General features: G+C 45.3%; 1 protein-coding gene, 1 long non-coding RNA gene and 3 other non-coding genes across 5 annotated transcripts; 3 read left to right on the top strand and 2 right to left on the bottom strand.

Moving 5' to 3' along the window:
• Positions 1-2511: 2511 nt before the first annotated feature.
• Positions 2512-2606, bottom strand: trnai-uau (transfer RNA isoleucine (anticodon UAU)). The gene is made up of 2 exons: positions 2569-2606; positions 2512-2547 (listed from the first exon to the last, which is right to left on the bottom strand). It is a non-coding gene; the product is annotated as a tRNA-Ile (tRNA).
• Positions 2607-14228: 11622 nt separating this feature from the next.
• On the top strand, positions 14229-14323 carry trnai-uau (transfer RNA isoleucine (anticodon UAU)). Its single transcript has 2 exons — positions 14229-14266; positions 14288-14323. It is a non-coding gene; the product is annotated as a tRNA-Ile (tRNA).
• Positions 14324-25738: 11415 nt separating this feature from the next.
• On the bottom strand, positions 25739-25821 carry trnas-uga (transfer RNA serine (anticodon UGA)). The gene has a single exon. It is a non-coding gene; the product is annotated as a tRNA-Ser (tRNA).
• Positions 25822-39093: 13272 nt separating this feature from the next.
• LOC137362233 (zinc finger protein 22-like) lies at positions 39094-40536 on the top strand. The gene is made up of 4 exons (XM_068026670.1): positions 39094-39157; positions 39675-39798; positions 40111-40227; positions 40323-40536. The coding sequence occupies exons 1-4, from the start codon at positions 39094-39096 to the stop codon at positions 40534-40536; spliced, it is 519 nt and encodes a 172-aa protein (XP_067882771.1).
• An 11170-nt stretch (positions 40537-51706) lies between these two features.
• Positions 51707-67354, top strand: LOC137362245 (uncharacterized). The gene is made up of 3 exons (XR_010972454.1): positions 51707-51922; positions 62035-62158; positions 66110-67354. It is a non-coding gene; the product is annotated as an uncharacterized lncRNA (long non-coding RNA).
• The last annotated feature ends 4735 nt before the right edge of the window (positions 67355-72089 follow it).

Below are 72089 nucleotides of genomic sequence, written 5' to 3'. Positions count from 1 at the left end.
GACTCTCAACCTCTCTTGTCAACCACGGTTCCCTCACATGACCATCCCTTCCCTGTCTGACAGGGACATGCTTATCAATGGCCCCTACTATCTGCTCCTTGAAAAAGTTCCACATTTCGACCGTGCCCTTCCCTGCCAGCATATGCTCCCAACTTATGCTTCTCAGTTCCTGCCTGACAGCATCATATCTACCCTTCCCCCAATTGTAAACCTTGCCCTGTTGCACATACCTATCCCTCTCCATTACCACAGTGAATGCTACAGAATTGTGATCACTATCTCCAAAGTGCTCGCCCACCAACAGCTCTATCACTTGCCCTGGTTCATTACCTAGTACCAAATCCAATATTGCCTCCCCTCTGGTCGGGCAGTCTACATACTGAGTCAGAAAAGCTTCCTGGACATACTGCACAAACACTACCCCATCCAAACTATTCGATCTAAAGAGTTGCCAATCAATATTTGGGAAGTTGAAATCCCCCATAATTACTACCCTGTGACTTCTGCTCCTTTCCAAAATCTGTTTCCCAATCTGCTCTTCCACCTCCCTGCTGCTATTGGGGGGCCTATAGAAAACTCCCATCAAGGTGACTGCTCCTTTCCTGTTCCTGACCTCAACCCACAGTGCCTCAGTCGGCAGATCCTCCTCGAAAATTCTTTCAGCAGTTGTTACACTATTTCTAACTAACAATGCCACCCCCCCACCTCTTTTACCACCATTCCTAATCTTATGAAAACATCTATAACCAGGTACCTCCAAAAACCATTCCTCCCCCTCACCTATCCACGTTTCAGTGATGGCCACAACATCGTAGTCCCAAGTGCCCATCCACGCCTTCAATTCACTCACCTTATTCCTGATGCTTCTTGCGTTGAAGTATACGCACTTTAACCCTTCTCCGTGCCCATCTGTCCTCTGCGACAGTGCTACCTTCCCCAATACCTCACTACACTTTTTGTCTTTCTGAGTGGACCCACTGGTCCCTGGATTACAAGTCCGGTTCCCATCCCCCTCCCAAACTAGTTTAAACCCTCCCGAACAGTACTAGCAAACCTCCCTCCCAGGATATTGGTGCCCCTCTGGTTCAGATGCAGCCCGTCCTGTTTGAACAGGTCCCATCTTCCCCAGAATGCAGTCCAATTATCCAAGAACTGGAAGCCCTCCCTCCTACACCATTCCTGCAGCCACGTGTTCAGCTGTGCTCTCTCCCTATTCCTAGCCTCACTATCACGTGGCACCGGCAACAAACCAGAGATAACAACTCTGTCCGTCCGAGCTTTCAGCTTCCAGCCTAACTCCCTAAACTCACTTCTAACATCTGTGCCACCCTTCCTTCCTACGTCGTTGGTGCCAATGTGCACCACGACCTCTGGCTGCTCCCCCTCCCCTTTAAGGATCCTGAAGACGCGATCACAAACATCACGGACCCTGGCACCAGGGAGGCAACAAACCATCCGTGCGTCTCGCCTGCGCCCACAGAACCGCCTGTCCGTACTCCTCACCATCGAGTCCCCGATGACTAGTGCTCTCCCATTCTCCCTCCTTCCCTTCTGAGCCACAGTGCAGGACCCCGTGCCAGAGGCCCGGTCACTGCAGCCTGCCCCCGATAGGCCGTCCCCCCCAACAGTATCTAAAACTGTATACTTGTTGTTGAGGGGAACGACCACAGGAGATCCCTGCACTGACCTCTTCCCACCTCTAACTGTTAACCTCTTGGATAGGTACATGGATGATAGTAGAATGAAGGGTATGTCGGTAGTTTGATCTTAGAGCAGGTAAAAGTGTCGGCACAACATCGTGGGCCGAAGGGCCTGTACTGAGCTGTACTGTTCTATGTACTATGTTCTATGATATGAGGGTCCTTGAGCGGGTTTAGAGGAGATTTAGGAGAAGGGTTCCAGGGATGGAGCATTTTAGTTTCAATGTTAGGTTCGCATCCACAGTATTTTGCTTTTATTTTAGGTTGGCAGAGCTGGGGTTGTTCTCCTTAGAACAAAAGAGATTGAGGGGAGATTTTAATAGAAGTGTACCAGATTATGACAGGCTTGGATAAGTTAGACAAGGAAAAATTGTTCCCATTAACAGACTGCACAAGGAGTAGCGACCACAAATTGCCAGTTCTGTGGAAAAAAAGGATGTTGGGGAGTATGAGGAAGCACTGTTTTTATATTTCAAGTGATAATGACCTGGAACTCGCTGCCCACAAGAGTGGTAGAAGCAAAAATGATCAATGCCTTCAGGAGGAATTCTGAGAAAAGCAGACTTGCAGGGCTACGGGCATCGAGCCTGACTGCGTTGCTCTGTGCAGAAATGGCATGGACCGAGTTGTCTGCTTCTCTGCTGGAAATAACCATGAAGTTTTGCAGTGCTCTCACTGCACGTGGCTCCTGTTCCTTTGATGTCACCTCACAGTTGTATTGTTCCCCTTCTTCTGGCCAGTTCAGACTGACGAATGACTGCTCTCTGCACTGTGCAGCTGTTTCTCATTGCTCCCCGTGTCTAAAATTCTGTGCTCCAGGTGAGGCTCGAACTCACAACCTCGGCATAGCTCATTAATTGCACTGCTGTATAAGTACCACGCGCTAACCGATTGCGCCACAGGAGCCACACTATTTTGTACATAGTATGGGGAATTACAGGCAAGTTAGCCGAACATCAGTCGTCTGGAATATGTCCGAATCTATCATTAAGGAAGTATTAACAAGCACTGGGAAAATCATTCTCTGATCAAACGAAGTCAACATGTTTTTACCGAATGGAAATCTTGATTGACAGATTTATTCCAGAATTCTGAGGATGTAACTGAAAGGGCAGGAATGTAGTATAATTGGATTTCCAAAAGGCATTCGGTAAGATGCCATCGAAGATTAATACACGAGATAAAGGCTCATGGAATTGAAGTAATATGTGAACATGCAAGGAGGATTTAGAGGTTAACAGACAGAAAGCAACAAGTAGGGATAAATGGAGCATTTTCAAGATATCAGACTGCAACTCGTGGAGTGCCTCAAGGATCAGTGCTGGGGCCAAAGCTTTGTCCAATACCGAGTATGTGGTGGAAGTGGATTCGGTCCTGGGTTGAAGAGAAGATTGGTCCTTATCATCATTGATGCCAGCCTCGAGAGAATTCCATTAAATCCACGTGCTATCAAGAGACGGGTGAAAGCACTGAATATAGAAAACACGATGGGCCCTGACACAATTCCAACTGTCATACTGAAGACCTGTGCTCTCGAACCAGCTGTGGCCTGAGAGAAACTGTTGAAGTACAATTGCAAAAAGCACATCTTCCTGACAATGCGCAATTTGCCCAGCTATGTCCTGTCTACAAAAATCGGGAAAAGTCCAATCCGCCCATTAACGACCCCATCAGTCTACTCACAATCATCAGCAAAGTTGTGGAAGGTATCGTTGACAGTGTTATCAATAAACACTTACTCAGTAACACATCGCTGACCGATGCTCAGTTTAGGTTCCACCAGGGGCACGCAATTCCAGACTTCATTACAACCTTGACCAAACATGGAAAATAGAGCTGTTTTCAAGAGGTGACAGTGACTGAAATTGACATAAAATAACATTAGACCTAGTATGGGATCAAGGAGCCCGAGCTAAACTGGAGGCAATGGGAAAGAGTGGGAAAATGCTCGACGAGATGACGTCTTACCTAACACAAAGGTATGTCCCAGGGGGAGTGTTTGCTCGAGTGGTTGGGGGGGGATTGAACTAAAATGGCAGGAGGATTGGAAACTTTGCAAGGAGTCAGAGGAAGGGGGTTCAAGGACAAGAACAAAAGACATTAAGGGGAATAAGAAAAGTGATAGGCAGAGAAATCAAGGGCCTGAATCAAACAGGGCCACAGTGAAAAATAGTGGGAAGGAGACAAGCAACGTAAAAAAGATAAGCCTTAAGGCTTTGTGACTTAACGTGTGGAGTATTAACAATCTTCTTCTTTGGCCTCCTTGTCTTGGGAGACAATGGGGAAGCGCCTGGAGGTGGTCAGTGGTTTGTGGAACAGCGCCTGGAGTGGTGAAAAATGTCAATTCGAGAGTGACAGACTCTTCCACAGGTACTGCAGATAAAATTGGTTGTCGGGGCTGTTACGTAGTTGGCTCTCCCCTTGCACTTCTGACTTTTTTCCTGCCAACTGCTAAGTCTCTTTGACTCACCACACGTTAGCCCCGCCTTTATGGCTGCCCACCAGCTCTGGAGATCACTGACAACTGACTCGCACGACTTGTGATCCATGTCACAGGACTTCATGTCGCGTTTGCAGACGTGTTTAAAGCGGAGACATGGACGGTTGGTGGGTCTGATACCAGTGACGAGCTCACTGTACAATGTGTCCTTGTGGATCCTGCCATCTTCCATGCAGCTCACATGGCCAAGCCATCTCAAGTGCCACTGGCTCAGTAGGGTGTATAAGTTGGGGATGTTGGCCGCCTCGAGGACTTCTGTGTTAGAGATACGATCCAGCCACTTGATGCCACGGATTCTCCGGAGGCAGCGATGATGGAATGAATTGAAACTTCGCTCTTGGCTGACATATGTTGTCCAGGCCTCGATGCTGCAGAGCAAGGTACTGAGGATACAGGCTTGATACACTTGGAACTTTGTGTTCCGTGTCAGTGTGCCATTTTCCCACATTCTCTTGGCCTGTCTGGACATAGCAGTGGAAGCCTTTCCCATGCGCTTGTTGATTCGTGCATCGAGAGACAGGTTACTGGTGATTGTTGAGCCGAGGCAGCTGAACTCTTGAACCACTTCCAGAGCGTGGTCGCCAATATTGATGGATGGAGCATTTCTGACGTCCTGTCCCAAGATGCTCGTTTTCTTGAGGCTGATGCTTAGGCCAAATTCGTTGCAAGCAGCCGAAAACCTGTCGATGATACTCTGCAGACACTCTCCAGTGTGAGATGTTAATGCATCATCGTCAGCAAAGAGGAGTTCCCTGATGAGTACTTTCCGTACTTTGGTCTTCGCTCTTAGACGGGAAAGGTTGAACAACCTGCCCCCTGATCTTGTGTGGAGGAAAATTCCTTCTTCTGAAGACTTGAACGCATGTGAGAGCAGCAGGGAGAAGAAGGTCCCAAACAGTGTGGGTGCGAGAACACAGTCCTGTTTCACGCCACTCAGGATAGGAAAGGGGTCTGATGAGGCACTGCTATGCTGAATTGTGCCTTTCATATTGTCATGGAATGAGGTGATGATACTTAGTAGCTTTGGTGGACATCCGATCTTTTCTCGTAGTCTGAAGAGACCACGTCTGCTGACGAGGTCAAAGGCTTTGGTGAGATCAATGAAAGCAACGTAGAGGGGCATCTGTTCACAGCCTTTCTCCTGCAGCTGACGACGTGAGAACAGCATATCAATGGTCAATCACTCTGCTCGAAAGCCACACTGTGCCTCAGGGTAGACACGCTCGGCCAGCTTCTGGAGCCTGTTTGAAGGGACTCGAGTGAAGACTTTTCCCACTATGCTGAGCAGGGATATTCGATGGTAGTTGTTGCAGTCACTGCATTCACCTTTGTTCTTATAGAGGGTGATGATTTTGGCATCGCGCATGTCCTGTGTGACTGCTCCCTCGTCCCAGCACAGGCAAAGCATTTCGTAGAGTGCTGAGAGTATAGCAGGCTTAGCACTCTTGATTATTTCAGGGGCAATGCCATCCTTCCCAGGGGCTTTTCCACTGGCTAGAGAATCAATGGCATCAGTTCCGATTTTGTTGGATGTACGTCCAGCTCATCCATGACTGGCAGAGACTGGGCTGCATTCAGGGCGGTCTGAGTGACAACATTTTCCCTGGATTGTAGTTCTAGGTAGCGCTCCACCCAGAGGTCCATTTGCTTGCGTTGGTCAGTGATTGTGTCCCGATTTAGATTTGAGGTGGCGATCTTCTTGATGGTTGGCCCAGAAGCTCTCTTAATGCCATCATACATATCTCTGATGTTTCCGGTGTCGGAGGCAAGCTGAATATGGCTGCATAGGTGTTGCCAGTAGTCATTTGCTCAGCGCCTGGCTGTTCTTTGTGCAGCGTTTCTGGCTGCATTAAGTGCTGCGGATGTCAGCTCGATGGGGGCTGTGGATAAGAAATTCTGCTCGTGTTGATGTGCGAGTAGCTCTTCTGCTTGGAGTGATGCAGCTTCTTTGGTTTGAGTCTAACCTTGATGCACACCAGGGAATGGTCGGTATTAGCAATAAAGTGGATGAATTAATTGCACAAATGGATGTAAACGGGTATGATATAGTTGGGATTACAGAGACATCGCTGCAGGCTGACCAGAGATGGGAAACGAGCATCCAGGGTTATTTGAAATAAAAACAAAAAGTGCTGGAAATATTCAGCAGGTCTGGCAGCATCTGTGGAGAGAGAAGCAGAGTTAACTTTTCAGGTCAGTGACCCTTCTTCAGAACTGGCAAATATTAGAAATGTAAAAGGTTAGAAGCAAGTAAAGTGTGGGTGGGGCAAGAGATAACAAGGAGAAGGTGTAGATCGGACAAGGCCACAGAATAGCTGACCAGAAGGTCATGGAGCAAAGATATGTTAATGGTGTGTTGAAAGACAAAGCATTCGGACAGAAAGGGTGTTAATGGACTGAAAATTAAACAGCCGCAATTGCCAACATGAAAAAAATAGTGGGTAAGCAAACTGAACAAACTAATGTATGGCAGATGAAGTATAATGTGAATAAATGTGAGGTTATCCACTTTGGTGGCAAAAGCAGGAAGGCAGGTTATTATCTGAATGCCTATAAACTGAGAGAGGAGAATATCCAATGAGACCTGGGTGTTCTCATACACCAGTCACTAAACGTAAGCATGCAGGTGCGACAGGTGTTCAAATAAATGCAAATGTTATGTTGGCCTTCGTTGCGATAGGATTCGAGTACAGGAGCATGAATGTCTTGCTGCAATTATACAGGGCCTTGGTGAGGCCACACCTGGAATACTGTGTAGTTTTGGTCTCCTTATCTGAGGTAGGATGTTCTTGCTGTCGAGGGAGCGCAACAAGCCAAAAGACTTGCAGGTTGGTAGGTAAATTGGCCATTATAAATTGTCACTAGTAAGGGTAGGTGGTAGGGAAATATAGGGACAGATGGGGGTGTTTGGTAGGAATATGGGATTAGTGTAGGATTAGTATAAATGGGTGGTTGATGGTCGGCACAGACTCGGTGGGCTGAAGGGCCTGTTTCAGTGCTGTATCTCTAATCTAAACCACATTCCAAAGTGGCAATCTGTGTGTGGAGCCGGAGGTTATAGGTGAGGTTTTAAAAGATTACTTTTCACCTGTGTTCACTATGGAGAAGGATGATGTGGGTGTAGAGATCAAGGAGGGAGATTGTGATATACTTGAACATATTAACATTGAAAGGGAGGAATCATTAGCTGTTTTAGCGGGCTTAAAATTTGATAAATCCCCAGGCCAAGATGAGATGTATCCCAGGCTATGATGTGAGGCAAGGGAGGTGATAGCAGGGGCTCTGACACAAATTTCCAGATCCTCTCTGGCCACAGGAGACATACCAGAGGATTGGAGGACAGCGAATGTGGTACCTTTATTCAAGAAGGGTCCCAGGGATAAACCAGGTAATGACAGACTGGTGAGTCTAACATCAGTGGTTGGGCAACTATTGGAAGAAATTCTGAGGGACAGGATTAATCTCCACTTGGAGAGGCAGGGATTAACCAGAGATAGTCAACATGTCTTTGTAAGGGCGAGGGGTTGGGGGGTGGGGGGTGGGGGGGGATCGTGTCTAACTAACCTGATTGAATTCTTTGAGGTGGTGACTAGATGTGTAGATGTGGGTAAACCAGTTGATGTAGTCAAATGGACTTTAGTAAGTCTTTTGATAAGGTCCCGCATGGGAGATTGGTTAAGAAGGTAAAGGCCCATGGGATGCAGGGAAATTTGGCAAAGTGGATCCACAATTGGCTTAGTGGCAGGAGGCAGAGGGTGGTCGTCGTGGGTTGTTTTTGTGAGTGGAAGCCTGTGACCAGTGGTGTAGCACAGGGATCACTGCTGGGACCCTTGCTGTTTGCAGTGTACATTAATGATTTAGACATGAACACAGGAGGTGTGATCACTAAGTTCGCAGAAGACACGAAAATTGGTGGCATCATAAATAGTGAGGAGGAATGCCTTAGATTACAGGACTATATAGAGGGGCTGGTCAGATTGGCAGAGCAGTGGCAAATGGAATTTGATCCTGATAAGTGTGAGGTGATGCATTTTTGGAGGACTAACAAGGCAAGGGAATATACAATGGATGGTAGGACCCCAGGAAATACAGACGGTCAGAGGGACCTTGGTGTACTTGTCTATAGATCACTGAAAGCAGCAGCACAGGTAGATGAGGTGGTTCGGCAGGCATATGGGATAATTGCCTTTATCAGCCGAGGCATAGAATATAAGAGCAGGGAGGTTATGATGGAGCTGTATCAAACACTAGTTAGGCCACAGCTGGAGTACTGTGCACAGTACTCTGGGCAGCACACTATAGAAAGGATGTGATTGCCCTGGAGAGGGTGCAGAGGAGATTCACGACGATGTTGCCTGACCTGGAGCATTTCCGCTATGAAGAGAGACTGAAATGGCTCTGGTTATTTTCCTTAGAGCAGAGAAGACTGAAGGGGGACATGATTGAGGTATACAAAAGTATGAGGGGCATTGATAGGTTAGATAGGAAGAAACGTTTACCTTAGCGGAGGGGTCAATAACCAGGGGGCATAGATTTAAGGTAGGGGGCAGGAGGTTCAGAGTGGATTTGAGGGAAAAAGTTCACTCAGAGGGCGGTTGGAATTTGGACAACACCACCTGAAGGATTGGCAGAGGCAGGAACCCTCACAACATTTACCAAGTATTTCGATGAGCACTTGAAACGGCAGAGAATACAAGGCTACGGACCAAGTGCTGAAAAATGGGATTAGAATAATTAGGTGTTTCATTCCCAGCACAGACACAATTGGCCAAAGGGCGTGTTTTTCTGCTGTATAAATCTATGACCGGCAGAGTTGCGAACCATTTGCTGTTTCTTTTAATGCCAGTCACGTTTGTGAGAGTTGTCATAACAGTAACAGAACTGATTACTTTCTGACCAGGAATGGAACCAAGAACGCGAGAGTGAATGCATTAAGCCCACACCACTCGAACACCAGTGAAGCTCGCCCACGCCTTTTAATATTAGCTGCTTTTCCCATTTCTTCCCCTTCAACAGGCTGATTTGTTTGTTTATTTCTCACCCATTTTTTGCCTTTTGTTCAGTTCACGACAAATCCTCGATCTCTGATTGATACTGAGACATTTGAACATTTCCAACGAGCAAAGTGAGCAGCCAACTCAAGAAAGGTAAACACTGCTGCCACTGTGCGTCGGTGGTAGAGGGAGTGAATGTTTGCAGATGGGATGCCAATCAAGTGGGCTGCTTTGTCCTGGATGGTGTCCCGCTTCTTGAGTGTTGTTGGAGTTGCAGCCATCCAGGCAAGTGGAGAGTATTCCATCCCACTCCTGACTTATGCCTTGTAGATGGTGGACAGGCTTTGGGGAGTCAGGAGGTGCATCACTCGCCTCAGGATTCCTAGCCTCTGACCTGCTCTTGCAGCCACAATATTTATATGGCTACTCCAGTTCAGTTTCTGGTCAATGGTAACCCCTAGGATGTTGATAGTTGGGGATTCTGCGATGGTTATGCTGTTGAATGTCATGGGGAGATGGTTAGATTCTCTCTTGTTGGAGATGGTCATTGCCTGGCACTTGTGTGGCAGGACTGTTACTGGCCACTTATCAGCCCAAGCCTGGATATTGTCCAGGTCTTGCTGCATTTCTACACGGACTGCTTCAGTATCTGAGGAGTCTCGATTGGTGCTGAACATTGTGCAATCATCCGCCAACATCCCCACTTCTGACCTTATGATTGAAGGAAGGCCATTGATGAAGCAGCTGAAGATGGTTGGGCCTAGGACACTAGCGTGAGGAACTCCTGCAGTGATGTCCTGGAGCTCAGATGATTGACCTCCAACAGCCACAACCATCTTCCTTTGCTCTTGGTATGATTCCAGCCAGCGGAGGATTTTCCCCCTGATTCCCATTGACCTCTGTTTTGCTAGGGCTCATTGATGCCATACTCGGCCAAATGCTGCCTTGATGTCAAGGGCAGTCACTCTCACCTCACCTCTTGAGTTCACCTCTTTTGTCCATGTTTGAACCGAGGCTGTAATGAGGTCAGGAGCTGATTGGCCCTGGCAGAACCCAAACTGAGCATCACTGAGCAATGGTTTACCCCGTATCCTTAGACTATGACCCCTGGTTCTGGACTCCCCCACCATTGGGAACATCCTTCCTGCAACTACCCTGTCAAGGCCTATTAGAAATTTATAGGTTTCTATGAGATCCAGCCCCCAAACCCCCACCCCCGCCCCTTCACTCTTCTGAAATCCAGCGAATATAATCCTAACCAATTCAATCTCTCACATGTCAGTCTCGCCATCCCAAAATTCAGTCTGGTACACCTTTGTTGCACTCCCTCTATAACAAGAACATCCTACCTCAGATATGGAGACCAAAACTATGCAGTATTCCAGGTGTGGCCTCACCAAAGCCCTGTATAATTGCAGCAAGACATTTTGCTAACGCATTGTTTTTTTCATGTTGGCACTTGCGGCTGTTCAATTTTCAGTCTGTTTACACCCTTTCTGTACGAATGCTTTGTCTTTCAACACACCATTAACATATCTTTGCTCCATGACCTTCTGGACAACTATTCAGTGACCTTGTCCTATCTACACCTTCTACTTATTATCTCTTGCCCCACCCACACTTTACTTGCTTCTAACCTTTTACATTTCTAATATTTGCCAGTTCTGAAGAAGGGTCACTGACCTGAAACGTTAACTCTGCTTCTCTCTCCACAGATGCTGCCAGACCTGCTGAGTATTTCCAGCATTTTTTGTTTTTCTTTCAAATAACCCTGGATGTTCGTTTCCCATCTCTGGTCAGCCTGCAGCCCTGTCTCCGTAATCCCAACTATATCATACCCGTTTACATCCAATTGCACAATTAATTCATCCACTTTATTGCTCATACCGACCATTCCCTGGTGTGCAGCAAGGTTAGACTCAAACCAAAGAAGCTGCATCACTCCAAGCAGAAGAGCCACTCACACATCAACATTATTGCCCCTGAAATAATCAAGAGTGCTAAGCCTGCTATACTCTCAGCACTCTACGAAATGCTTTGCCTGTGCTGGGACGAGGGAGCAGTACCACAGGACATGCGCGATGCCAATATCATCACCCTCTATAAGAATAAAGGTGAATGCAGTGACTGCAACAACTACCATCGAATATCCCTGCTCAGCACAGTGGGAAAAGTCTTCGCTCGAGTCCCTTCAAACAGGCTCCAGAAGCTGGCCGAGCATGTCTACCCTGAGGCACAGTGTGGCTTTCGAGCAGAGTGATTTACCATTGATATGCTGTTCTCCCATCGTCAGCTACAGGAGAAAGGCTGTGAACAGATGCCCCTCTACGTTGCTTTCATTGATCTCACCAAAGCCTTTGACCCCGTCAGCAGACGTGGTCTCTTCAGACTACGAGAAAAGATCGGATGTCCACCAAAGCTACTAAGTATCATCACCTCATTCCATGACAATATGAAAGGCACAATTCAGCATAGCGGTGCCTCATCAGACCCCTTTCCTATCCTGAGTGGCGTGAAACAGGGCTCTGTTCTCACACCCACACTGTTTGGGATCTTCTTCTCTCTGCTGCTCTCACATGTGTTCAAGTCTTTAGAAGAAGGAATTTTCCTCCACACAAGATCAGGGGGCAGGTTGTTCAACCTTTCCCGTCTAAGAGCGAAGACCAAAGTTCGGAAAGTACTCATCAGGGAACTCCTCTTTGCTGACGATGCTGCATTAACATCTCACACTGGAGAGTGTCTGCAGAGTATCATCGACAGGTTTTCGGCTGCCTGCAACGAATTTGGCCGAACCATCAGCCTCAAGAAAACGAACATCTTGGGACAGGACGTCAGAAATGCTCCATCCATCAATATTGGCGACCACGCTCTGGAAGTGGTTCAAGAGTTCAGCTGCCTGGGCTCAACTATCACCAGTAACCTGTCTCTCGATGCACAAATCAACAAGCGCATGGGAAAGGCTTCCACTGCTATGTCCAGACTGACCAAGAGAGTGTGGGAAAATGGCGCACTGACACGGAACACAAAGTTCCAAGTGTATCAAGCCTGTATCCTCAGTACCTTGCTCGACAGCAACGAGGCCTGGACAACGTATGTCAGCCAAGAGCGAAGTTTCAATTCATTCCATCATCGCTGCCTCCGGAGAATCCGTGGCTTCAAGTGGCTGGATCGGATCTCCAACACAGAAGTCCTCGAGGCGGCCAACATCCCCAACTTATACACCCTACTCAGCCAGTGGCACTTGAGATGGCTTGGCCATGTGAGCTGCATGGAAGATGGCAGGATCCACAAGGACACATTGTACAGTGAGCTCGTCACTGGTATCAGACCCACCAACCGTCCATGTCTCCGCTTTAAACATTTCTGCAGACGCGACATGAAGTCCTGTGACATGGATCACAAGTCGTGCGAGTCAGTTGTCAGTGATCTCCAGAGCTGGTGGGCAGCCATAAAGGCGGGGCTAACGTGTGGCGAGTCAAAGAGACTTAGCAGTTGGCAGTAAAAAAGTCAGAAGTGCAAGGGGAGAGCCAACTACGTAACAGCCCCGACAACCAATTTTATCTGCAGTACCTGTGGAAGAGTCTGTCACTCTCGAATTGACCTTTTTCGCCACTCCAGGCGCTGTTCCACAAACCACTGACCACCTCCAGGCGCTTACCCATTGTCTCCCAAGACAAGGAGGCCAAAGAAGAAGATCGTTAATACTCCACACGTTAAGTCACAAAGCCTTAAGGCTTGTCTTTTTTACGTTGCTTGTCTCCTTCCCACTATTTTTCACTGTGGCCCTGTTTGATTCACGCCCTTGATTTCTCTGCCTATCACTTTTCTTATTCCCCTTAATGTCTTTTGTTCTTGTCCTTGATCCCCCTTCCTCTGACTCCTTGCAAAGTTTCCAATCCCCCTGCCATTTTAGTTCAATCCCCCCCCCAACCACTCGAGCAAACACTCCCCCTGGTACATACCTTTGTGTTAGGTGAGACGTCATCTCATGGAGCATTTTCCCCCTCTTTCCCATTGCCTCCAGTTTAGCTCGGGCTCCTTGATCCCATACTAGGTCTAATGTTATCTTGATGTCAATTTCAGTCACTGTCACCTCTTGAATACAGCTCTATTTTCCATGTTTGGTCAAGGTTGTAATGAAGTCTGGAATTGCGTGCCCCTGGTGGAACCCAAACTGAGCATCGGTCAGCGATGTGTTACTGAGTAAGTGTTTATTGATAGCACTGTCAACGATACCTTCCACCACTTTGCTGATGATTGTGAGTAGACTGATGGGGTAGTTAATGGGCGGATTGGACTTTTCCCGATTTTTGTAGATAGGACATAGCTGGGCAAATTGCGCATTGTCAGGAAGATGTGCTTTTTGCAATTGAACTTAAACAGCTTCTCTCAGGCCACAGCTGGTTCGAGAGCACAGATCTTCAGTATGACAGTTGGAATTGTGTCAGGGCCCATCGTGTTTTCTATCTTCAGTGCTTTCACCCGTCTCTTGATAGCACGTGGATTTAATGGAATTCTCTCGAGGCTGGCATCAATGATGATAAGGACCAATCTTCTCTTCAACCCAGGACCGAATCCGCTTCCACCACACACTCGGTATTGGACAAAGCTTTGGCCCCAGCACTGATCCTTGAGGCACTCCACGAGTTGCAGTCTGATATCTTGAAAATGCTCCATTTATCCCTACTTGTTGTTTTCTGTCTGTTAACATCCAAGTCCTCCTTGCATGTTAATATATTACTTCGATTCCATGAGCCTTTATCTAGAGTATTAATCTTCGATAGTATCTTACCGAATGCCTTTTGGAAATCCAATTATACTACATTCCTGTCCTTTCAGTTACATCCTCAGAATTCTGGAATAAATCTGTCAATCAAGATTTCCATTCGGTAAAAACATGTTGACTTCGTTTGATCAGAGAATGATTTTCCCAGTGCTTGTTAATACTTCCTTTGTGATAGATTCGGACATTTTCCAGACGACTGATGTTCAGCTAACTTGCCTGTAATTCCCCATACTACATGTAGAAATGTGGCTCCTGTGGCGCAATCGGTAAGCGCGTGGTACTTATACAACAGTGCAATTAATGAGCTATGCCGAGGTTGTGAGTTCGAGCCTCACCTGGAGCACAAAATTTTAGACACGGGGAGCAATGAGCAACAGCTGTCCTGTGCAGAGAGCAGTCATTCGTTCGTCTGAACTGGCCAGAAGAAGGAGAACAATAAAACTGTGATGTGACATCAAAGGAACAGGAGCCACGTGCGGTGAGCACTGCAAAACTTCATAGTTATTTCCAGCAGAGAAGGAGACAACTCGGTCCATGCCATCTCTGCACAGAGCAACGCAGTCAGGCTCGATGCCCATAGCCCTGCAAGTCTGCTTTTCTCAGAATTCCTCCTGAAGGCATTGATCATTTCTGCTTCCACCACTCTTGTGGGCAGCGAGTTCCAGGTCATTATCACCTGAAATATAAAAACAGTGCTTCCTCATACTCCCTCACATCCTTTTTTTCCACAGAACTGGCAATTTGTGGTCGCTACTCCTTGTGCAGTCTGTTAATGGGAACAATGTTTCCTTGTCTAACTTATCCAAGCCTGTCATAATCTGGTACACTTCCATTAAATCTCCCCTCAATCTCTTTTGTTCTAAGGAGAACAACCCCAGCTCTGCCAACCTAAAATAAAAGCAAGATACTGCGGATGCGAACCTAACCTTGTAACTAAATTGCTCCATCCCTGGAACCCTTCTGCTAAATCTCCTCTGAACCCTCTCAAGGACCCTCATATAATAGAACATAGTACATAGAACAGTGCAGCACAGTACAGGCCCTTCGGCCCACGATGTTGTGCCCACACTTTTACCTACTCGAAGATCAAACTACCTACATACCCTTCATTCTACTATCATCCATGTACCTATCCAAGAGTTGCTTAAATGTCCCTAATGTATCTGCTTCTACTACCACCGCTGGCAGTGCATTCCACGCACCCACCACTCTCCGTGTAAAGAACCTACCTCTGACATCTCCTCTAAACCTTCCTCCTGTCACCTTAAAATTATGCCCCCTGGTGATAGCCCTTTCTGCCCTGGGAAAAAGTCTCTGGCTATCCACTCTATCTATGCCTCTCATCATCTTATACACCTCTATCAAGTCACCTCTCATCATTCTTCGCTCCAATGAGAAAAGCCCGAGCTCCCTCAACCTTTCTGCATAAGACATACCCTCCAGTCAAGGCAGCATCCTGGTAAATCTCCTCTGCAAACTCTCTAAAGCTTCCACATCCTTCTTATAATGAGGCGACCAGAACTGAACACAATATTCCAAGTGTGGTCCAACCAGGGCTTTATAGAGTTGCAGCATAACCTCGCTGCTCTTAAACTCAATCCCCCTGTTAATGAAAGCCAACACACCATAAGCCTTCTTAACAAACCTATCAACTTGGGTGGCACCTTTGAGGGATCTATGGACATGGACCCCAAGATCCCTCTGTTCCTCCACACTGCCAAGAATCCTGTCTTTAAGCCTGTATTCTGCATTCAAATTCGACCTTCCAAAATGAATCACTTCACACTTTTCCAGGTTGAACTCCATCTGCCACTTCTCAGCCCAGCTCTGCATCCTGTCAATGTCCCGTTGCAACCGACAACAGCCTTCCACACTATCCACAACTCCAGCAACCTTTGTGTCATCGGCAAAATTACTAACCCAACCTTCCACTTCCTCATCCAAGTCATTTATAAAAATCACAAAGAGCAGAAGTCTCAGAACAGATCCCTGCAGAACACCACTGGTCACCGAGCTCCAGGCTGAATACTTTCCACCTACTACCACACTCTGTCTTCTATGGGCCAGCCAATTCTGTATCCAGACAGCCAAATTTCCCTGTATCCCATGCCTCCTTACTTTCTGAATGAGCCTACCATGGGGAACCTTATCAAACGCCGTGCTAAAATCCATATACACTACATCCACTGCTCTTCCTTCATCAATGTGTTTTGTCACATCCTCAAAGAATTCAATAAGGCTTGTGAGGCATGACCTGCCCCTCACAAAGCCATGCTGACTGTCTCTAATCAAATTATGCTTTGACAAATAATCATAAATCCTGTCTCTCAGAATCCTCTCCAATAATTTGCCCACCACCAAGGTAAGACTGACTGGTCTGTAATTCCCAGGGTTATCCCTATTCCCTTTCTTGAACAAGGGAATAACATTTGCCACCCTCCAATCATCTGGTACCACTCCAGTGGACAGTGAGGCCGCAAAGATCATCAAAGTTCTCCCTGTGTGTTCGTGGGTTTCCTCCGGGTGCTCCGGTTTCCTCCCACATGCCAAAGATTTGCAGGTTGATAGGTTAATTGGCCATTATAAATTGCCCCTAGTATAGGTAGGTGATAGGGAAATATAGGGACAGGTGGGGATGTGGTAGGAATATGGGATTAGTGTAGGATTAGTATAAATGAGTGGTTGATGGTCGGCACAGACTCGATGGGCCGATGGGCCTGTTTCAATGCTGTATCTCTAAACTAAACTGAATCATCGCCAATGGCAAGGCAAATTCTTCCCTCGCTTCCTGTAATAACCTTGGGTATATCCCTTATGGCCCTGGGGACTTATCTATCATCATGTCTTTCAAAATTTCCAGCACATCCTCCTTCTTAACATCAAACTGTTCGAGCATATCAGCCTGTTCCACGCTGTCCTCACAAACGACAAGGTCCCTCTCACAAGTGAATACTGAAGCAAAGGATTCATTAAGGACCTCCCCTACCTATATCGTTCTTGAAATGTGGTGACAAGAGCAGGACAGAGTTGTGGATAACCAGAGCTTTATAAAGGTTCACCATAATTGTACTGAGTACTTCTTTTTATTAAGCCTAAGATTCCTTATGCTTTACTAACTATTCTCTCAGTATATCTTGCCACCTTCAAAGATCTATGCGCCAGGACTCCCAGGTCACTCTGTTCCAGCACGCTCTTTCGAACTATGCTATTATGTCTACATTGCCTCTTCTTAATTCTTCTGTCAAAATGCATCACTTCACACTTGTGAGGATAAAATTCTATCTGCCACCATTCTGTCCATTCTACTGTCCTATCTATGGCCTGTTGCAGGCTGTTCATATTATGCTCACTGGTTGCTGCAGCTCCAAGTTTGGTGTCATCATCAAATTTTGAAATTGTGCTATCTATTCCTGGATTCACGTCATTTACATGAAGAACAAAAATCAGCACTGACCCTTGGGGAACATCACTATCTAACATCCTGCAGTCTGAAAAACAACCATTTTCTTTGACTTGTTGTTTTCAGTCCTTAAGCCAATATTTTATCCAACTGGACACTGACCGTCCTATTCCATGAGTCACAATTTTATTAACAAGCCTTTAATGTGGTACCTTATCAAATATTTTATTTAAATCCATATAAACAACATTCAGCACACTCCCTTTATCAAAATTCTCCTTTACTTCATAAAAAAATTCAATTAAATTAGTCATGCATGATCTGTCTTTTACAAATCCATGCTGGTTATTTTAATTACCTCGAACGTCTCTACGTGTAAATTGATATTTTCCCTGACTATTGTTACGAAAATCATACCCACTACTGATGTTAAACCAACTGGCCTGTAATTGCTAGGACTGACCTTACACATTTCTTGGCACCTTCTCTGGCACCTTCTATCCTGACTCAAATTTCCAGAACTTGTGGAAAGACCTTGACCCATCTTGGACTGAGTCTGAGGAGAGGTTTCTCCAACAGAGGCTGATTTTGACCTTGAGCTACATTTGAAATTTCCATTTCATCAGACATGTCTCTCTAACTGTGCCTTGGATCTGAACTCAAACATTTTCTTGCACAAGTTTCTGGCATGATTTGTGTTTGAGTAACTATTGGTGCTCAACTCGTAACAAAACTATCTGATTTATCAGACACATTTGATTCTTTCCAACTTCCTTCTTTTTTTTGCGAACCTCTGAAGGTAAAAACTGAACTATATGTCCAAACCTAACTTTTCCACTACCAAACATCTTGACTAAATATGTACGAGGACCACATCGTCCACCACTCTTCCTGGTCGCCACTTCAACCACTTGTGATGATGAATCTTCACTCTCACCTTCTGGTTCAACTTCAGAATTCTTTCTCCCACGCTACCCCGATCATGACTCTCTTTCTGTCTTGATTGTTTTTCTTCTACTGACAGTGCTAAATGTGGCTTCAGCAATGAAAACCTCATTCTGGCCTGTCTATTGAGAAACAGGTCCCTCATAATTTTATACACCTCCATTACATCTCCCCTTAACTTCCTCTGTCCCAAGGAATACAAACTCAGCCTTATCCAATCTTTCCTCAAAGCTCATCTGCATGTAAATGAAGTTCAGGATGAGTTTCAGAGTTTTTCTCCCTGAATCGAATGAATCCGATCATTGTCATTGGAATCCTTTTAGACGTGGATCCGATGCTATTTGTCCCCCAGGAAGTGACCATTCTCATTCTGTGACAGAGACGTTTTTTGTTTTGTACAAAAGCTGCACTGGAACTTCCCACTTTCAAAGTATTATCATTTACTGTACATTAGGCTGCATCTACAGACTTGTCTCTCACATGTCCAGTGATTCGGAGGACACTTGTAAATCAGGAATTGTGACATTCACTACAGCGTGCTGGAGAAAGATACAGTTTGAGTGCGGGTGACAGTGGTGGAGGAATGGAGAGCTGGGATTCGCCCGTGAAAGCAGCAACAACGTTTAAAACAATCACAGTGAACATGGAGCTCTAACCCATGACCATGAAGTTAAGAATCTCATGCTCTATTGACTGAGGTAACTGGGCAAACCACGGTGGCGTTGCCATATCTCTCATTAAAGTGAGATAACTGTTGGTTTCCTTCTGGTGCCTCAGCTTTTTTTGTGTTCCAAGATGTAAAAGGAAATTGATCAACAAAAGCCCAAGGATGCAATACATTCCACTCAATCATCAATAACATCATTCCCATCTTCCACTTTTTAGCTGCACCTCCTTCCAAAGATTGCAATCCATTTTACTGAGGAATTGTTCTGGGATTTATTGTTTACCTACGTTGTGTCCTCATTTTGATATGAGATTCTCTTCAATATCCACCACAAATTCAATTGCAAACCTAACAGACAAACACGAAAAACACAAATCCCATGGTGCTCACTTTCAGATACAGAACAGTCAGCTTTAAATAACATGAACACATTTTACATGGGAACGATTTTGAAACTTGTTACTATTGCTTGTGACTCATTCATTGTGCTCATTGTATGAGGATGTTTGGCCCGGGCTGTAGTGTCCCGTGTCCCACGCATGTACAGTAACCCTCTGATTGATTTGTTGTTTTCTGTTGACAGTGGGTGATTGGAGAGTGTGGGTTTAGAATATTGCTGCTTGTCCCGGTCTCACTGACTGTGGCGTTGGGAATGGGTGAATAATTGATGTAACTGTTTCCATGTGCGACATAAAGCTTTGACCGGCTGTTATTAACCGAGGTAGCATGGAATGATCCTTTAATAATGGCTCACAAATTTGAACAGAAATCAGCTGTAATGTTCAACGTTGAGGGTGACTTTCTGCTCTGACAGGGGTAGAAAGGAAATTGAGTGAAAGACGCTGTGAACAGCTTGAGTGCACAGAACTGCACAGAGGAAAAGCAATCAACCTGGGGAGCAAAACCAGAATGTTAAACTGTTATTTTAAATTAGCACGAGGTGATTTTTTTTCGAAGTCATCTTTAAATGATCTATAAATGATTCGAAGCTCATGACATTCTGGCTATTTCAGCAGCCGTGTTGAAAACATCAAATGTTTTTGCTTTTGACGTCTTCAATCTTCTGGAAAATATAATTCAGGAATGTGAGATTCCAGATATGTGGATAGACTGGAGAAGCTGGGGTTGTTCATCTTCGAGCAGAGAAGGAGAGAGGAGAATTGATCGAATGCTTAAATGAAGGGTTTAGATCCAAGAATTAAAGAGGAACTGTTTCTATTGGCTGAAGGATTGAAGATCCAGAGAGTACAGATTGAAAAATTTTGGCAGAAGAAGAGGTGACATCGAGATCTGCTGAAAGATCACTGACCTGAAACATTAACTCTGTTTCTCACTCCACAGGTGCTGGCGAACCTGCTGAGTATTTCCATCACTTTCTGCTTTTATTTCAGATTTTCAGCAACCACAGTCTTGTTACTTTTCTACTAAACTTCAACCCAAGTTGGGCGAGTTTATTTTTAACTTTGCTGTTGCTTTTATGACCGAACTCCATTTACCAGGCATAATGCTTTATTGCATGCAGTTGTAGCCGAGTGGTTAAGATGAAAACTTAACAATCTGTTGTGAATTCTGTGTGAGTGCTCGTGTCCTGCTGTCTACCTTTCTGATTATTTCAAAGTTTAACCAGGTCCCTGCAGAACCAATCATCAATTACAGGTAATAAAATCCTGCACCTTTCAATCCCTCCAGGATTTTCTCATTTGCATTTCAAAATTTACGTTTAGAAATGGAACAAAAATTTGCCAAATTGGAGACACTTTCTTTCCGGCTGTCTGTCTCTGTTTAGGCCTCCCTCACTCTCGGTGCACAAATCTGTGTGTTTCGTTCTATGTGTGTCAATGTTGTTCAGATCCCCGAGGAGGTGACTGGATTTTTACCTTCATAAACTTGATTTATTTCAGTTGTATAGAGTTATTTTAACATGTTACAGAGGAAAATAACAGGGTTAAAATAATACAAGACGAGATTGTCTCTTTCTGCATTTTCCAGAGCGGAGACTGTTCAGCGATTCAATGCCCGTGTGTTACAAAGCAGAGGATGATTGAAATTTTTACTGAGCAACATTTAAACAGATAGAGAACGAGAAATCATAGTCTCGTGGTTAAGATAATAAACACATCGAGATAATGAATTAATAAACAAAAAAAGAAGAATTTCAAATCGCACGGACATTTGGAATTGTTTCCACTGCTGCCAGGTCTCACAGTGAACAGGAAAATAAACGTTCACTCACAACTTTTACCAGAACGGAGAGGTTAAAACAAACAGGAAAACCTCGAGAACAGAGAATGCTGGAAGGTGACCTGATAGAATTTGGGAAGCTTTGTCCCTGTTTCATCAGGAATTAGAGGCGAATTTATTCACTCTGCTTCAGGTTTACATTTACTGAACCGGAATCAAACAAACAATAAGATTTTTACAGACCTGGAAATAAAGTTTCCATATTGAGATGTAATTCTTAAGATCATATTTTGGCATCTGCTGAATCAGTATTTTTGTCGAACTCTCTGTCTCTCTCTGTCATGAGATTACAGAAGAAACCACACTTCAAAAGTACTTTATTGACTGTAAAGTGCTTTGTGAGATCCTGATGACGTGAAAGGCGCTGTTTAAATGTACATCTTTGTGTCTTTTCTTGCTTTCTGTCTGTCAATCTCAATGAAGTAAAATATGGAATTGTGGAGTGAATCTGTTCCTTTCAGCATCTACTCCAGACTCTATTGATCTCTCTGTCATTCTCTTTCTCCTTTTCTCTCTTTGTTCCTCTCTCCTCAGTGATTGTCTGGAATAAAACTCCTTCCTCTGGGGCTGCTGGATGAACCCAGGTCTGGTAACAGTCCGATACTTGTCCTGATGCTTTGGTATGGAATGTACAAGTGTACAAGTGTGGGTTGTAGTTTTTTTTTTCTTATTAGTTCAGTGGTTCAGTTGCTATATAGGGAGGTTGCACATTTTCAAGACATCAAAATGTTTCATGGTGCAGCTTTATCTGAAAATACAACAGGCAATATTAGCAGAGTTAAATAATGCAAGAGGGGATGTTCTCTTTAAGAATTGCCTTGAGCAGAGATCATTGCATCATGAAGTGCCCTCACACGACACAGTGATAGATAAGTGTAGTTTTAACTTAATTTAATACCGATTTCCTTTCGTGTTACTCAAAGACACTGCTTTATAGCTACATCAAATTCAATCCAATGTTTATCAATGTGGAAATTAAGATTCAATATTTATGTATAATTCTGAAGATTCTGAAGTCCATAAAGTATAGATGGAGCAAAATTCTTACAGTGCATTCAGGAGAATTTTTAGCCAATGCTGAGCAAACCCAGCAAGAGAAGGGGCAGTTCTGGACGTAGTGTTAAGGAAAATACCTGTGTAGGTGGAAGGGGTATCAGTGGGAGAGCATTTTAGTGGCAGTGATCATAATTCAGCTGAATTTAGCGTAGTTAGAAAAGGATGCAGATAGACCAAGAGCTAAAATTTTAAATGTGAGAAGGTCACTTTTACTCATCGGAGATTTGATTTGTTAAAAGAGGACTGGAAACAGCTATTTGCAGGTAAATCAGTGTCAGAGCAGTGGGAGGCATTCAAGGAGAAGCTAAGAGAGTTCAGAACAAATATTCTCCTACTAAAAAAAAGATGGGACTCAACAATGTAGGCTCCTTCAGAGGTCAGAATCCCACCTGACCGGGAATGTAATCAGGTCTGCAGTGGAAAAAGCACCGAATTCTCATCACTGGAGCACCAGGGAATCTGCCAGACTTCACTGCAAGCGAGCTGCTCCACGCTGCTTTTGCTATTTCTTCACTTCAGCCCACTTCCACCACAGATTGGTTTCTCATCAAAACAATCCAATGTTCAGCTAGAACACAAAAGACTTGTCCCGGCAATGACAGCACAGAATGTGTTAACAAGAGCATAAAGCTGAAGATGTACAAGTTTCAATTTCCAAGATGCACCAACCTCATCAATGCAGCTCCTGTGAAATGTGCAAAGCAACACACTGCCGTCATACATCAATAGAAACAACTGACACACATCAAATTCTGCCAGTTTCATGTGGGATCTCCTTCTTCCTCTTTCACTGCTTTTCCTCCTGATCCTTCTGCTCCTCCAGCTCCCAGGTGAATTAGTTGCTTCATGTGAACATACCAGATTCAGGAAACCCAGCTTTCCCTGGAAAGCAGGGAGTGGGAATGAAAGATGGAGGACATTGAGAAGCGATGGATTTTGCAGATAACAGGATAAACACGCACTGTGATATCATCTTCCTGCTTCTTCCAGATACTGAATACTGGAATGTGCAAGAGTTGTTCCCATTAGCAATTATCCCCAGTCACACTCTCCTTCCAATCTTTTACCCGTTGCTTAGATTTCAAACTGTGCATAATTGCTCACTGGCTTTCAATGTGAATAAGGCGGAGCTGCGAGAAGCTAATGTTGTTCAGCAGATGTAACTCAGGAAGATGCCTAACAGGCCGATGATAACAGTGAATGTTTTGATGAGCTGAGCTGCAGTGAAGGGTTGGCACCATTTAAAATGTCATTCAGCAGGTCTGCTTCCAAAGCTGGTGATAGAAATGACAAGAAAACTTCTCATTGAATTTCTTTAGTGTCAGAATGTCAAAAGTCACGGACACAAATTCGGAAAGTGTATTTTGCTGCAATGTGTTGTAAGATGGTAGAATAACTTTGAAGGCAGCAGCAGTGGTGTTTGGAAACATACAATTACAGAAAGGTACAGCACAGAAGGAGGTCATTCTGTCCAGTGTGATTCTCTGACAGAGCACTTGTGATTGGTTGATCAGGAATGATATTTGTGCAGTTTGAACAGCAAGCAGAAAAAGCTGCCCCATTGCCTGCCACCCATATTTTCCTTGCCCCACCCTCCCTTTCATCAATACATTACTCTGTGTTGTAATTTATCACAGCCCTTCACATGTTCCCTTTAACTTTCCGAGCTCTGTCATCGACCTGTCACATCTCTGAATTCTTCAGTTCTGGTGCATAATCACTGATCTGAACCTTTAATTGTGTTTCCCTCTCTCCACAAGTAAGGCCAGAGGTGCTGACCATTTATGCTTTTAAAAAACAATTTAAATGGAAATCATGTTTGTGAGTTGTCAGGGCAGCAAGAACTGACAATTTCTTGGCCAGGAATCGAACCCAGGTCGTTGCATTAAGTGTATTGAACTCCAACCATTCGACCACCAGTGAAGCTCACCTATTGCTTTTCCCTTTTCTTCATTTCCAGCAGACTGATTTTTGTAAAAGCAAAATACTGCAGATGCTGGAAATCTGAAATAAAAACAAGAAATGCTGGAACCACTCAGCAGGTCTGGCAGCATCAGTGGAAAGAGAAGCATAGTTAACGTTTCGGGTCAGTGACCCTTCTTCGGAACTAGCAAATATTAGAAATGTCAAAGATTATAAGCAAGTGAGGCGGGGGTGGGGCAAGAGATAATAAAGGAGAAGGTGTAGATTGGACAAGGCCACAAAGCTGACCAAAAGATCATGGAGCAAAGGCAAACAATATGTTAATGGTGTGTTGAAAGACAAAGCATTAGAACAAATAGGTTGTTAACGGACTGAAAGGTGAACAGCAGCAAGTACAAACATGAAAAAAAAGTGGGTAAGCAAACTGAACAAACTAAGATGAAATGAAATAAACATTGAAAAAAATTGTAAAAAAGAAAAAAGAACTGAAACTAAAAGTAAAATGGGGGGCCACTGATGCTCTGAAATGATTGAACTCAATGTTCAGTCCGGCAGGCTGTGGTGTGCCTAATTGGTAAATGAGATGATGTTCATTGGAACATTGCAGCAATCCCAGGACAGAGATGTGAGCATGAGAACAGGGGGTGTGTGTTGAAATGGTAAGCAACTGGAAACTCAGGGTCCTGCTTGCAGACTGAGGGAGGGTGTTCAGCAAACCAGTCACCCAGTCTGCGTTTGGTCTCCCCAATGTAGAGGAGACCACATTGCGAGCAGCGAATACAGTATACTACATTGAAAGATGTAAAAGTAAATCACTGCTTCACCTGAAAGGAGTGTTTCGGGCCTGGGATAGTGAGGAGAGAGGAGGTAAATGGGCAGGTATTACACCTCCTGCGATTGCAGGGGAAGGTCCCATGGGATGGGGACCAGGTGGTAGGGGTAATGGAGGAGTGGAGCAGGGTGTCGTGGAGGGCATGATCCCTTCGGAATGCTGACAGGGGAAGGGAGGGGAAGATGCATTTGGTAGTGGCAAATGTTGTAAAAACAGGCTGATTTTTGTGTTTATTTCTTACCTTTTGTTCAGCTTCACAATATCTGTTTGAAGTGTACAAAATCATGAGAGGTATAGACAGAGTGGATGGCAAGAAGCTTTTTCCCAGTGTGGGGGATTCAATTACAAGGGGACACGAGTTCAAAGTGAAAGGGGAAAGGTTTAGGGGGCATATGCGTGGAAATTTCTTTACGCAGAGGGTGGTGGGTGCATGGAATGCATTGCCAGTGGAGGTGGTAGACGCGGGCACGATAGCGTCTTTTCAGATGTATCTAGACAGATACATGAATGGGCAGGAAGTAAAGAGATACAGACCCTTAGAAAATAGGCGGCATGTTTAGATAGAGGATTTGGATCGGCGAAGGCTTGGAGGGCCGAAGGGCCTGTTCCTGTGCTGTAATTTTCTTTGTTCACACATTTGAACATTTCTAATCAGCAAATGGAGCAGCCGACTCGAGGAAAATGACACCAACTTCGCTGTGAGCAAAGTTCGAACCTGCGCGGGGAAACCCCCATTGGATTTCAAGTCCAAAACCTTAACCACTCAGCCATCACAGCACAATAAGAATGTGCCTTTGTATTTAATTATCGGTACAATGCTTTATACAATTGCCTTCGACTGCACATATTCTGGGAATCATTGTCTTTGAGCCTTGAATTGCATTACATTACATTACATTACTTGAGGTTGTTTTCGTTGGAGAGAAGGAGGAGGAGAGGTGACTTAATAGAGACATATAAGATATTCAGAGGGTTAGATAGGGTGGATAGTGAGAGTCTTTTTCCTCGGATGGTGATGGCAAACACGAGGGGACATTGCTTTAAGTTGAGGGGTGATAGATATAGGACAGATGTCAGAGGTAGTATCTTTACTCAGAGAGTAGTAGGGGCATGGAACGCCCTGCCTGCAACAGTAGTAGACTCATCAACTTTAAGGGCATTTAAGTGGTCATTGGATAGTCATATGGATGAAAATGGAATAGTGTAGGTCAGATGGTTTCACAGGTCAGCGCAACATCGAGGGCCGAAGGGCCTGTACTGTGCTGTAATGTTCTAATGTTCTAATGTTCTAATTACATCTCCCATTTGATGTGAAAATTTACATGATGGAATGAGTGAATTTTACAGCACAGAAGGAAGCCTCTCGACCCGCTGAGCCTGTGCCAGCTCTTTGGAAGATCAGTCAGTTTAATCCCACAATCCAGCTTTTCCCCATCACCCTGGAAATCAGTCCTCTTTTCTTCTCGCTATTCTCTGTTTTATATCCCTCAGATAATTATGTATCCGCGCTGTCACTGGTTCTTTAATTCCATCACTTTAATTTTTCTAACAAGTTGATGATGTGGTATTTCACCAAATGACTTTTGAAAATCCATCTCCACAACAGCAACCACATTACCACTGCCCTCATCAAATGTCTCCGTTCCTTCATCAAAGAACACAGTTCATGAGAAAAACACCAACTGCCACGAAATCAAAACCCAGTTCCTCAAGTCACATCCCTTGTCTCAGAAAATTCCCCAAATAAATATTATCAGCATTCCGACTCTGTCCTTCCTCAGTGTAGCCCTGCTTTTGTCGTGTGTGTCTGCCGAGCGGTCACTTAGACCGAAATGTATGGACTGAGTTCAAGGCCCAAATGAACATTGGTGCGAATGGAGCATGTGCAACTTAGAATTAGTGGTGGTCACCCAGAAAGGCTTTAAGAGAAAAAGGCTATAAAAAAAACATGAAAGTGAATGTTACAGTCGGCGAAGCTGCAGTAAAATGAAATGGAAGGAAGTCAGTATTAATAGTGGAAGGAATAATCTGAGAGAAGAGGTGGGTTTGAATTTTGGAGCCTGAAGCACAGGCATGTGTAAGTGCGATGATGTAAAAGGAGGCAATAGTTTTCATCCATCAAGAAGAAATACATTTTCATGGAGTAAAGATTGGTTCTTTGCTGCATTCCATTATCAGGTACAGCAGCCGATTTAAGACATAAAACAAGCTCTGTCTTGATCGGTGTTGCTGTGACCACAACACAGAGTATTTACCATTATACAGTCACAGTCCCACTCAATCAGCTGCGATAGTCGAACATGGATTGTTCGACAAAGATCTTTCCACGAAAGCTAACAGACCTGCTGAATATTTCCAACATCTTCTGCTTTTATTTTCAACTTTACATCTAAGTAGCTTTTCTGACGATATAACACAAGTTATGACAGCATTGGAATTGGAAACCCCGTCGCTCATAAGACTGGAACATAAATCCACATAACCACGCGAATAGAGATTAAATTCTGGCACTGATGACTGGTAATTAAAAGTGAGTTTTCTTGCTGTGCGCTCTCTGAGTCCAGGGCTTTGTAATGAGAATGAAGGAAATATGAGAACTTTCTGAGCCGTGTTCCTGGGACGATGTGGCCGAGAGGTTCAGTCGACGGCCCATGAATCCATTACATCTGCACACATGGTTTTGAATTCCATCCTCATGGTTATTGTGTTGAAGAAGAATGTGTTCTTTTATTCCTTTTATCAACACATCCAAGATTCCTGAATCTGAGTTCCATCCTTCCCCAGGCCGCAGTGGGGGAGTTATGTATTGCTGCCTTACTCTGTTTGCTCAAATCTACAAAACCATCATTTCAGCCCAAACACTTCCTGCAGGGAGATGTGGAGAGTATAAGATCGGAGCTATGTGAAGTATCAAAGTGGATAATTGTATCCTGGTGAAAGGAATATCTCTCCACAGATGCTGCCTGACCTGCTGAATGTTTCCAGCAGTGTCTGTTTTTAATATTCTGCTTTCACGTAAACGGTTTCCTTTTTTTTGTTTACTTGTCCCAAGTGGGTGGCACAGTGGTGCAGTGGTTAGCAGCGCAGCCTCACAGCTCCAGCGAACTGGGTTCAATTCTGGGAGCTGCCTGTGTGGAGTTTGCATGTTCATCCTCTGTCGGCGTGTGTTTCCTCTGCATGCACTGGTTTCCTCCCACATGCCAAAGACTTGCACGTTGATAGGTAAATTGGCCATCATAAATTGCCCCTAGTATTGGTAGGTGGTAGGGAAATATATAGATAGGTGGGGATGTGGTAAGAATATTGAATTAGTGTAGGATTGTGGGTGGTTAATGGTCAGCACAGACTCGGTGGGCCGAAGGGCCTGCTTCAGTGCTGTATCTCTAAATAAGTAAGTGTGCAGCTCCAGGCACACCCTATCTGTGTGCTTCTCACACACACAAGTTTGCTCTTTATTTTCCTGCACATGCTGTAAAGTCAGCCGTTTCCACACACATCGATCTGTGCCATGGCTTACAAAACACTTTTCTCATAGTTTCAGAGAGTCTAAGTGTTTCTTAGTGAATTCACAAGGACATGGGGATTATAGAGGCTGAGAGGGAATATAAGGGGTTAATATGTTAACCAGAGGATCTAAAGACTATAAGTGTGTACAGTGACAGTAAGGGATTCTCAGAGTATATCAAAGAAATAACAGAGCATATTAGAGAAGATCATGAGCTAAAGGAGATTCAAAGTGTTTAAGGAAGGGTCAGGATCTATCAGATAGGATAGAGAACGCTCAGGATGTATTAAAGAGGATAACGCATGATCAGATTACATCAGATATCCCCATCCTCAATGATGGGGGAGCCCAGCACATCAGTGCAAAGGACAAGGCTGAAGCATTTGCATCCATCTTCAGCCAAAACTGCTGAGTGGATGTTCCATCTTGGCCTCGTTTTGATGTCGCCAGCATCACAGATGCCAGTCATCAGTTAATATGATTCACTCCACGTGATATCAAGAATCGGCGGAAGGCATTAGATACTGCAAAGGCCCTGAAAACATTCCGAAAATAGAATTGAAGACCTGTGCTTCAGAACTTGCCGCTCCCCTAGCCAAGCTGTTCCAGTACAGCTACAATACTGGCATCTACATGGCAATGTGGAAATTGCTCAGGTATGTCCTGCACACAAAATGCAGGACAAATCCAACCCGGTCATTTACCACCCGATACACTCTCGGTGTATATGGCTGTTAGTTCACTCTTTAGGAGTCAATGTGGTTTACATTTTGTAACTTTGCAGCAGACATGTTTGCTGTTCCTTCCTCCTGTTCCTCCTTGATTATTTCTGCCTGTGTGTAACTGAGGCTGCGTTTGTAGGTAGGTCTTGTCCAGGTGTCCTCATCACACAGATTGCAGCACTTACTCTACTTCCAGTACTTTGTCTGGTGGCCTTCCTGCTTACAGCTGCTTTGTATTTGGCCGCCACGTGTCCAGAATCTCCACATCACTGAACTTCCTCAGCCCTGGGCATGATGCAAGGTGAAGAACCGTGAAGCAGTTTTGGAAAGTATTTGCACTTGGGAGTGCGAAAAATCGAAAGGAATGAGAATAAAATCTAGTCTCCAGCTTTGTGAATCTTTAGAAATGCTTTGGGAAATGGAGTTGTTAATTTATTTTGAGGTTGTTCTTGGAACAGAGATTGCTGAGGGGAGATCTGATTGAAATGTACAAAATGTTGAGGGGTAGAGTGGAGATGAATGGCCTATTTATTTTTGCAGAGAGGTCAATGACTCGGGGCATAGATTTAAAATGATTGGTAGAAAAATTAGAGGATAGATGAGGAACAATCTTTTCATCCAGAGGGTGGTGGGGGTTTGGAACTCACTGTCTGAAAGGGTAGTTGAGGCAGAAACCCTGGACTCATTTAAGAGGAGTCTAGATATGCATCTCAAGTGTCATAATCTTCAGGGCTATGAACCAAATGCTGGAAGGTGGGATTAGAAGTGGTGGATCAATTTTTGGCCACACAGACGTAATGGGCCAAGTGGCTTCTTTCTGTCCCTTGAACTTTCTATAATTCCGTTATTCTACGATTCAAGATGAGAACACAACGCACCACATTTAAAGCAACAAGGGAAAAAAGAAGTTTCTCTCTATTTCGCCGACTAATTTGAAGAAAGATTGAGGGAGCCAGGGCTTTTCTCATTGGAGCGAAGAAGGATGAGAGGTGACTTGATAGAGGGGTACAAGATGATGAGAGGCATAGATAGAGTGGATATTCAGAGACTTTTTCCCAGGGTGGAACGCGCTATCACCAGGGGGCATAATTTTAGGGTGATTGGAGGAAGGTTTCAGAGAGATGTCAGAGGTAGGTTCTTTACACAGAAAGTGGTGGGTGCGTGGAATGCGCTGCCAGCGGTGGTAGTAGAAGCAGATACATTAGGGGCATTTAAGTGACTCTTGGATAGGTACATGGATGATAGTAGAATGAAGGGTAGGTAGTTACTTAGATCTTGTGTCGGTTAAAGTTCGGCACAACATCGTGGGCCGAAGGGCCTCTACTGTGCTGTACTGTTCTATGTTCTATGTTCTAATTCATTTCCTAATCCTAAAATACTCAATCAAATCATCCAGACATCTCCGATATTCCAAGGAATGCAGGCCTGCTTGAATGAATCGCACCTCATAATTTAACCATGAGAGCCTTGGCTCCATTCTGGTAAATTTTCACTGCCCTGTTTCCAAGGCCAATGTGTATCCTTTATAAAGGGCTGAGACCAAAACTATACACAGTACTCCAGGTGTGGTCTAACCAGAATATTGTGTAGTTGGAGCAAAATGTCTCCTTTATATAACAGAATAGAATTGAATCATAAAATTGTTACAGCACAGAAGGAGGTGTTCCTGCCCTTTATATGAATGCAGGCTCTCTGCAAGAGCAACTCAGCTGGTCCAACACACCCGCCTTTTCCATGCAGTTCTGCACATTTTTTTCGTAAGATAATTATCCATTCTTTTTCTTATTCGTTCTTGGGATATGAGGGTCCCTGGCAATGCTGGAATGTACTTCCTATCCCTAATTGCACTTGGGAAGGTGGTAGTGAGCTGCCTTCTTGAACCGCTGAAGTCCATATGGTGAGATACATGCACAGTGCTGTTAGGGAGGGAGTTCCAGGATTTTGACTCAGCAATATAGTTCCAAGTCAGGATGTTGTGTGACTTGGAGGGAGGCATGCAGGTGGTGCTGTTCCCATGCATCTACTCTTTCGTCTTTCTAGGTGATACTGGATGCGAGTTTGCAAGGAGTTGTGAAAGGAGCATTGGTGAATTGCTGCACTGCACCTTGTATATGATACACACTTCTACCACTGTGCATCGTACTGGAGGAGGTGAATGTTTAAGATGGTGGATAGGGTGGTGATGAAGCAGGTTGCTTTGTCTTGGTTGGAGTTGAACTTCTGGAGTGCTGTAGTGACTGAAATTATGCAGGCAAGTGGAGAATATTCCATCACACTCCTGACTTCCGCCTTCTCGATGGTGGACAGGTTTTGGGGAGTTAGAAGATGAGTTGCAGAATTTCCAGCCCCTGACCAACTCTTGCAGCCACAGTATGTTTATCGCTGTTCCAGGTTTCTGGGCAAGGCTGATCCCCAGGATGTTGATGGTGGGGGATTCAGCGATGATAATGCCATTGAATGTCAGGGGGAGATGTTTAGATTCTCTGTTGTTGGAGATGATAATTGACTGGCACTTGGGTGGTGTGGATGTTACCTGCCACTTATCAGCCCAAGCCTGAATATATTCCAGGTCCTCTTGCATGTGGACCTGGACTGCTTCAGAATCTGAGGCGTCGAGAATAGTACTGAACTTTCTGCAATTATCAGTGAACATCCCCACTTCTGACCTTATGATGGAGGGAAATTCATTGATGAAGCATCTGAAGATGGTTGGGCCTCGGACATCAGCCCAAGTAACTCCTGCAGCAATGTACTGGGGCTGAGATGATTGGCCTCCAGAACCACAACCATGTTCCTTTGTGTTCGGTAGGACTCCATCTCGTGGAGCATTTCCCCCCTGATTCCCATTGCCTCCAGTTTTGCTTGAGCTCCTTGATACCATACTAAGTCTGCTGTTACCTTGCTGGCAAAGGCAGTTACTATCACTTCTTGAATTCAGCTCTATTTTCCATGTTTGGACCAAGTCTGTAATGAGGTTTGGAATTGAGTGCCCCTGGTGGATTCCAAACTGAGCATCCGTCAGTGATTTATTACTGAGTAAGTGCTGTTTGATAACACTGTCGATGATACCTTCCACAAATTTGCTGATGATTGAGAGTAGATTAATGTGGCAGTAATTGGCCAGATTGTATTTCTGCCGATTTTTGTGGACAGGACATAAATGGGCAATTTTCCCCATTGTCGGGTAGATGTCTATATTACAACTGTCCTGGAACAGCTTGTCTAAAGACACAGCTAGTTCTGGAGAACAGGTCTTCAGTATGACAGCTGGGATTTTTTCAGGGTCCATGGACTTTTCTGTATCCAGTGCCTTTACCAATCTCTTGGTATCACGTGGATTTAATCGAATTGTCCAAAGACTGGCATCTATGATGGTGAGGACCAATTCTCTCTTCAACCCAGGACTGAATTTGCTTCCACTTCACTCTCAGCATTGGAAATAGCTGAGGCCCCAGCAATGTTACTTGGGGCACTCCACTGGTAACAGCCTGCCAACTTGAAGATGCTCCATTTATCCCTACTCTTTGCTTTCTGTCCATTAAGTTCTATGTCCTCTATGCATGCTAATATATTAGCCCAATTCCATGAGCCTTTATCTAGTGCATTAATCTTCTGTGGTATCTAACTGAATGCTTTTTGGAAATCCAATTATACTATATTTCCTGGTTCCTCTTTATCTACCCTTCTAGTTACATCCTCAGAATTCTGTAATAAATTTGTCAAGCAAGATTACCATTTCGCAAAACCATGTTAACTTTGTTTGATCAGACTATGATTTTCTAAGTTCTTGTTCAGACTTCCTTAAACATCGATGAGAGCATTTTCCCGACCACTGATGTTCGGCTAACTGGCCTGCAGTTCACCATGTTAAATATATTAAACTGGGGCTCAAGTGGCACAGTTGGTTAGCGTGTGGTACTAATACAGCAGTGCTATTAGTGAGCAATGCCAAGACTGTGAGTTCGAACTTGACAGAGAGCACAAATTTTAGAGACAGGGAGCAATGTGAAGCAGCTGAGCAGTGAAGAGAGCTGTGATCAGTGAGTCTGAACTGACCAGAGTCATAGTCATTTGCAGCACAGAAGGAAACATTTCGATTCATGCTGGCTCTGCAGGGAGTTGTGCAATCAGACTCGAAAACAGGAATTTGAAAAAAAATTCTGGAAATATCCAACAGGTCTGGCAGCAACTGTGGAGAGGGAAGCAGCTTTAATGTTTAAGGTCTGTGAACTTTCCTCAGAACTGACAAAGGTTAGAAATGTCGCTGTTTTTAAGCAAATAAAGCGGAGGTGGGGCAAAAAAATAACTCAAGGCAAGGTGTCGATGCACGCAGCCCTGAAGCCTATTTTTTCTCAGTCGTCCTCTTGAAGTTATTGATCATTTCTGCTTCCACCACCTTTGTCGGCAGTGACTTCCATGTCATTACAACTTGCTATGTAAAAACAAGACTTCCTCATATTCCCCTGCATCTTCCCCCCCACCCCCACCACCCCACCCAACTTGCAATCTGTTTCCCTGACTTCTGGTAGGATTTGTTGATGGGAACAGTTTTTCCTTGTCTAATGTATCTAAGCCTGTCATAATCTGGTACACTTCTATTAAATCACCCCTCAATCTCCTTTGTTCGAAGGAGAACAAACCCAGCTCTTCCAACCTAACCGAGAAACTAAAATCCTCCATCCCCGGAACCATTCGGATAAATCTCCTCTGCACCCTCTCAAGGACCATCACATACTTCCTGAAATGCTGTGACCAGAACTAGACGCAGTACTCCAGTTGAGGCCTAAACAGAGCATTATAGAGGTTCAAGATAATTGTACTGAGTACTTCTATCTTTCAAGCCCAAGATTCCATGTGCTTTACTCACCATTCTCTCAATATGTCTTGCCACCTTCAAGGATCTATGCACCTGCAACCCCAGGTCTTCTGTTTCTGCACACTCTTTAGAACTATGCCATTACGTCTAAATTGCCTCTCCCGAACCCTTCTGGTAAATGCGTCACCTCACACTTGTCAGTAAAAACTTCCATCTGCCACCTTTCTGTCCATTCTGCTAGCCTATCTCTGTCCTGTTGCAGGCTGTTCATATCATGCTCACTGTTTGCTGCAGCTCCAGGTTTGGTGTCATCAGCAAATGTTGATATTCTACTCTGTTCTCCAAGATTGAAGTCATTTATATAAAGTAAATCAAAAACAGTGGTCCCAGCACTGACCCTTGGGGAACACCGCTGTCTACTCTCCTCCAGTTTGAAAAAAAAAACATTTCCTTTGACTGGCTGTTTTCAGTCCGTAAACAATTATTTTAGCAATTGGACACAGACCCACCCCCCCACCCCGCCCCGCACCCCCCCCCCCCCTTTCCATGAGCCGCAATTTTGTTAGCAAACCTTTAATGTGGGACCTTGTCAAATATTTTCTGAAAATCCGTATGAACAACATTCAACACATTCCCTTCATCAACCTTCCCTGCTACTTCATCAAAAAATTCATTTAAATTAGGCATGCATGATCTGTCTTTTACAAATCCATGCCGACTATCCTTAATTAACTTGAACCTCTCGACGTGTAAATTGATATTTTCCCTGACTATTAGTTCGAAAATCTTACCCACCACTGATGTTAAACTAACTGGCCTATAGTTGCTAGTACTCTCCTTATACATTTCTTCAATAAGGGTGTCACATTTTCCACTCTCCAATTCTCTGGCACCTTCTATCCTGACTCAAATTTCCAGAACTTGTGGAAAGACCGTTACCCATCTTGGACTGAGTCTGAGGAGAGGTTTCTCCAACAGAGGCTGATTTTGACGTTGAGCTGCAATTGAAATTTCCACTTCATCAGAGATGTCTCTCTGTATCTGCCTTAGATCTGACCTCGGACTTTCTCTTACACGAGTTTCTGGCATGATTTCTGTTTGAGTAACTATTGGTGCCCAACTCATAACCAAACTATCTGATTCATTCGACTCATTTGATTCTTTCCAACTTCCTTCTTTTTTGTGAACCTCTGAAGGTAAAATATGATCTATATCTATAAACCTAACCTTTCCACTACCAAACATCTTAACTAAATATGTGCGAGGACCACATCTTCTACCACTATCACTGGTCACCACTTCAACCACTTGTGATGATGATTCTGCAATCTATCCTTCTGGTTCAACTTCTGACTTCTTTCTCCCACTCTAGCTCTCTCATGACTCTCTTTCTGTCTTGATTGTTTCTCTTCTACTAACAGTGTTAAATGTGGCTTCAGCAATGAAAACCTCGTTCTAGGCTGCCAGCTAAGAAACAATTCAGCTGGCGTTATGCTGGTAGCAGTGTGAGGAGTGTTACGATAGATAAACAGAAAGTTCAGCAGTCTGTGATGCAATGATAACTGACTTTTGTTCAGATTGATATCCAACATTTGCTTGACAAGAGCATGCTTAATAATCTGCACTGTGCGCTCTGCTGCTCCTTTGGAAGCAGGATGATACAGTGGAACTCTAGTGTCTTTAATGCCATTTGTTCTCATGAATTGTACAAACTCTCCTGAACAAAACTGAGGTCTGTTTTCAGACACAATTTCCTCTGGGAACCCATAAGCAGAAAACAAACTACACAAAATATCTGGCGTTTTGCTAGTTGTTCCTCGATTCGTTGGAAACCCCTCAACCCACTTCGAATGTCTCTTTCTCAATGAACATCTGCTGTCCTTCGAATTCTGTAAAATCTATGTGCAGCCTCTGCCACACTCTAGCTGGTCATTTCCATGGCTGAAAAGGTACCGATGGCGGCTTCCTTTCTACTGCTTGACATGTTCCAGATGATTTCACTATGTTTCCAATGTCCTTCTCTAACTATGGCCACAACAGATATCTCCTCACTAGACTCTTCGTCAAACATATCCCTAAGTGATCTTCACGAAGATCACATCGCAACTGCAATATGTACTTTCCAGGGATTACAACTCTAGCTCCCCACAGGACATAAATTTGATCAACCGACAACTCATTCTTATGCATAAGAAATGGCCTGAATTCTAAATCCAGTACCTGTGTTTCCCACCCATTTGTGTTATATTTGTACACCTTTGCCAATACGGAGACCCTACGAGTTGTTCGACCAATGTCATCTGCTGTGACTGGAAACTCGTCTTCGTCCGAAGCCCACATCCCAGGAACGACTAAAGAAAACTGCTCTGTATGGAGAGGAATCACATGCTAGTTTAATCTCTTTGAGCACATCGTAATGCAGAAGCATTACACCCTCTGCAAGTTGACTTTTACACAATTTGAATGCCTTATCACACTCCTTTGTCCTATTCCACAGAAACCCCTTCCTCAAGAGTTCATTCAATGGATGCAACAATGTTGCCAGATCTGGTATGAATTTACTGCAGTAAATTATGAGGTTCAAAAAAGATCTGAGATTAGATGTGTTCTGAGGGTGTGACGCATTTCTAATTGCTTGAATCTTCCACTTGGTAACATTTAACCCGTTCTTGTCTACTTTCTGACCCAAGTGCATTACAGAATTTTGAAACATTTCACATTTGTGTTCCTTCATCCGAACTCCATGCTTTTCCAAGCGGCAGCCTGTGAAACTGAAATAGACCCATGTGTTTAATGATAGTCAAGAATGACTCAGACTCAGCGTCTGACTCAAGCTGCAGATAGGCATTTGTCAAATCTAAATTTGAAAAAGTCTGGCTTCCTGTCAACGTCGTGAACAGATGCTCCATGTTTGTCAAGTTATTGGGTGGATTACATTCCAGTATCTGTTGACAGTTACCTTATACTCAGCACATACTCTGACACTACCATCTGACTTTGGTACTACCACTATGGGAATAGCCCAATTACTCTGCTCTACCTTAGAGATAATGTTCTCAGTCTCAAGTCATTTCAGTTCTTGCTCCACCTTCTGTCTTAGAGCATAGGGTACTGGATGTGGCTGACAATACACTGGCCTTGCAATCTCCTGAGCTTGTATGTTAGCTTTGTACCCTTGAATTGATTTGCAGATTTCACTGAACACCTTCGGATAGTTCATGTTGAGATATGAATTTCAGCTCAATACGAGAAAGCTCGCTCATATTTAACTTAAATGCTGCAAACCAGTTTCTTCCAAACAAGGCTGGTTTTTCACCTTTCACAACAATGATGGGCAATTGTGCACATTGCTCATTGTATGTGATGCCAACCAATACACTTCCAATTTGGGGAATATTCTCTCCTCCATAACTGCGTAACTCTACTCATCATTTTTCCAGGGGATGTTGACTCAACTTTTCACAATACGGCGGCACTGAAATTATGCTAACTGATGCACCTGTGTTGACCTCCATGTTTTATTTAGCCAGAATTCATTGTGCATACCTAATTGCCCTTGAGAAGGTGGTGGTGGTGGTGAGCTTCCTTCTTGAACTGCTGCAGTCCTTGGGATGTCGGTACACCAACAGTGTTGTTGGAAGGGAGTTCCAGGATTTTGACCCAGTGACAATGAAGCAATGGTGACATAGTTCCAAGTCAGGGTGGTGTGTGGCTTGGAAGGAAACTTGCAGGCGGTGATGTCTCCATGCATCTGCTGTCCTTGTCTTTCTAGGTGGTAGAGGTCGCGGGTTTGGAAGGTGCTGTCGAAGGAGCCTTAGTGAGTTGCTGCAGTTTACTGGAGTTTCTTCCAACGATACTTGGACCACGATGCTCTGTGAAGTTTCATTGGACATCCTTGTGCTTCTGATCACATGGATCTCAAATGAAGCCTCATCAACCTGCTGCTGTTTGACAACCGAATGCAGTAAATGATGTTTCCTCCTGCCTGTGTTTTCACCGGTGACCTTCTTGCGACATGCCTTGGCAAGATAACACTTCTTCTTGCAGCTATAGCACTCTGCCTTCACAACAGGAGAATTCTGGGCTCAATGTTGGCCTCAGCACCGGTCACAGGATTTTATTTAACCACTGCTACTCCCCTGATGGCCTCCTCCCGTTTTCTAACCAGCAACACCCACATGACCACCACCAGTTGCCATCATTGGGGCCTTCTGCTTACTCATCTGCAGCTTATTTACTTCAGCAGATGACTGACAGTTGTTAACTCTCACTTCTCTCGAGTCAAATTCAGCCATGTCCATGGACAGTGCTGTTTGAAAAGCTATGTCAAAACTCACCTTTGGCAATGTTATCAACTTACTGTGAATGTGCTCACCCTCTAATCTGCAACCAAATCTGTCACACAACACACGCTCTTGAAATTCTCCAAAATTACAGTGAAGTGACAGCTTTTGGAAGGCCACAATAAACTCCCCAATGTCCTCATTGGGCAGCTGATTCCTTGTTCCAAACTGATAGATTTCGGCAATTTTCAATGATTTAGGATTGTAATGCTGCTCAAGCTTAATCAAAATGTCCTTCAGCGGCGTGTCCTTTGGTTTTGCTGGGGTGAGAAAAGTATTGAGTATGTCATACATTCCGGGCCTGCTTCAGTCAAAAATATCCCTCTGTCTTTTCCCAAACTGCCTGGTTGACAGCAACATTATCAGGATCTTCGAGGGTATTGTTAACAGTGAAAAAATCTCCATCCACTCCACGTACACACGGAAAGATTCTCAGTCATGGTCATACTCCCTCAGTCACCCAATAATTCCCTTAGACACAGCCATCTTGGAAGGTCAGTCCAATAATTTAATTGCAACCCGACCACAGAATATAATTTGTCAGCATTAATTCGAGCTTCCAATGGCGGGACAGATACCCGGCATTTCCAGCGATCGTGAATCTGCCCTCTTCCTTCTCCAGGAGAACAGCGCGCAGGTGCAGTACTGGCTTGTATTTCGAGCATGCGCAGTGTCGGAGTTCTCCGGGAGATGCATTTGCAGCGGGTCAAAGTTGGCGGTCGGGTGGGTAGGCTTCATAAACACCTGGTGTAGGCCTGAGCCCCAAATAAGAAACTCCAGTTCCAGCATTTGCGTCTCCGGGGTTATCCCTGGGTTGCCCAGGTTAACGGCTGCCACCTCTGGAAAGGAAGCCGGGAGGGTTTAGGCGCCGCCATCTTGAGCGGAGAGCAGTGCGCATGTGTTGCCATCTTATTGCCGGCACTGAGAGTGGGCGGGGCTTCAGGGTCCCAGTGAGCAGGAGGGAAAATCATTGATTCAGTTATTTGTTTCTCACTCAGCAAACAGGGGCTGGAGTAGTGAACCGAGCCAGAGTAGAGGGAGGGAGAAAACTGTCAGCAGAGGAAAGAAATCGTGCAGATGATGCCATGGGTTTGGATGCCCAGGGAGAAGGGAGAGCTGTGAGACGGGGATTTACAGCTTTGGGGAACAAAAGAGGAAAAATGTTGCATTGAAGCTAGAATTGTCTGCTCTGAATTTCTATCCTGCACTTAGAATGATGACCTTTATAATCTCCTTTATAACAGGGTATTCGAAGAGAAGGATTAGCAGACGGGAAAACTTAAACCAAGCATCATATCAAGATCTGAAAGAATCATTCGATTCATCAGCACCTGAATATCATCGGACTTTGAATGTGGAACAAGAAATGTTTGTTCTGTCTGTGGGAAAAGATTTCAAACATCAGTGTGACTGGAAAAACTGCAAGGCACCCACACCCGAGTGAGAGTGTTCCAGTGCACTGACTGTGACTGAGCTTTAACCAGTTACACAGGCTGAAAAGACATTACACCATTCACAGAGGAGAGAAAACATACACGTGTTCTGTGTGTAGATGAGGCTTCAACTGATCATCCAACTTGGAGAGACACAAAGACACCTGCACCATGGAGAAACGGTGAGAATGTGGGACTGTAGGAAGGGATTCAATTAACCATCTGAACTCGAGACTCATCGACGCAGTCACACTGGGGAGAAGCCGTTCACCTGTTGCATGTGTGGGAAGGGATTCACTCACTCATCTAAACTCACTGAACACCAGCGGTTTCACACTGGGGAGAGACAGTTCACCTGCAATGAGTGTGGGAAAAGATTCACTTGTTAACCAACCACAATTCACACCAACTTCTTCACACTGATAAAAGACCTTTTAAATGTTCTGACTGTGAGAAAAGCTTGAAAAACAAAAATCACCTGCTGACACACCAGAGAGTTCACATTGAGGGAAGACCGTTCATCTGCTCTGAGTGTGGGAGGGGATTCGCTCAGTCAATCAACCTGCTGAGACACCAGCGAGTTCACACTGGGGAGAGACCGTTCACCTGCTCCATGAGTGGTTGGGGATTCACTCAGTCAATCAATCTGCCGAGACCGAGCGTGTTCACATGAGGGAGAGACCGTTCACTTGCTCTGAATGGTGGAGGGGATTCGCTCAGTCAATCAATCTGCTGAGACTGAGCGAGTTCACACGAGGGAGAGGCCGTTCACTTGCTCTGAGTGGTGGAGGGGATTCACTCAATCAACCTGCTGCGACAGCAGCGAGTTCACAAGTGACTGCAGAGTTTGGATTCTGCTGTTTTTGCTGTTGTTAATCACATCCAGGACTGAACCATTTTCATTCTGATAGTTGGGGTTTGTTTCTGCTGATGTTGATTATCCCAGTAACTGGGCTGAAGTTTAATATTTGGATATATCTTCAAGAAATATTAATTTCTTCAAGATAAGTGGAGACTAATTGATGAGGCAGGATCTAACTGAAATGTGCAGCGGGTTTGAGGGGCTGAATGGCCTGCTCCAGTTCTATATGTACTTTCTCCCTAGACTTCCCCCACTCTCTAACTCTGCTCACGTGCTTGTTTCCAGTTGCAGTGCCTTCTCCCCAGTTCTCCCATGACTTTCCATTCATCAGATGTGTTTCAGTCCAAGTCTATTCAGGACATAGAAACAGGAATCAGCCTTTTAGCCTCTCGAATCTGTTCTGCTATTCAATGAGATCATGGCTGATCTCTGACTTTACTTCATTATTCCCAAATATTATTTTAATACTGGCTTCCCCAGTCTGTTACAATGGGATTTAAAAATGCCTTTCATTTACACTGTACCTTTAAAGTAGGAAAGTGTCTGAAGGTGCATCTCAGAACATAAATGGAAAAATCAGACAAAAATTGACACTGAGCCAAAGAAGGGTAATTAGAATGACTGACTAAAAGCTTGGTCAAAATCATAGGTTTTTAGTAGGGTCTTAAAGGAGGAGAGATGTGGACTGGCAGAAAGGTGTAAGGAGGAAATTCCAGAGCTTCGGGCCGGTGACTGAAGGCACAGGCAATGGGACAGAAAGACAGTGAGGAATGTGTAAGAGGTCAGAGTTGGAGAAATGCAGAGTTTTCTGAGGGTTGTTCGGCTGGAGGAGATTACAGATACAGGGAGGGGTGAGGCCTTGAAGAGATTTGAACATGAGATGAGAATTTTAAAATGGGGACATTAGAGGACCTGGAGCCATTGTAGATCAGTGAGCTAAGTAATGATGGATGAGTGGAAATTTGTGATGCTTGGAGTAAACAGCAGCAGAGTTTGAATGATCTGCAGTTTACGCAGGGTGGGGTGGGGGTCAATCAGAAGAGCATTAGAATGGACAAGCAGGCTGACAACACAAACACTGGAGGGGTCAAGAGAGGTGGTGGTGATGTAGAGATGAGTGACATCAGCACACGTGTAGAACCTGATCTCATGTCATTGGATGATGTCAGTGATGGGCAGCTGATAGATGGGGGATAGAGGCGGCCATCGATAGATCCTTGGGAATCTCCAAAGGTAATGGGGTGAGAAGAGAAACTATTGCAAGAGATTCTTTGGCTATGATTGGATAGATCTGAATGGAGCCAAGGGAGGTCAGTCCCACTCCGTTGGACAGTGGAGGAGAGGTATTGCAGGATGGTGTGGTCGACTGGGAGGTAAAGAAGTCTGAGGCGGAATGGTGCCCCACAGGCACAGAGAATGTCCTTTGCGGCATGGATTCGAGCTGTTTCAGTGCTGTGTGGTGGAAACCTGATTGGAAAGGTTCAAACATGGAGTTCTGGGAAAGGTGGACACGGATTGGAGGCATAGAGACATTCAGTGACTTTGGAAAGGAATGAGAGGGTGAAGATGAGGTGGTAGTTTACAAGGACAGAGAGGTTGAGGGTGGGGGTTTTGAGGAGGTGGGTGATAATGACAGTTTTAAAAGGGAGCAGGAAGTACCTGAGGAAAGGAAACTGTTTACAATGTCAGTTAGCACGAGGGCCAGGAAGGGAAGTTGTTTGATTAGTTTAGTGGTTACATTACAGGGACAACCATTAAAAGCACGGTTCACTGGCCCATATAGATTGATCAAAAGATTGGATCAGGTAGATTACTTTATTAACACCCCTGATCACCGGGAGAACTGGTTGTGTCACATTAATATGCTCAAACTATATTACTACAGGGAGGAGGATAAGCCAATACAGGTATTTCAGTTAAACAGGACTGTTGACAAGGAAACGGATTGTGAGGATGAGGCAAACGTAGGCCTCGTAAATTCTCAGATTTAACCACCAACTATCCTATTAGTGAATACAGAATGGGTAGGAAAGTTAGACAAAATGCTTTTGCACTTAGAGGAAAAACGGCGTGAAGACTGAACAGTTTTTTTTTCACAAAGTTTCAAAAAGCTTGTCGGGATAAGCCAGGATGTACATATGATGTGGGGGTAGGGGGAAACATTCCTTTAAAACAACATCCCTGTCGTTTAGGTCCAGATAGACCAGCCCAAGTGGAAGCAGAGACCAATGCAATCCAGTACAGCTGGAATTCGCAGGTGGTCTTGATGCCTAAAGCTGGTGGGATGGCACAAACTTGTCTAGACTAAAGAAAGGTCACGGTGGTAAAGAAGGCAGACTCCTGCCCAAATTCTCGTTTAAAGGACTGCATGGACAGAGTGGGCAACATCATATGTCTTAAAGAGACAGATGTGTTGGAGGGATACTGTCAAATTCCTTTGACACCCCAAGGTAAAATAAGATCAGCTTCTGTTACCCAGACTGGGTTTTCCAGTGTCACGTGATGCCACATAGGTAAAGGGGTACTCGATAAACTTCTCAAAGAATAGTGAACACAGTAGTGGTCAGTGCTCCGAGCTCTGCAGTTCACCTGGCTGAGGTGATGAACAATAGGGACACTTGGAAGGAAAGCACGAAACAGCTGGAAGACTATGCTTGGAAATTTGAAATGGGTTACTTGGGACAATCTTTGAAAAATTTTAAACTGAAAATGTTCTGGTGGAACTTGTTGCTGTAGTCCCAATATTCTTGAAAAGTGTATATCTGTAAATGCGGGCGAAAATGTGTTATTGTTTGTTTTTTCAATTTCATTTTTTGCATTGTAATGAAACGCATTTTCAGAATGGTATTTTATTCCGCCAGGGATGGAGATGTTATGATCCTACTTTATTTTTTGAGGGTGGGGGAGGGGAGGATGTGGGTGGGGGGGATGTGTGCGGTATGTCTTCAAGGCAGCAAATGATCAGTACTGCTTTAAGAACAAGCAAGCCTCAGGAGTTAGAGAAGGTGCATTCTGGTTGCTGTTGGATACAGCCATGCGGAGAGGGAGAACAAGCCAGCCTCAGACGTTACCAAGGAAAGTGTATCTTGTTTGCCCCAGATACAGCCATTATGCAATGCTGCAATTTATTACAAGGGGAATGGAATATACAAAATGTTTTGCTACAGTTGTACAGGGCATTGGTGGAACCAAATCTTGAGTATTCTGTAAAGTTTTGGTCTCCTTACTTAAAGGATATAGTTGCATTGGAAACAGTTCAGAGAAGGTTCATTCGACTGATTCCTGGGAGAAAGGGTTATCTTTTGAGGAAAGGGTGAACAGTTTGGGTCGGTATTCATTGGAGTTTAGAAGGATGAGAGTTGATCTCATTGAAACATATAAGATCCTGAGGGGACTTGACAGGGTGGATGTTGAAAGGATGTTTCCCTTTCTGGGGAAGGCTAAAACTGGGGGACAGTTTAAAATTAAAGGCTCTCCCATTTAAGACAGAGTGACAGAGAAATGTATTTCTCTCAGAGAGTCTGTGGAACTCTCTTCCCCGGCAGCAGTGGAGGAAGGGTCATTGAATGTTTCGACGGCAGAGGTAGACAGAGTCTTTACAAACAAGGGAGTCAAAGGATATCGGGGGGCGGCAGGAAAATGGAGCTGAATCCACAAACAGATCAGTCATGATCTTGTAGAATGGCGCAGCAGGCTGGAGGGTCTGAATAGCCAACTCCAGCTCTTAGATCATGTGTTCATATCTTCGTACATAGGTCAGACTGAGAACAAGGTAGAGAATTAAAATGGGAAAAAACAGGAAGCGCAGGGCCATGCTTGCGGACTGAAGGGAGTTGTTCCACAAAGCAGTCACGCAGTCTGTATTGAGCCTCTCAGTGTCGAGGAGACCACAATTATCTACCACTGTGTAGTGTGAGGGCACCTGGTGATAAAACTGTCTCCACTCAAGAAAGTTCTCAAAGAGAACATGCCCTCTTCTAATTTTTTCTGTGGTATTTTAAGATGAAACTATACCACATAACATTTTGATGTCTTAAAAATATACAATCACCCCATCACAGAATATAACCCCAGTTTCTCACATGGTAGACAGGGGCACGCAACATGATACTAACAGGAATTAATAGGTTCACCACTTGTGCATTACCTACAGCAGCATCAGACCAGGAATCAGACACTGTTATCAGACCTGGACTCATCCAATTGCCACAGGAGGAGGATTTTTATTCCAGTGTTTGAGCTGGTTGAGTGGCACAGCAGCTCGAAGGGCCAAATGGCCTCCTCCAGTTCCTATTTCTTGTGATAATTAAACCTCAGTCTGGTTCCTCTCAAGCTGCTGAGTGAATGAATTAAATCTTTCTTGACAAATAACCAAGAAACCAGACTACAATTCATGCCCAAAACATCATTTATTGGTTACAAATCACAATTTGAGTTAAATCTGAGTAGACACATTATGGACATGCATAAAATGTACCATCTACAAGATGCACTGCAGCAACACACCAAGGCTCCTTAGACAGCACCTTCCAAACCCACAACATCGACCATCCAGAAGGACAAAGGCAGCAAATGCATGGGAACACCACCATCTGCAAGTTCCCCTCCGAGTCACACACCATCCTGACTTTTTTTTTAGAATAGAATATTACAGCGCAGTACAGGCCCTTCGGCCCTCGATGTTGCGCCGATCATCTGACCTACACTATTCCATTTACATCCATATGTCTATCCAATGACCACTTAAATGCCCTTAAAGTTGGCGAGTCTACTACTGTTGCAGGCAGGGCGTTCCACGCCCCTACTACTCTCTGCGTAAAGAAACTACCTCTGACATCTGTCCTATATCTTTCACCCCTCAACTTAAAGCTATGTCCCCTCGTGTTTGCCATCCTCATCCGAGGAAAAAGACTCTCACTATCCACCCTATCTAACCCTCTGATTATCTTGTATGTCTCTATTCAGTCACCTCTCCTCCTCCTTCTCTCTAACGAAAACAACCCCAAGTCCCTCAGCCTTTCCTCGTAAGACCTTCCTTCCATACCAGGCAACATCCTAGTAAATCTCCTCTGCACCCTTTCCAAAGCTTCGACATCCTTCCTATAATGCGGTGACCAGAACTGCACGCAATACTCCAGGTGCGGCCTCACCAGAGTTTTGTACAGCTGCATCATGACCCCGTGGCTCTGAAACTCGATCCCCCTACTAATAAAGGCTAACACACCATATGCCTTCTTAACAGCCCTATTAACCTGGGTAGCAACTTTCAGGGATTTATGTACCTGGATACCAAGATCTCTCTGCTCATCTACACTACCAAGAATCTTCCCATTAGCCCAGTACTCTGCATTGCTGTTACTCCTTCCAAAGTGAATCACCTCACACTTCTCCGCATTAAACTCCATTTGCCATCTCTCAGCCCAGCTCTGCAGCCTATCTATGTCCCTCTGTACCCTACAACACCCTTCGACACTATCCACAACTCCACCGACCTTCGTGTCATCCGCAAATTTACTAACCCACCCTTCTACACCCTCATCCAGGTCGTTTATAAAAATGACAAACAGCAGTGGCCCCAAAACAGAACCTTGCGGTACACCACTAGTAACTAAACTCCAGGATGAACATTTGCCATCAACCACCACCCTCTGTCTTCTTTCAGCTAGCCAATTTCTGATCCAAAGCTCTAAATCACCTTCAACCCCATACTTCCGTATTTTCTGCAATAGCCTACCATGGGGAACCTTATCAAACGCCTTACTGAAATCCATATACACCACATCCACGGCTTTACCCTCATCCACCTGTTTGGTCACCTTCTCGAAAAACTCAATAAGGTTTGTGAGGCACGACCTACCTTTCACAAAACCGTGTTGACTATCGCAAATTAACTTATTCTTTTCAAGATGATTATAAATCCTGTCTCTTATAACCTTTTCCAACATTTTACCCACAACCGAAGTAAGGCTCACAGGTCTATAATTACCAGGGCTGTCTCTACTCCCCTTCTTGAACAAGGGGACAACATTTGCTATCCTCCAGTCCTCCGGCACTACTCCTGTCGACAATGACGACTTAAAGATCAACAACAACGGCTCTGCAATCTCCTCCCTGGCTTCCCAGAGAATCCTAGGATAAATCCCATCTGGCCCAGGGGACTTATCTATTTTCACTCTTTCCAAAATTGCTAACACCTCCTCCTTGTGAACCTCAATCCCATCTAGCCTAGTAGTCTGTATCTCAGTATTCTCCTCGACAACATTTTCTTTCTCTTCTGTAAATACTGACGAAAAATATTCATTTAACGCTTCCCCTATCTCCTCTGATTCCGCACACAACTTTCCACTACTATCCTTGATTGGCCCTGTTCTAACTCTTATCATTCGTTTATTCCTGATATACCTATAGAAAGCCTTAGGGTTTTCTTTGATCCTATCCGCCAATGACTTCTCGTGTCCTCTCCTTGCTCTTCTTAGCCCTCCCTTTAGATCCTTCCTGGCTAGCTTGTAACTCTCAAGCGCCCTAACTGAGCCTTCACGTCTCATCCTAACATAAGCCGCCCTCTTCCTCTTGACAAGCGCTTCAACTTCTTGAGTAAACCACGGCTCCCTCGCTCGACAACTTCCGCCCTGCCTGACAGGTACATACTTATCAAGGACACGCATTAGCTGCTCCTTGAATAAGCTCCACATTTCGTTTGTGCCCATCCCCTGCAGTTTCCTTCCCCATCCTACACATCCTAAATCTTGCCTAATGGAACTTGGAACTATATCGCCATTCCTTCACTGTCGCTGGGTCAAAATCCTGGAACTTCCTTCCTAACAGCACTGTGGGTGTAACCTACCTCACATGGACTGCAGTGGTTCAAGAAGGCAGCTAACCACCACCTTCTTAAGGGCAATTAGGTATGGGCAATAAATGCTGGCCTAGCCAGCGACGCCCAAACTCCAAAAATTAATTTAAAAAACACTTATAAATGCAATCAGATTTATCCAGCAGTTGAGCAACAATAGGGAGAGTATTTCACAAAAACAAGTAACAAATGCAAGGGTGAGTGGCCAAAGATCAAAAGGTCTGAAAATTAGTGGCTGAAGACAAAAAGTCAGAATTTTTTTCTGACAAGGAATCATGTAATTATAGCACTTTTAATGAAGCAAACTAGTTGTGTCATGGTAATTTTGTACAATTTTGCATATGTAATGAATAAAATTGTACTGTACTCAGAATACGATTTCATGAGACTTACCTGACAGCTGATAATTGGTTTTACAGAGCTTCATGTTCTCAATGTCCTGCTTCTGCCTAGTTATAGATTTTTCATGTAAAAGGTGTTCTGTGAAGATGTGTCAACTTCACTGGAAAGCAACATTTAGAAGCATACTAGATTGCACATTCTGGCACCTTGGTAAGTGATGTGCAAAAATGAGTAGGTATATAAATTAATAAAAACCAAACATTTAACAGACGTTGACAATCCAGAAACTTGACGATAAGTGGGGTCATTTTTCTTACTTTGTGCTGCGTTGATCACCTGAATGAAGCAGATAGCAAAACCAGGTGCACGACAGCTTTTCCAGATAATCTTAAACAATGTCAAACCACACATTGAAAAAAGATGGCCAGAGTTATACTCCTTGCTTTGCATCACTAAGGTGCAAAAACAGGCTTCACAGTGACTCAAGGTTTCCAGTGTGACTGGGGCAGTAGACAGTGAAAGTGGAGATGAACAATGAATGGAATTCAGCCATACACCTGAGCAAACCGATAAGTGGAAATTCCAGATCACTTCAGTTGCTGCAATGCACTGGACATATGAAGTTGATACAACTCATGCTCACTGCAGGATATTCACATTCAGTAACCAGTTTGTGCAGGGTTTTCAGAAATTACTTTGTATGTGCACGAGTTGCCAGGTACTGATCCTGCACCATTAATTTTAAGCCATGTCAAATGAGCTGTGTCAGTTCTCCGGTGGTCTCTGCTAAGATATCCCATGAAGGCAAAAACAAACATTGGGAATTGGTCTGTGTATAAACACACCTCCTTTTTGGAAATTTACAGAACACTAACACACAGAAGTTGTGGAGGAGTGTGCAGATCCACCCACTTACTATCCTGCTTCAAGTTCCTTTCCACCGACGATAAACAATAAACACAACTTAAAAACAGGTAAAAAGACCACCGAGCAGTTTTGTATTTGGTCAACTTTAAAAAAAGAACATCAGAACTGATTGCTTTAATTTTTGTCAAAGCCGGTCACGGCCGGAAAGGGAGAACCTATTGGTGGATTTCCAAAATCCCAATGTTGGAAATCTGCTGTTTCATGGACATTTCTCAGGCCTGAGTTACTTGTGAACTCGCTGGTGTGTCAGCAGGTTGGATGAAGTAGTGAATCTCTTCCACTCTGAGCAGGTGAACGGCCTCTCCCCAGTGTGAACTCGCTGGTGTGTCAGCTGGTTGGATGACTGAGTGAATCCCTTCCTACGCTCAGAGCAGGAGAATGCCCTCTCTCGAGTGAGAGCTCGTTGGTGTGTCAGAAGATGGAATGAAGTAGTGAATCCCCTACTGTGTTCTGAACAGGTGAATGGCCTCTCCCCATTGTGAACTCGCTGGTGTCTGAGCAGGTGGGATGAAGTAATGAATCCTTTCCCACACACAGAGCAGATGAACGGTCTCTCTGCAGTGTGACTGCGCTGGTGGACAGTGAGTTCAGATGATTGCTTGAACCCAGCCCTGCAATAAGAACACCTGAACGGTCTCTCCTCAGTGTGAACACGTTGATGGGACATCAGATTTGCAGAACATTTATAGCAATTCCCACAATCTGGACATTTAAATGGTCGCTCCCCAGTATGAACTCACTGGGGTTTCAGCAGGTTGGATGACTGAGTGAATCCCTTCCCACACTCAGAGCAGGTGAACAGCCTCTCCAGAGTGTGACTGCATGGATGGGTTTCCAGCTCAAATGGATAATTCAATCCTTTCCACAGTTCCCATATTTACATGGTTTCTTCCCAGTGTGACTGCACTTGTGTTTCGACCGGCCCGATGATCGGCTGAAACCTCTTCCACACACACAACACGTGTACAGTTTCTCCCCACTGTGATCAGTGCTTTTTCCTTCTATGTTCAAAATGCAGTGATATTTGGGTTACGATAAATTGGGCAACTCCTACAGAACCCGATAAAATGTTTGCTTTGCATTTCACAACTGCAAATCCTCCTCTTCTAAAACCCTGTGAAATTGCTTGAAAATGGAAAAAATGTCTGTGAGAGAAGCCACAAAGACAGGTTGTGAAATGGAGCTGAATGAATCTGGCAATTCATGGGACTGGCAATAGGAAAAAGTGACCATGAAAGTTGCTGGATTGATGTACAACCCCAACTGATTCACTAATGTCCTTCAGGGAAGGGAACCTGCCAACTAGTCTGGACCTACACAAGACTCTGCCCTCTATAGGAGGAAGGAGGGAGAGGAAAAAAAGAGAGGGAGGGACGAGAGGAGGGTGATTTTATGTCTGGACAATTGGACCAGAACTTTGAACAGAACCTGCCAAACCCTCAACTACCATCATCTCGAAGGACCAGGGTAGCAGGTGTATGTGAACACCATCACCTCAAAGTTCCCCTCCAAGTCACACACCATCCTGACTGTCTGACATCCAGTATTGGACGAACAGAAATTTCCTCCAATTACAGATTGGGAAGTCTTCACTTCCTGCCACGAACTTCACTCCCTGGGCACCAACTTTATCCTTCTCCCTGGCAACTGTCTCAGGCTAAACCAGACCATTCATAACCTTAGTATCATATCTGATCCCAAGATGAGCTTCCAACTGCATATCAGCACCATCACTCAGACTGCCTATTTCCACCTCAGTAACATCGCCAGACTTCACCACTGTCTCAGCTCATCTGCCTCTGAAACTTACATCCATGCATTTGTTACCTCTCAAATTGACTATTCTAACACATTCCTGGCCAGCATCACACATTCTACCCTCCATAAACTTTAGATCATCCAAAACTCTGCTGCCTGTGTCCTCACTCGAACGAAGTCCTGTTCACCCATCACAACTGTGCTCACTGGCCTACACAGGCTCCCAGTTAAATAGCACCTCAATTTTAAAATCCTCATCCTTGCTTTCAAATCTCTCCATACCCTCACGCCTCACTATCTCTATAATGTCCTCCAGCTCGAGCAGACAGAGTTTCGAAACACGATGTCACACAACTCCAGTGAAACATCCTCGGAGGAAAAGGGGGTGTCGTGTGTGAGACAACTCACAAGGACCTTGTCCGCCGCCATCACTCACACTGCTTGGCATTGCGCTTCCGCGAAAAGCAGTTCGGCACTGCGCATGCCTGGATTCCAATGCCGTGAACCGTGAACATTTTTTGTTAACGCCGATAATGTTGGGTTGAAGCCCCGCCATTGAACTTCCCAATGTAAGCGCTGGAAGGGAGTGGGAAAGCGGAGAGTCATTGAAAATGACGAGTCAAAGGGCATCGGAGGGAGCGGGGAAGATAAGCTGTAATTGAGCATGAAACTGAATGCGGTGATCTCGGGAGGGAGCAGGGACCTGAATGCGACCATTGAGGCGGTTTGGATTTAATTCGTGTTTTGTGTCAAATTCAGCAGCGCCATCTTTTCTCCTGGCAGCTGCCTGAGGCACAGTCACGTTTCAGTCGATGAGGCTGCATTTGCGCATGTACCAGTGATGCAGCCCCTATTTGGTTACGTTGCCAGCAAACGCGTCGTTAATATATGTTCGCTGTTTTATACCATTTTATTTTTCTGCGTATGAAACATGAACGACCCGTCCATTCTCCGACTGGGAAATGGCAGCCGATACTGCCCAGAATGCCCCGCGAGCAGAAATACGGCCCATCTCCTCCCCAAGAACCGCAACACGCACGCGTCAGAAGGCTCCGCCCCACGGAGTCCGCTTGTCTGAGCCGAGCATGCGCAGTCCGGCTTCCGGAAGTTGAGCGCAGCCTCGGGAACACCGATTTTCAGCGGCTCTCAGGCCCCGAATCACAGTCGCCGGGTTCGGCGAACGTGCGGCGAGAGCCCCGGGGAGGTCAGAGGGGCCGCATTAAAGTGATGGTGCAGCGACTTCTCTATCCGAGCTGCCACTTCCCAGTTTCTTCTCCCGTTTCCACCGAGTCAGGAAGTCTGTGAGTTGATTGGCTGGTAAGTTTTGTAACTTTGTTTCCCTTTCTCCAAAGTTCGGAAGTTTGTCCAAGGAGCTGGAAATTAAACATTCCAGTTTTCATCAGAATAAGGGGCAGCTTCCTGAGATTTAACTGACACCAATAGAAGGGAAGTGAGTAGCCGGTGAGTCGTCTTTTATTTTTAAGTATTGAGGTTTATTATTTATTTATTTAGAGATATAGCACTGAAACAGGCCCTTCGGCCCACCGAGTCTGTGCTGACCATCAACCAGCCATTTATATTAATCCTGCATTAATGCCATATTCCTACCACATCCCCTCAATTCCCCTACTATCTACCTACACTGGGGGCAATTTACAATGGCCAATTTACCTATCAACCTGCAAATCTTTGGCTGTGGGAGGAAACCGGAGCACCCAGCAGAAACCCACGCGGTCACAGGGAGAACTTGCAAACTCCGCACAGGCAGTACCCAGAATCGCTGGAGCTGTGAGGCTGTGGTGCGAACCACTGCGCCGCAAGTAGTAGCAAGTTTATTACCTAATAGCCAGAGCAATTGCAGGGCTGCTCCAACCTCTGCAGTGCACATCCTGTGCAATAGAAAATAGAAAACATAAAACATGGCAGGCTATAAATAAAGAGCGGGGCTCGAGGCCCTTACTTACCTGGGAGCAGAGCGGTGACTAGCGGACCTGTGAGGAAGCTGATCCAGAGCGGCGACAGGCTCCCTGTGTCTCTTGGCGTGCGCTGAGACTCGAAAGAGGGAAAAAAAGGACTTAGAGTGATATCACGGGAAATTTTCAAGGTGACGGAAAGCGTCATGGAGGGGAGTTTTAGAGAAGTGGTTACACCCAAAGTGCAGGCAGATAGATGGGTGACCGCTAGAAGGGGCAGGCAGTCAGTGCAGGAATCCCCTGTGGCTATCCCCCTCTCTAACAAGTATACTGTTTTGGATTCTGTTGGGGGGGTGGCCTATCAGGAGAAAACAGCAGCAGCCAGAGCAGTGGCACCACTGTTGGCACTGTTCAGCAAGGAGGGACAAAGCGCAGAAGAGCAATAGTTATCGGGGACTCTTTAGTCAGGGGCACAGATAGGCGCTTCTGTGGACATGAAAGAGACTCCAGGAAGGTATGTTGCCTCCCTGGTGCCAGGGTCAAGGATGTCTCTGAATGGACAGTGGGCATTCTGAAGGGGGAGGGTGAACAGCTAGAGGTTGTGGGACACATCGGTACCAATGACATTGGCAGGAAGAGTGATGAGGTCCTACATGGGGAGTTTAGGGAGTTAGGGAGTAAGTTTTAAAAAAACAGGACCTCTAGGGTTGTAATCTCTGGATTACTCCCTGTGCCACGTGCCAGTGAGGCTAGAAATAGGAAGATAGTGCAGCTAAACACGTGGCTGAGCAGCTGGTGTAGAAGGGAGGGTTTCAGATATCTGGACCATTGGGCTCTCTTCAGGGACAGATGGGACCTGTACAAGAAGGACGGGTTGCATCTAAACTGGAAGGGCACTAATATCCTGGCTGCAAGGTTTGCTAGTGTCATTCGCGAGGGTTTAAACTAGTGTGGCAGGGGGGTGGGAACCAGAGCAGTAGGACAGCTAGTGAAGTAAATGAGGAGGACACAGTAAATAAGGCCAGTAGGACAAAACGGAAGAGCAGGCAGGGAGATGTTGCTGAGCACAGCGGGACTGGTGGTCTGAAGTGCATTTGTTTCAATGCGAGAAGTATAACAGGTAAGGCAGATGAACTTAGAGCTTGGATTAGTACTTGGAAATATGATGTTGCTATTACAGAGACTTGGTTGAAGGAAGGGCAGGATTGGCAGCTAAATGTTCCAGGCTTTAGAAGCTTCAGGTGGGATAGAGGGGGATGTAAAAGGGGTGGGGGAGTTGCATTACTGGTTAAGGAGAATATCACAGCTGTACTGCGGGAGGACACCTCAGAGGGGTCATGCAGCGAGGCAATATGGGTGGAGCTTAGGAATAGGAAGGGTGCAGTCATGATGTTGGGGGTTTACTACAGGCCTCCCAACAGCCAGCGGGAGGTAGAGGAGCAGATATGTAGACAGATTTTGGAAAGATCTAAAGGTAACAGGGTTGTCGTGGTGGGTGATTTTAACTTCTCCAATATTGACTGGGACTCACTGAGTGCTCGGGGCTTGGATGGGGCAGAATTTGTGAGGAGCATCCAGGAGGGCTTCTTGAAACAGTATGTAGATAGTCCAACTAGGGATGGGGCCATTCTGGACCTGGCATTGGGGAATGAGTCGAGCCAGGTGGTCGAAGTTTCAGTGGGGGAGCATTTCGGGAGCAGTGACCAGAATTCCATAAGTTTTAAGGTACTTATGGATAAGGATAAGAGTAGTCCTCGGGTAAAGGTGCTAAATTGGGGGAAGGCTAATTATAACAAGGTTAGGCAGGAACTGATGAATTTAGTTTGGGGGCGGCTGTTTGAGGGTAAATCAACATCTGACATGTGGGAGTCTTTCAAACGTCAGCTGATTAGAATCCAGGACCAGCATGTTCTTGTGAGGAAGAAAGACAAGTTTGGCAAGTTCCGGGAAGCTTGGATAACATGGGATATTGTGAGCCCAGTCAAAAAGAAAAAGGAAGCATTTGTAAGGGCTGGAAGGCTAGGAACAGATGAAGCACTTGAGGAATATAAAGACAGTAGAAAGGAACTTAAGCAAGGAGTTAGGAGGGCTAAAAGGGGTCATGAAAAGTCATTGGCAAACAGGATTAAGGAAAATCCCAAGGCTTTTTATACATATTTAAAGAGCAAGAGGGTAACCAGGGAAAGGGTTGGCCCACTCAAGGACAGAGATGGGAATCTATGCGTGGAGCCAGAGGAAATGGGCGAGGTGCTAAATGAGTACTTTGCATCAGTATTCACCAAGGAGAAGGACTTGGTGGATGATGAGCCTAGGGAAGGGAGTGCAGATAGTCTCAGTCAACTCATTATCAAAAAGGAGGAGGTGTCTTGCAAAGCATTAAGGTAGATAAGTCCCCAGGGCCTGATGGGATCTACCCTAGAATACTTAGGGAGGCAAGGGAAGAAAATGCCGGGGCCTTGACAGAAATCTCTGCATCCTCATTGGCTACAGGTGAGGTCCCAGAGGACTGGAGAATAGCCAATATTGTTCCTTTGTTTAAGAAGGGTGGCAAGGATAATCCAGGAAATTTTAGGCCGGTGAGCCTTACGTAAGTGGAAGAGAAGCTATTAGAGAGGATTCTTCGGGACAGGATTTACTCCCATTTGGAGACAAATGAGCTTATTAGCGAGAGACAGCATGGTTTTGTGAAGGGGAGGTCGTGTCTTACTAATGTGATTGAGTTTTTTGAGGAAGTGATGAAGATGATTGATGAGGGAAGGGCGGTGGATGTTGTCTATATGGACTTTAGTAAAGCCTTTGACAAGGTCCCGCATGGCAGACTGGTGCAAAAGATGAAGTCACACGGGATCAGGGGTGAGCTGGCAAGATGGATAAAGAACTGGCTCGGTCACAGAAGAAAGAGGGTAACAGTGGATGGGTGTTTTTCTGAATGGAGGGATGTGACTAGTGGTGTTCCGCAGGGATCAGTGCTGGGATCTTTGCTGTTTGCAGGATATATAAATGATTTGGAGGAAAATGTAGCTGGTCTGATTAGTAAGTTTGCGGACGACACAAAGGTTGGTGGAGTTGCGGATAATGATGAGGATTATCAGAGGATACAGCAGGATATAGATCGGTTGGAGACTTGGACGGAGAAATTGCAGATGGTGTTTAATCCGGACAAATGTGAGGTAATGCATTTTGGAAGGTCTAATGCAGGTGGGAGGTATACAGTAAATGGCAGAACCGTTAGGAGTATTGACAGGCAGAGAGATCTGGGCGTACAGGTCCACAGGTCACTGAAAGTGGCAACGCAGGTGGATAAGGCAGTCAAGAAGGCTTTCGGCATGCATGTCTTCATCGGTCGGGGCACAGAGTATAAAAATTGGCAAGTCATGCTGCAGCTGTACAGAACCTTAGTTTGGCCACACTTAGAATATTGCGTGCAATTCTGGTCGCCACACTACCTGAAGGACGTGGAGGCTTTGGAGAGGGTACAGAGGAGGTTTACCAGGATGTTGCCTGGTCTGGAGGGCATTAGCTATGAGGAGAGGTTGGAAAAACTGGAATTGTTTTCACTGGAATGACGGAGGTGGAGGTGCAACATGATGGAGGTTGACAACGTTATGAACGGCATGGACAGAGTGGATAGTCAGAAGCTTTTTCTCAGGGTGGAAGAGTCAGTTACTAGGGGACATAGGTTTAAGGTGCAAGGGGCAAAGTTTAGAGGGGATGTGCGAGGCAAGTTTTTTACACAGAGGGTGGTGAGTGCCTGGAACTTGCTGCCAGGGGAGGTGGTGGAAGCAGATATGATAGCAACGTTTAAGAGACATCTTGACAAAGACATGAATAGGAAGGAAATAGAGGGATATGGGCCCCGGAAGTGCAGAAGTTGTTAGTTTCGACAGGCATCAAAATCGGCGCAGGCTTGGAGGGCCGAATGGCCTGTTCCTGTGCTGAACCGTTCTTTGTTCTCTTTGTGCTTTGTTCCAAACACGTGACCTGTTCCTCTTCGAAGGACAAAGACAACAGACACATTGGGACATCACCACCTGCAAGTTCCCCTCCAAGTCACTCACGATCCTGACTTGGAACTATATCACAATTCTTTGTTTGTGATTGGTTGGGTAAGTAACAACTGTTAGTCAATTTAATTAGCTTTAAAAAATAAGGGGAGAGTTGTTTTTTGTTTGAAAAAAGACCTCGAGTGATAAAGTGAGTACTAAGAGTGTGTTTTTTTTCAATTCGAGTAATTTAGATTGTCGTGGGTAGTGTTTGGAGTAGAACAAGCCTCTCGTGTAATTAATATCTTTTAAAGGGAGTAACTAATTAATCTAAAGGTAAGTCATGGCAGGAGAGCTCAGCCCCGTGAAATGCTCCTCCTGCGCTACGTGGGAAATCAGAGATGCTTCCAGTGTCCCTGACGACCATGTGTGCAGGAAGTGGATCCAGCTGCAGCTACTGACTACCCGCATTATGGAGCTGGAGCTGCAGGTGGATTCACTGTGGAGCATCCGCGATGCTGAGGACGTTGTGTATAGCACGTTTAGAGAGGTGGTCACACTGCAGGTAATGGCTGCACAGGCAGAAATGAGATGGGTGACCACCAGATGGAGTATTAGGCGCAGGCATGTAGTGCAGGAGTCCCCTGTGGCCATCCCCCTCTCAAACAGATAGACCACTTTGGATACTGTTGGGGGGAATGACCTCCCAGCGGAAAGCAGCAACAGCCAAGTTTGTGGTACCACGCATGGCTCTGCTGCACAGCAGGGGAGGAAAAGGACTGGAAGAACTATAATGATAATGGATTCTATCGTAAGGGAAACAGATAGGCATTTCTGTTGCCACAAACATGACTTCAGGATGGTATGTTGCCTCCCTGGTGCGAGGGTCAAGTTAGTCACGGAGTGGCTGCAGGACATTCTGAAGGGGGGCGAATAGTCAGAGGTTGTGGAACACATTGGTACCAAAAACGGAGGTAAAAAGAGGATGAAGACCTGAAACAAGAATTTAGGGAGCTAGGTAGCAGATTAAAAAGCAGGACCTCAAAGGTTGTAATCTCTGGATTACTCCAGTGCCACATGCTAGTGAGTATAGGAATAGGAGGATAGAGCAGATGAATGCGTGGCTGAAGAGATGGTGCAGGAGGGAGGGCTTTAGCTTCCTGGATCACTGGGTCTGTTTCTGGCAAAGGTGGGACCCGTATAAGTTGGACGAACATCCTTGCTGGGAGGTTTACGAGTGCTGTTGGGGGCAGTTTACACACATTTGGCAGAGGAATGGGATACAGAGTGGAGGTATAGGAGTGGGTGATGCTCAGTCAAATATAGAAGAGAAACTGAGTCAGTCTGTTAGGCAGAGCAAATATAGACCTGTGAAGGCACAAGTGACAAATGCAAGGCTGGATTGCATTTATTTTAATGCAAGACAGATGAATTGAGGGCTTTGATTAGCACGTGGGATTATGATATTGTTGCTATCACAGAGACATGGTTGAGGGAAGGGCAGGACTGGCAGCTCAATATTGCAGGCTATAGAATCTTCAGGTGTGACAAGAGAAGGGATAAAAGAGGAGGTCGCATTGCACTGTTGATTAAGGAGTCAATTACTGCTGTAAGGAGGGATGATATCTGAGAAGGTTCTTCACATGAGGCCAGATGAGTCAAACTTAAAAACAAAAAGGGGGCAATCACTTGGCTGGGTGTGTACTGCAGGCCTCCAAACAGTCAGGGAGAGATAGAGGAGCAGATATGTAGGCAAATCTCAGAGAGGTGTAAAAATAATGGAGTAATAATAGTAGAGGATTTCAACTTACCTGATATCAACTGGGATGGTCTGAGTGCAAAAGACTTAAAGGGGCGGAATTCTTAAAATATATACAGGAGACTTTTTTGAGCCAGTACCTAGAAAGTCCAACAAGAAAAGGCGCAGTACTGGACCTAATCCTTGGGAATGATGCTGGACAAGTGGTAGAAGTGTCAGTGGGGGAGCATTTCGGGGATGGTGATCATAACTCTGTAAGAAAAAGACAAAGGCGGGCTGGAAATAAAAGTACTGAATTGGGGGAAGGCCGATTTCAATATGATAAAACAGGATCTGGCCAAAGTGGACTGGGAGCAGCTACTTGCAGGAAAGTCTACATCAGACCAGTGCGAGTCTTTCAAAGAGGAAATAGTGAGGGTTCAGAGGCAACATGTACCCGTAAAGGTGAAGGGTAGGACCAACAAGTCCAGGGAACCCTGGATGTCAAGGGCTATGGAGGATTTGATCAGAAAAAAAAAAACCGAGGCTTCTGGCAGATTCAACGTGCTGAAAACAGCAGAGGGACTGGAGGAGTATAAAAAGTGTAGCGGGGGTACAAAAAACAGTAATTAGGAGAGCAAAGAGTAGGCATGAAAAAACACTGGCGGGCAAGATCAAGGAAAACGCTAAGGCATTTTCGAAGTATATTAAGGGCAAGAGGATGTCCAGTGAAAGAGTGGAGCCCATTAGGGACCAAAGTGCCAATCTGTGTGTGGAGCCGGAGGACAGAGGTGAGGTTTTAAATGATTACTTTGCATCTGTGTTCACTGTGGAGAAGGATGATGTAGGTGTAGAGATCAGGGAGGGGGATTGTGACACACTTGAACATGTTAGCATTGAAAGTGAGGAAATATTAGCTGTTGTAGCGGGCTTAAAAGTGGATAAATCCCCAGTCCCAGATGAGATGTATCCCAGGCTGTTATGTGAGGCAAGGGAGGAGATAGCAAGGGCTCTGACATAAATTTTCAGATCCTCTCTGGTCACAGGAGAGGTACCAGAGGACTGGAGGACTACGAATGTGGTGCCATTATCAAGAAGGGTAGCAGGGATAAACCAGGTACTTACAGGCCAGTGAGTCTAACATCAGTGGTTGGGAAAATATTGGAAAACGTACTGAGGGACAGGATTAATCTCCACTTGGAGAGGCAGGGATTAATCAGGAATAGTCAACATGGCTTTGTCAGGGGGACATCGTGTCGAACTAACTTGATTGAATTTTTCAAGGCAGTGACCAGGTGTGTAGATGAGGGTAAAGCAGTTGATGTAGTCTACGTGGACTTCAGTAAGGCTTTTGATAAGGTCCCACATGGGAGAGTGGTTAAGAAGGTCAGAGCCCATAGGACCCAGGGCAATTCGGCAAATTGGATCCAAAATTGGCTTAGTGGCAGGAGGCAGAGGGTGATGGTCGAGGGTTGTTTTTGCGAGTGGAAACCTGAGACCAGTGGTGTACCGCAGGGATCGGTACTGGGACCCTTACTGTTTGTAGTGTACATTAATGATTTAGATGTGAATATAGGAGGCATGATAAGTAAATTCGCAGATGACACGAAAATTGGTGGTGTCGTAAATAGTGAGGAGGAAAGCCTTAGATTGCAGGACGATATAGATGAGCTGGTAAGATGGGCAGAGCAGTGGCAAATGGAACTTAATCCTGAGAAATGTGAGGTGATGCATTTTGGGAGGACTAACAAGGCAAGGGAACATGCAATGGATGGTAGGACCCCAGGAAGTACAAAGGGTCAGAGGGGCCTTGGTGTACTTGTCCATAGATCACTGAAGGCAGCAGCACAGGTAGATCAGGTGTTTAGGAAGGCATATGGGACACTTGCCTTTATCAGCTGAGGCATGGAATATAAGAGCAGGGAGGTTATGGTGGAGCTGTATAAAACGCTAGTTAGGCCACAGCTGGAGTACTGTGTACAGTTCTAGGCACCACACTGTAGGAAGGATGTGATTGCACTGGAGGGGGTGCAGTGGAGATTCACCAGGATGTTGCCTGGTTTGGAGCATTTCAGGTATGACGAGAGACTGAAAAGGCTGGGGTTGTTTTCATTAGAGCAGAGAAGGCTGAAGGGGGACATGATTGAGGTATTCAAATTTATGAGGGGCATTGATAGGTTAGATAGGAAGAAACTTTTTCCCTTCTTGGAGGTGTCAATAACCAGGAGACATTGATTTAAGGTAAGGGGCAGGAGGTTTAGAGGGGATTTGTGGAAAGAAGAATTTCACCCAGAGGGTGGTTGGAATCTGAAAAGCACTGCCTGAAGAGGTGGTAGAGGCAGGAACCCTCACAACATTTAACAAGTATTTAGATGAGCACTTGAAACACCAAAGCAGACAAGACTATGGGCCAAGTGCTGGAAAATGGGATTAGAATAGTTAGGTGCTTGATGACCGGCACGGACACGATGGGCCGAAGGGCCTGTTTCTGTGCTGGATAACTCTCTGACTCTATTTCCAGCACAGGAGGAGGCCATTCCGCCCATTGTATCTGTTCATCCCACTTTCCAGTTGTTACGACCTCACAGATTGTCAATATGAAAAATATGAGATCTGAATCCCCAGACCACACTAATAAATTACACAAGATTTCACATTTTAAGTCTTTTGTTTTAATAACTAAACTAAAAGAAATCCACAATTAACTAAATAGCACTTTGATTGTAAATTGTGGTGTCAGCTATTTCCAAAGATATTTTCTTTACTTATTCAACACTTGACTATCTCACACCACACTGATACATTACACAGTCCTTTTTGATGACAAAAGCCTTTGCGGTTACGAGTCCCAAATTCCTGCCAATGGTGGGGCTGCTCCGACCTCTGGAATGCACATCCTGTGTAATGTGCCAACTCCAGATAACCTTTTGTGTAGGAAGTATCATTGGGGGAGGTGGTGACATCGGGGTAATGTCACTGGAACATGGGTTCGAATCCCACCACGGCAGATGGTGACATTTAAATTCAATTAATAAATCTGCAATTAAAAAGCCATCTGGTTCATGAGATGGGAAATCTGCTGTCCTTACCTGGTCTGGCCTACATGTGACTCCAGATCCACAGCAATGTGGCTGACTCTTAAATGCCCTCTGAAATGGCCGAGCGAGCCTCTCAGTTGTCAAGGGCAGTTTGGGATGGACAATAAATACTGGCCGAGCCAGCAACACTCACATCACATGGATGAAGATAAAACAAGTTGCAGCAGCTCGAGCTCCGGTTTTCAGAGCATGAACTGCAGCTGGTGTCACTGCGGTGCATCCATGAGGTGAGAGATTTGTGGACAGCACGTTTATAGATATGGTCACCCTGCAGCTGAAGAGTATGCAGGGAGAGAGGCAATGGGTGGCCAACTGACAATCAAGAAGAAACAGGCAGGGAATGCAGGAGAACCCTGAGTGCATCTCACTCTCCAACCAGTATTCAGTTCTGAATACTGATGAAAGTGATGGTTCATCTCAGGAGTGCAGCCAGAGTCAAGGCCATGGCAGCACAGTTGGATCAGCTTCACAGAGGGTCACGAAGCTGACTGAGCAATAGTGATAGGAGATTTGATAGGGGAGTACACAGGTGTTTCTGCAGCCGCAGACGTGAATCCAGGCTGGTGTGTGGCCTCCCTCAGGACAATGTACAGCAGGGTGCATGTGCAGTCATCCTGGGCCAGGAAGCAGGAGGAGAGAATGTTGTGAATTTCTATCCTGGACTGACAGTGATGGTTTTTGTAAACTCCTTTTACAGGGGCTTAGAAGCAGGGGATATGCAGATGGGGAATCTCGAGCCAAACATCACATCAAGATCTGACAGAGTCACTCGATACATCAGGACCTGAATATCATCGGCCTTTGAATGTGGAAGGAGAAAGGTTTGTCTGTTCTGTCTGTGGGAAAAGATTTCAGCTATCAGTGAGAGTGGAAAAGCACTGAGATACACAAAGCCCTGGTTAGACCACACCTGGAGTATTGTGTTCAGTTCTGGGCACCACACCTTCGGAAGGATATAATGGCCTTGGAGGGAGTGCAGTGTAGATTTACCTGAATGATACCTGGACTCCAAGGGTTAAATTACGAGGAGAGATTACACAAATGAATCATAGAGTCATTACAGCACAGAAGGAGGACATTGATCTTTTTGATTCCATCCCAGCTCTCTGTAGAACAATCCAGTCAGTCCCATTCACCCACTCTATCCCTGTAGTCCTGCAGGTTTATTTGCCTCAAGTGCCCATCTAATTTCCTTTTGTAATCATTGATCGTCTCCACTTCCACCACCCTCGTAGGCAGTGAGTTCCAGGTCATTATCATTCACTGTGTAAAAAAACTGCTTCCTCACATCCCTCCTGAATCTCAGAACCAGAATCTGTGTCCACTAATCCTTGTATCATCAGCTAATGGGAACAGCTTTTCTTGGTCTGCCTTATCTAAACCTGTCATCATTTTCAACACCTCTATCAGATCTTCCTTCAATCTCCTTTGCTCCAAGGAGAACAACACCAGCTCCTCTAACCTAACCTTGTAGTTAAATTCTCTCATCTCAGAAACCATTCTGATAAATCTCTGCACCCTCTCAAGGACCTTCACATCCTTCCTAAAGTGTGGTGACCAGAACTGGATACAATACTCTGGTTGTGGCCTAACCAGAGCTTTTTAAATGTTCAGCAAAACTTCCTTCCTTTTGTGTTCAATACCTCTATTTATGAGGCCCAAGATCCCATTTGCTTTGCCAGCTGTTCCCTCAATACATCCTTCCACTTTCAGTGATCTCTGCACATGAACCCTCAGGTCCCTCTATCCCTGCAAACTCTTTAGAACTGTACCATTAAGTGTATGTTGCCTCTCCCTATTCCTTCTGCCAGAATGAATCACCTCACTGTGAGGGTTGTAGTCCCTGGAATTCAGAAGATTAAGGGGTGATTTGATCAAAGTTTTCAAGATATTAATTGAAACTGATAGGGTAGATAGAGAGAAACTCTTCTCCATCACCTGCAGTACTCGGCAGCATCGTCTAAAACATAGAGCCAGAATTTTCATTAATCCACCCCTGGGCCCAGTGAACCTGAGCATTAATCCACCCAGGCTGAATGTGCACAGAATTACAGCCCAGAAACAGGCCGTTCAGCCCCTCTAGTCTGTGCTGCTGTTTATAATCCACATGAGCCTCCTCCCAATCTAATTACATCATCCCACCCTGCCCTCATATCCCTCTATTCCCTTCTCCCTCATAAATGTATTGAGCCTCCCCTTAAACACATCATTGTTATCACCTTCAACCACTCCACATGGCAGTGAGTTCCACATTCTGACCACTCTCTGAGTAGAGAAATTCCTCCTAAGTTCTCTTTGACCTGTTAATGTCTGTATTATATTGCTGCCCCCTTGTTCTGACTGATGTCAGAATGTATTCTCGTTGCCCCGGGATCCAGCCACTCAGAGACTGAAGATCGAGAGATGCATTGTTTCCAATTGACATTTGAAACTAGTTGAAAAAGTAGCATTTGAGACACCGTTAAGAGAGACAGACACAGATTATCATCCAGCATATACTGAAGGAAAAGAGAGCTCTCTCTTGGTTTATTTAAACCCTATTTATTATTCTCTCAGAATTCTGATGTCAAGCCAGGTTAATTTCTAAAAAAAAAAAATATCAAATTCCTGTAACTACTGAACTGTAATTGTTGAAATTTATCGCTGGAGAAGAGCAGCATCAATTCAACTGCTGAACTAGACTGTGGACTGTTCTACTGTTGAAGAACCTTTTATTTTCTCCCCCCATCACACGGCTGTGAGGACTTCAAGCAACATTGGACTATTCCATATCGGAAGATTTCACTTCGGCAGGAGCATAAATATGCAAAGTCACTATTTTTTCTGTTTTAACTATTTATTTGTTAGTAGTGTTTAAGAATTTAGTTTTTCTAATTAAACAGTTAATTTGTTGATCTAAAGACACCTGGTTTGGTTAGCCTTATTCGGGGGTTAATAGATGGTACAATTTGGCTGGATCTTTCTTTAATTTGGAATGTTTAAAATGTCAGGCGATCTGTGAGGGACGGGACTGAATCAACAGTGCGTTTCTCCCACCACTATCAAAATTGTATATTTTGACTGGGGGGCTTTGACTTGAGCGGTCGGTCGTAATAATACTCTTGTAGTTTAGGGCACTTCACGTGCATATCCAAGTACTTTTTAATTGTTGTGAGGGTTTCTGCCTCTACCACCCTCCCAGGCATTGAGTTGCAGATCCGCACCACCCTCTGTCTGAAAACATTTCCCCTCAAATCCCTTTTAAATTTCCTACCTCTTTCTCTGAATCTATGCCCCTGGTTATGGACCCCTCAGCCAAGGGGAATAGGTCCTTCCTATCCACTCGATTTAGACCCATCATCATTTTCTACACTTCGATTCGGTCTCCCCTCAGCCTCCTCTGTTCCAAAGAAAACAACCCTCACCTATCCAATATTTACTCAGAACGAAAATTCTCCAATCCAGCCAACATCCTTGTAAATCTCCTCTGTATTTTCTCTAATATAGCCACATCTTTCCGACAGTGCGGTGACCAGAACTGTACACAGTCCTCCAGCTGTGTCCAAACCAGTGTTTTATACATTTCCAACATAACCTCCATGCTCATATATTCTCTGCCTTGGTTAATAAAGGCAAGTATCTCTTACGCCTTATCTACCTGCCCAGCCATGTTCAGGGATCTATGAACATGCACTCCAAGGCCCCTCTGTTCCTTTATACTTCTCAATATCCTACCATTTATTGTGTATTCCCTTGCCTTGCCAGCTGTCTCCAAATGCATTACCTCACACTTCTCCGGATTGAATTCCATTTGTCACTATTCTGCCCACCGAACCAGTCCATTGATATCTTCCTGCAGTTTACAGCTTTCTTCATTATCAACCACATGGTCAATTTTTGTTTCATCTGCAAACTTTTTAATCAAATCCCCTACATTCAAGTCCAAACCATTGATCTAAAGAACAAAAAGCCAGTACTGATCCCTGCAGAACCTCACTGAAAACAGCCTTCCAGTCTCACAAACACTCATAAACCATTACTCTTTGCTTCCTGCCTCTGAGTCAATTTTGGCTCTAACTTGCTGTTTTGTGTTGGATCCCATGGGCTTGTCATTCATGACCAGTCTGCCTTGTGGGACCTTATCAATGGCCTTGGTTACAGTTTAACCCCATTCTCCTAATCTCTGGCCACTCGGTGTGGAGGTGGGGTGGGAAGGTTGGAGGATCTTTTCCTGGACCTGCTCTTGGGCCTGGCTAAAACACCACCCACACCCACAGCCCTTTCGATGACCTGCCCTTCCAAAACCCCCCAGTCCCCCCAATGCCCTCCTCACCCTCACCTCATCCACCCCAAACCCACCCAGGTTTGTATCTGTCTTGTATATTTAAACATTCAGTTCTCACTTTCTCCATCTCTCTCTCTCCCTCTCGCTCAGGCTGAGAAGCAATGTGTAGGTCCAGGATGTACAGGGACCATGTTGGGAGTGGGGGTGTCACACTGCCTGCTGCCCTGTCTTCCCTGGTCTTGTCCGTGCCGGGGTGGCCTTCTGCAACCGGTGGACACCTCAGGATACAGAGTGTCTCGTGGACACTGGGAGCAATGTTCTGGTTCAGTTGGGAAGGTTCCCTTTGCTTCTGTTACAAATTGTTGCTTATTTTGGCTTCTTTTAGTTTGAATGGATCACATGTTTGGGGAAACAAGCGAGGAAAGAATGTTCCATAGAAACTAGAACTGTCTGTTCTGAATTTCTATCCTGGACTGACAGTGCTGACTTTTGTAAACTCCTTTTACAGGGTATTAGAAGGGGAGGATTTACTGACGGGAAATTCAAACCAAACATCACATCAAGATCTGACAGAAACACTCGATTCATCAGGACCTGAATATCATCGGCCTTTGAATGTGGAAGGAGAAATGTTTGTCTGTTCTGTCTGAAAAGATTTCAAACATCAGTGTGACTGGAAAAGCACCGAGACGCGCACACACCCCCGAGTGAGAGTGTTCCAGTGACTGACTGTGGAAAGAGCTTTAACCAGTTACACAGCCTGAGAAAACATCACACCATTCACAACGGGGAGAATCCGTACACGTGTTCTGTGTGTGGATGAGGCTTCAACTGATCATCCAACCTGGAGAGACACAAGGACACCCTCGCCATGGAGAAACCATGGAAATGTGGGGACTGTGGGAAGGGATTCGGTTCTCCATCAAAGCTGGATATTCATTAACTCAGTCACACTGGGGAGAGGCCGTTCACCGGCTCCGTGCGTGGGAAGGGATTCACTCAGTTATCCCACCTGCTGACACACCAGCAAGTTCACACTGGGGAGGGGCCGTTCACCTGCTGTGTGTGTGGGAAGGGATTCACTCAGTTATCCCACCTGCTGACACAGCAGAGAGTTCACAAGGGTAGGTTGGAGAAGTTGGGGTTATTCTCCTTGGAGCAAAGGAGATTGAGGGAAAATTTCATAGAAATGCACAAGATTCTGAGAGACTTTGATAAATTAGACAAAGAAAAACTGTTCCCATGAACTAATGGTACAAGAACTAGGGAACACAGATTGAAGGTTTTGAGGAAGAGTTGCAGCAGGAATGTGAGGAAGAACTTCTTCTGCAGCAAGTGGTTCTGACCTGGAACTCGCTGCCAATGTGTGTGGTGGAAGTGGAAATAATCAATGACTTTCAAAGGAAACTGGATGGTCACTTGAAGGAAATAAACTTGCGGGGCTATGGGCTGATGTGGGGCAGTGGGACTGAGTGGATTGCTCCCTGGAGAGCTGACATGGAATTGATGGGCCAAATGACCTTGTTCTGTGCTGTAAATGATGCTGTGTCTCTGTGACTGTGTTTTGAGACAGGATATCCCAGCTCTCCACCCTGGGATTCTCAGTATGAACAGGATTCGGAGTGGGGAGGACCCACTATCCATGGTTTACTGTAAATGTTAAAGGTCATATCAAAATTAAAGTAAAAGCATATAATTGCACAAAGGTGGGTGGCAGAACAGAATGTTGGACAGAATGTAGAAAAACAGTAAAGAATGACTAAAAGATTGATAAGGAGTGCAGATTGTAAACAGAGTCTGGAGGTATGTGTTTGCTGAGTGGTGAGTTCAGTGAAGGGGAGAGGAGGTGCTCCTTTTTCTACTTTTTTGTCTTCCAGTATTTGGTTCTTGTTTCTGTGCAGTGAAAGGTGCTGGTTGGTTGAGTAACTGGTCACATATTCTACTTCTAAGGAGTCTGGTAAGTTAAGGTACGGCAGTGCAGCTTGGCCGAGTGCAATGCACAGCTTGTGACATGTGGGATGTCATGGACGCACCATGTGTCCCAGACAAACATATCTACAGGAAGTGTCACCGGCTGCACAAGCTTGAGCTCTCGGGTTTGGAGCTCTAGCAGTGGCTGGAGTCACTGTGGTGCATCCACAATGCAGAGAACTACATGGATAGCAGGTTTAGGGAGGTGATCACACCACAGGTTAGAAGCATGCAGGAGGATAAGAATGGGTAACCGACAGACAGTCTAAGAGAACCAGGCAGGTAGTGCAGGAGTCCCCTGATATGATCTCACTTGCTAATCGGTTTTCCATTTTGGATACTGGTGAGGGTGCTGGTTCCTCAGAGGAGTGCAGACAGAACCAAGTTTGTGGCACCACAGGTGGCTCAGCTGCACAGGAGGGGAGGAGGAAGAGTGGAAGAACAGTAGTGATGGGGCTTTCATTAGTCCGGGGAACACAGAAGCCTTTCTGCAGCCATAGATCGGACTCCAGGATGGTGTGTTACCTCCCTGGTGCCAGGATCAAGGATGTCACGGTACGGCTACAGGACATTGATCTGGGGGAAGGTGAACAGCCAGAGGTCGTGGTCCACGTTGGCACCATTAACATAGATGGAAAGGGTAAATGAGGTCCTGACAACAAATTTCAGGGAACTCTGATGGAGATTAAAAAAGCAGGACCCCAAAAGCAGTTATCTGAGGATTACTCCCACTCCCATGTGCAAGGTAACAGGAGAATTGACTGATTGAACAGGTGATTGGAGAACTGGTGTGGGAGGGAGGGCATCAGATTTCTGAGGCACTGGGACAGGTGGGACCCATACAAGATGGACGGGTTGCATCGAAGCAGGATTGGGACTAATATCCTCACAGGGAGATTACTAGTGTTGTTGGGGAGGGTTTAAACTAGATTGGTAAGGGGATGGAAACCTGAGAGGGAGCTCAGATTGGAGGGAAGCAAAACTGGTAACTTGTCAGGGGTATGGGAACCAGGGGAAAATATCAGACCGGAACACCAAGGTGCACAGAATACTGGGAGAGATCGATGGCACTCGAGTAGGGAATAGCAAGTTACAAGGTGGGGTCAGAGTCAGGGAGAAAGTAATAAAGTGTAAATCAGGGTTAATGTGCATGTATGTGAATGCACAGAGTGTGGTTAATAAGATTGGTGAGGTACACGTGCAGATTGCCATGTGGAAATATGATCTTGTGGCGAGAACAGAGACCTGGCTCAAAGAAGGGCAGGACTGGGTGTTAAATATTCCTGGATACAAGGTCTTCAGCAAAGAAAGGAAAGGGAAAGGGGCGGTGGAGTATTGATAAATGAGAACATTGCAGTGTTGGAGAAAAAGGATGTCCCATCGGGGTCAAGAACAGAATCAATTTGGCTCGAACGAAGGAACAAAAAAGGTGCATTTACATTGCTCAGTGTTGTCAAGAGGCCACCAGCTAGTGGGAAGAACGTGGAGGAGAAAAAATGCAAGGACATTACAGAGAGGTGCAAAAAATATAGGGTAGTTCTAATGGGCGACTTGATTCAAACATATCGTGGGATAGTAGTAGTGTAAAGGGCAGTGAGGGGCAAGTGTTCTTAGAGTTGTTCAGGAAAGTTTTCCACAACAGTATGTTGCTAGTCCAATGAGAAAGGAGGCATTCCTGGACCTGGTTCTTGAGAATGAGGTGGGCCAAGTGGATCAAGTATCAGTTGGGGAGCATGTAGGGGAGATTGATCATTGTATCATAAGATTTAGGCTGACCATAGAAAAGGACCAAGAACAATCCAGAGTCAGAGTAATTAACTGGGGAAAGACGACTTCAATGGGGTAAGAATGGAGCTGGCTGAATAAATGAGATTCAAAAGTTGCCAGGAAACCTGATAGCTGAACAATGGGTAACCTTCAAAAAAGAGAGAGTTCGGGCACAGTCAACATATGTTCCCTCGAAGTGGAAAGGTTGGGCAAATAAATCCAGAGCTCCCTGGATTATAAAAGAGGTAGAGATTACGATGAAGAAGAAAAAGTGTGCTGTTTTCCTTGGAGAGAAGGCTGAGAGGTGATTTGGTCGAGGTATTCAAAATCATGAGGGGTCTGGACAGAGAATCATACCTTAGAGACAATGTCCCAGACACTGCCATCACCATCCCCAGGTGTCCCACGAGCAGGACAGACTCAGCAGAGGTGACGGCACAGTGTTATACAGTCAGGAGGGAGTTGCCCGAGACGTCCTCAACATGGGCTCCGGACCCCATGATGTCTCATGGCATCAGGTCAAACAGAGTAGATGGAGAGAAACTGTTCCCACTGGTGAAAGGATCGAGGACGAGAGGGAACAGATTGAAAGATATTGGGAAGAGAAACAAAAATAACATGAGGAAAAACTTTTCCAGCCAGCGAGTGGTTAATGTGTGGAATGCACTGTCTGAGAGTGTGGTGGAGGCAGGTTTAATTGAAACATTTCAAAGGGAATGAGACAGTTTTATGAAAAGGAACTAATGGAGCTGCGGGCTGACAGGTCCCGGATGCTGATGGATTCATCCTCGGGCTTTCAAAGAGAAGCAAATGAGGGAGGAACTGCGCAGAATCTGTCCTCCTGTCCCGCCCCCTCTTCCTATTGGTCGGGAGCTGTTGTTAATCACCCAGACATTGTGAGGTCAGAAGTTAAGTCCCGGATGCGCAGGCGCATTGCGGACCAGTGTTTCAAGCCAGAGGGTGAAGGCGCCGGAGAGACGCTTGTGAGTCGCTTCTGCAGCCGGTAAGTGGCGGCTGTTGGGCGGGGAGGCTTCAGAAATACCCGGTGTAGGCCTCAACACCCCCAATAACAAACTCCCGGTCCTGTGTTTGCACCGAGGGGGCGGCAGCTGCGGGAAACTGAGCTCAGTTATAAAGGGGCCTGAGGGAGGGAGGAACCATTTGGGACACAGCACAGGGCAGGAGGTCCCCCCTCCCCCACTCCCTGGTTCCACAAAGACTCCCCTTGGACTGGGCCACACCTGGGCAGGGCTGGCTCAAGGTGCAGGAAGCTGATAGGCTGAGCTGTGGACTGGGAGGAGTGGGGGGTTTGACTGACAGGCCTGGGGAGGGGGATATCAGGGCAGGTACACACACTGCTCCCCCTTTTCCTCCTGGGATCTTTTACTGGAGTCGTGGTGCTGAGTGTTTCTAAACTCTGTCTCCCTATCCCGGTAATGTCGGTGTGGGCCTCAACACCCCCAATAAGAAGCTCCCAGTCCCGCGTTCCAAGGAGAACAATCCCAGCTTCTCCAACCTAACCTTGTAGCTAAATTCCCTCATCCCTGGAACCATTCTGGTAAATCTCCTCGACACCCTCTCAAGGACCTTCCCATCCTTCCCAAAGTGTGGTGATCAGAACTGGATGTAATACTCTAGTTGTGGCTGAAGCAGAGTTTTATAAAAGTTCCCCTTAACTTCCCTGCTTTTGCACTCAATACCTCTATTTATCAAACTCAAGATCCCGTATTCTTCCGAAGAAGGGTCACTGACCTGAAACGTTAACTCTGCTTCTCTTTCCACAGGTGCTGCCAGACCTGCTGAGTGATTCCAGCATTTCTTGTTTTTGTCCCGTATTCTTTGCTAACTGTTCTCAATATGTCCTGCCACCTTCAATGATCTATACATATGAACCCCCAGGTCCCTCTGTCCCTGCACACTCTTTAGAACTGTGCCATTAAGCATATATTGCCTCTCTCTATCCCTTCTGACAACCTGGACATTTTCAGGATGTTAGAACTGATAGTATAGATCAGGAGTGTCCAGCCTTTACGCATTAGGGGCTACATTCTAAATGTTGTCCTACATCGGGGCCGGTTGTGAGCAACTTTCGGAAAGGTAAAGGTATTAGAAATTTATTTTACTGTTCATCAATATAACAAAAATGTGCATTTTTGTGAATAAGCTTTAAATGAGGAAACTAATGTATTAACTTACTTTCCCAACACTATGTTGAACACTGATTTAGTGAGTTACCTGGCATGGTTTTTGCTTGCAGTAGCAGACATTGTCTGCCTGCACACTTGATGTAGCGATGCAGAGAATTCCAGATAGATTCCATTTGTGAGGAGAGATCTTGATCTCGCACTCTCCCTGTCTCCTGCTCTCTCTCCTTTATTTAGAGATACAGCACTGAAACAGGCCCTTTGGCCCACCGAGTCTGTGGCAAGCAACAACCACCCATTTACACGAACCCTGCAGTAACCCCATATTCCCTACCACCTACGTACACTTGGGGCAATTTACAATGGCCAACTTACCTATCAACCTGCAAGTCTTTGGCTGTGAGAGGAAACCGGAGCACCCAGCGAAAACCCACGCGGTCACAGGAAGAACTTGCAAACTCCGCACAGGCAGGACCCAGATTCGAAGCCAGGACCCTGGAGCTGTGAGGCTGCGGTGCTAACCACTGCGTCTCTCTCTCTCTCTCTCTCTCTCCCCGTTCTCTCTCTCTCTTTCCCCCCCTGCTCTCTCTCTCTTCCCCATCCCCC

Source organism: Heterodontus francisci, unplaced genomic scaffold (genome assembly GCF_036365525.1).
Source record: "Heterodontus francisci isolate sHetFra1 unplaced genomic scaffold, sHetFra1.hap1 HAP1_SCAFFOLD_526, whole genome shotgun sequence".
Taxonomy (NCBI): domain Eukaryota; kingdom Metazoa; phylum Chordata; class Chondrichthyes; order Heterodontiformes; family Heterodontidae; genus Heterodontus; species Heterodontus francisci.
This window is presented reverse-complemented; position numbering and strand designations above follow the sequence as displayed.

Bases quoted from the DNA above. Each gene is read 5' to 3' on its own strand.
- LOC137362233 (XM_068026670.1), top strand. From the start codon at position 39,094: ATGCGCAGTGTCGGAGTTCTCCGGGAGATGCATTTGCAGCGGGTCAAA. The intron at 39,158-39,674 runs GTAGGCTTCATA...CCTTTATAACAG, and splicing joins CAAAGTTGGCGGTCGGGTGG to GGTATTCGAAGAGAAGGATT. The intron at 39,799-40,110 runs GTTTGTTCTGTC...TCATCGACGCAG, and splicing joins TTGAATGTGGAACAAGAAAT to TCACACTGGGGAGAAGCCGT.